The sequence below is a fragment of the Vicia villosa genome, linkage group LG5 (assembly GCF_029867415.1).
Source record: "Vicia villosa cultivar HV-30 ecotype Madison, WI linkage group LG5, Vvil1.0, whole genome shotgun sequence".
Classification (NCBI taxonomy): Eukaryota; Viridiplantae; Streptophyta; class Magnoliopsida; order Fabales; family Fabaceae; genus Vicia; species Vicia villosa.
The window spans coordinates 115,802,818-115,874,906 of record NC_081184.1 but is presented as its reverse complement, the minus strand read 5'-3'; the positions used below and the strand labels follow the sequence as shown (position 1 = coordinate 115,874,906).

Below are 72,089 nucleotides of genomic sequence, written 5' to 3'. Positions count from 1 at the left end.
GCATGGAGATGTATCAGTAGTTAGTGTGTTTCGTCACAAAGGTGATTTTCTCTATGTATGCTTCAGTAATGGCAAATTTATAATATTGTGCAATTTTAAAACAATTTTTAAAAGTAAGATTACCAAACATGTTTTCTTTTATTTTTTCCTTTAAAACTCTTTTTCAAAATTTATTTATAAAATTGTTTTTAAAATGTAAAAAGTAAAATTGTCTAACTCCAAGGATTTAGTCCACCTAACCTAAATTTATCCTATTTTAACACCGTTACAATCCTTGAGTTCTCTAAAATGTGAGTGTAACAATGATTTGATAGATTGTTTATAAAATTTTCAAGCCTATGGTAAAATGATCTATGCATGTTGATTGAGTGAACATTTTCATTTGAGTGAATTGGTTAGAAGAGAAAAAAAATTAAATAGACTCTTGAGTTATGTAGCCCAAGGTAAGAGAATGGAAGTAGAGATTAAACATGATTATGGAAGTACTTTGATAAGTAGCGCCAACTTGGAAATTATCATTAAAGCAGGTTAAATTCAAACTTTTCTTAAATCTCATTTTCAATCATTTTTCTTGAGGACAAGTAAAAGTTCAATTTTCAGGTTTTGATGACAGTCCGTCATATGATGTTTTTAGCATCAAATTCCTTTAATTGTAAGTACTTTTTATTGTTAATGTGTTTTTGTTTTCATAGGTTTTAATAAAGATGATGAAAATTTGTGGAAAAGACCAAACTGTGTTGAAATTATCCTAACTAGACAAATTTTTTAGTATTTTATTATGAAAGTTACGATGAATAAGCAATAAGAGAAATGGAGTATGAAGAATGGATGAAAACTAGAGAAAAATACATAATCCACTCAACAGCGGCGCACTCCAACATTATTGCGGTGCTATCAAACCTTATAAGGCAAAAGTGGCATCTTCATTAACATGACGGCGCTATCTAAACAATGTGTTGAATCATGAACCAGATATATCAAACAATTGTGGTGTGTTAAGTTAGTATCGTGACACGGTCACACATTTTTTATAATTTTTTCTATAAATAGAAAAACATGTTCAGTTATTAGGATTTCAAATTTTAGAGAGTTTAAGGTATTTCTATATACCTTAAAAAAGGTATTTCTCTATACCAAGGAGAAGGATAAGTAAAATTTATCACTAGGGGCTCATTCATAATCGTCATAAGTCTTTTTTTTTTTTTCATATTGTTAAAAATATGAATCCTTTAACGATAAGTGGCTAGTTTTACATGCTATAAAACCTCTGTCGTTTGTGGGATAGGGTGTTGCGAGGTTTCGATTCCAAGTTTAATAAAACAATCTTTTTATTTTACGTGTCATAAAACCTTCATCGTTGCGATTGGAAACTCCCGATAAAAATTCATAATTTAAATAGAGTCATTATAAGTTTAATCATGAGAACTCTCACATATAGGAAATTAGGGTTACACTTTCACTGTACTGAATTCACAATTGCAATTACGTTGTCCTTGTATGAAGTTAATAAAATTTGTGTAGATACAATAATTTAACTAGTCACAGTATAATTTATGTTGGTATAATTACTACGACAACTATTTTAAGTCAACATCATTTTAAGATTCAACTCATTTTATCTTCTACTAGATGAATACCACATATTCTTTTTTTTTTGAAAAGGCAAAAATATATTAAAAAAAGAAACACAACATAAGAGATGCTGTGAAGAACCGATACCAGTTTACACACAGACACATTTAAGGTAACCACCAAAAACCAATCACCCAAATTCTAGACCACCATAATAAACAAATTGGACCCCTCCTAAAACTAAAATACAAAGCAGAACACATACCACAAAAGCACCAATATTACTTCTAAACTTCTCTGTATCTCAACACCAATACCCACTAACTATTAAACTTCTCTGCTAAAACAAAAACAGTTGCACAACAGACTATAAAATGTCGAAAAATAATCCCAATCGAATTGACAAACAACAAGGCAGCCAGCCACCCTACAAGCACCATTCTCTGCTGCAAATTGGAATATCGCCGCTACTGCCTTCAAAGAAAAGAGCCACCACAACCAAAGATATCACTACCAAACTCACTGCCAGCATGACATATCGACCGCAAATATACCACTGCTCTTGCTAACCGACTCCGGACCGGAAAAATGTAATCAACAACAGAAAAATCCAACAATAATAATCTGATCAACATACACCAGACTGATACTTGAGATACAAAGAACTCCGGCATTGACTGCTGAGAAACTGCGATATCACCTTTGACCATCATACTATCCCATGTCCCAAGTAGGCCTTAGGATTCAAACACCACAGAGAAAACTCATCGTTGATCAGCTTTGATTTTATCTTGAGCCATCTCCAAGAGTAAACCTTAGTTTCCTCGATCACGCGAGCAATCTGAATTTCTTCATTTCAGAATATTTTATTATTCCTAGCCTTCCAAATGCTCCAAATACAAGCACACCACAACACGCGAAGCTTCAAAGATGACAATTTTCCTTCACCTAACAAATTTTCAAACTGTAACAAATGCTGCCACGCCTCGATATGTAGAGCTGAATCTACACCTATCCATCTGCAAATATGACTCCAAACACCTGCAAAACAATGACACTAAAAAAAAGGTGAGAAACATTCTCCTCTCTTCCACACTCGCCTGTACATCTCTCCTGCCCCTGCAACGAGACGTCCCTCTTAACTAGAATATCTTTTGTTGCGATTTTATGCTGAACTAGTCTCCAAACCAAACAAGATACTTTTGTGGGGATCGCTTTATTCCATAACTTCGACCACGCATTCCTTACATCAGAAACCAGTTCAGGCATAAGACCGTTGTAAGCCTCCTTCACAGAATATTCACTTGACTCCTCTATTCTATCTAAATTCAAGGCACAAATATCTTTCCACCAGCTTGAGCTACCGCTGTTCCCCGACCTCAAAGCCTCTACATTTGACCCGTATCTATTCTCCAGAGTCGAAAACCATATTCCTTTTTTTCTGGTCTTATTTTCCATTTCCATTTTCCCAATAAAGCCGTATTAAACAACCCTAGTCTTCTAATTCCCAAACCCCCTGATTCGATTGGCCTACAAACCTTCTCCCATTTGACCCAATTTATCTTTCTCTCAATCTCGCTCCCCCCCCCCCCATAAAAATTGTTTAAATATAGACTCTAATTTAAAAATTATACCTGACGGGATCTTAAAAAAGGAGAGGAAGTATACCAGAATCGCGAATAGGACTGATTTTATAATTACAATTCGACCTCCAATGGAAAGATGCTTATTCTTCCAACTAGACAATCTTGTTTTCACCGTATTGATCACGTGAGACCAAGTATCCAGTCGCTTTGAATTTGCACCAATCGGTAATCTGAGGTACAAAAGAGGAAGAGAACTTATACCACAGTTTAGGATATTTGCAGCCTCCATAATCCAATGTTGTGGAACATTGATTCCAACGAGTGAACTCTTGAGAAAGTTAACTTTCAGTCCAGACATAGACTCGAACAAAAGGATTAACCTCTTGATGGTTCGAATATTTGACCACAATTTCTCACAAATAATCAATGTATCATCCGCGTATTGTAAGTGAGAGAACCTTTCATCTCCTTCATCAAATTTATAACCTTTGAATTTCCCCATTCCTATCGCTTTTTTCAACATCATAGAGAAAGCTTCTGCAACAATTAAAAAGAGAAACCGCGATAGCGGATCACATTGTCTAAGCCCCCGTCCCATCTTAAACTCTTTGTTTGGGCTTCCGTTTACCAACACTGAAATTATCGAGGAGCTTAAGCACTCGAAAAACCAATCACTCCATTTTTTAAGGAAAGCCCATTTTCTCCATCACATGAACTAGAAATTTCCAGTCCACACAATCATACGCTTTTCTTTTGTCTACCTAGACTAAAGTTAAGTACTATTCGTTTTCTCCTAGGCATCTAGATAAAGTCCTGTCTTACAATTATTTATTCGTTTTCTCCTAGGCATCTAGATAAAATCCTGTCTTACAATTATTTATTCGTTTTCTCCTAGGCATCTAGATAAAGTCCTGTCTTACAATTATTTATATATCTCATCAAGTATGATGTAGAATAACGCTATATATTTCAATTTCTTGTCATAGTTTGAAGTTTAAACTAGATTTCTTAAATGTTATACAAACACTTTCTTCAATCCCCTTACTTGATTTCATTGATACTTAATACTTCAAATTCTCATATCGTGATGAATCTTCTAAGTTCTATCACCTTATGAAATTATCTTCTTAGTATTTTATATTCAGAAACATTTTGAGCCAATTTATTGGCTTGGAAGTTCTCGATTCGAGGTATTTATTCTAAAATTACTTTCTTAACATTTGACAATATTTTCTTAACCTCATAATTTGTTAAGGTATTATGAGGTTGTAAAATGGCCTTCTTTTACACTCATCTTCTCTCTCACTAGGAAACTAACCTTTGATGCTTCCATTCGCACATCCTTTGATCTCGTTCGAGAATAGTTTTCGAATCTTCAAATTTCGAGTATAACATTTTCAAGAGAACACAATGGACAAATATCTTTGGATAATAAAAAGTATGTTATGACTTATGACATTCCTTTCATGGATCTTCTATTGAGGATTGAGGACCCGAAATTCAATTAAACTTGATGAGTTATTTACTTGTTTACTTTATTTTCATCCAATGTCAAAACTTGAACATATTGGAATCTGTTGAGACACATTCAAGTACACAACAACTACTCATACCAAGAGATATTATTAAGTTGTAAAGTTGCATGTAACCACAAACAAAAATAGTCTCCAAGACTATAAAACATTACACATTTTGGACAAACTAGTCTTCCATTTCCATTCCTTCTCCCTCATTAATTGTTGGTGCTGCTTACTAACATGTACGAATACTAACATCTTAATAAGAGTAGCCTTTGACAAACAATTCCTTCTTGGCTTCCTCAGATTCACCATCACCAATGTATTTTCCAAGTTGAGCAAGTGAGTTGGACTTGGCACGGAAAAGGAGTGCTTCTTGTGCCGCCTTCACGTTCTCTGCGCGGCCTCCCCATGTCTTCAATGCGGTATTTTGGAGAGCTCTTGCGTATGAGAACGACACGTGCCATGGGTTTGGAGATTGGTTCATGGCATTCAGGTTCAGGGTTGCTTCAACCTCAGATTGTCCACCAGACAAAAACTACATAACAGAGAACAATATACAACTTTGGTAAGCATAAAACTATGTAGCACCAACACTTTTGATTGAAGGCATCAAAAACACGACAGTGATGCATGTTATTACCAGTGTCGACTTATTGTATCAGTGTCGTGTTCAGTGTATGTGTCAGTGCTTCATTGCATATGAACAAAGATAAGAGTTTGGAATGCAAAGAATAATGTATTTTGGTTAGTGTGACATACCATGATACCAGGGACAGCAGGGGGAATTCTCCTGTGGAGGAGATTGAGGGTGTACTCGGCGACTTTTGTAGGAGAGGCTTTGTCCTTGGACTCATTTCCTGGAGTAACCATGCTAGGCTTGAGGAGAATACCCTCAAATTGGACATTGTTCTCAGCAAGGTAGTAGAAAACTTCAGCCCAAACCTTTTGGGCTACTTCAAAAGTTCTGTCAATTCCATGTTCTCCATCAAGCAAGATCTCTGGCTCCACAATTGGGACCAATCCATTGTCCTAATAAACCATTAAATGAACATATTTTAGCCCTTTATTGATGTGATACTAATAACTATGAATTAACAGAAAGAATTTATGTAATTGGAGTGATTTTCTCACCTGACTAATTGCAGCATAGCGAGCAAGACCCCAGGCTGCTTCCTTGACAGCAAGAGCAGAAGGACCGTTGGGGATGCTCACGACAGTACGCCTAATATGTGATTGGAATTCATGTGGTTAAAATAATGAACATGAGAAATAAGTGCATGAAATTCTGAATTCGCTTCTTCAGGAGATCAAATGGACACTAACCATTTGGCGAAACGGGCACCTTGTTGGTAGTATGCAGCTGAACGGGAGGCAAGACCATCTAGACCTTGGCACCATGACTCGTCATTGGAACCAGCAAGGGGCACCAGACCCTATTGTTCAATGTCACATCACATAAACAATGGTTTATTGTTTTCATAAGTAGAGATAAACATAAGCACACATCATAATGGTATCAGCTAACACTCAAGCTTATTATTTTCATTATTACTTGTTCATCAACATAACAAAAATTGAAAGTTAATCATCAAACTAGCAAAATACGTAGTTACATAGAGTAATTCCAAATGGCTTACCTTGTCGACTTTAATACCAGGAACAATGTTTTGCTCGATAAGCACATCGACGATCTTCCTTCCATCAGTTGTGGATTGGTAAAGAGTCTCCTCAAAGAGAATGGCACCAGAGATGTACTCTCCAAGTGTTGGAACTGTTACCAGAAGTGTACGCCATGCTTGACGGTTAACTTCGGTGTTCTCTAGTCCAATTGAAGCCAAACGCTTCCCGCATGTAGCATTAGACTCATCCATCGCCAAAATACCACGCCCTGGTGAAGCAATTGTTTTCTACAACCATACACAGGCAACAAAAAACAAGACACAAGAAATTAATACAATGAAACGTAAAACAATGTAAAATAGGAATATCATTTCTTAGATGCAAATTCTCAACAAAAATTCCATATTTTCTAGAAAAATTTATAATGAAGCATACAACACTGCATCAACAATGCAAAAATAGAGTATCATTACTTAGAAGTTAAAAGCATGTCCGATTATGAATACAGTAAGAGCAGCTTCATCCGTTTTTAATGGCCCTTTCTATGTCACACCTGTTTAAGTGTTTCAACAATTTTTTACTCAAATGTTGTAACATGTATCTCATTTTCAACTTCTTAAGTCTACTCTTTTAACTTAATGCCCGTAACGGTTCTTACATGTGACGCCCACATAAAATTCAACCAACTCTAGTGGTGAAGCCTAATAAGAATAAACAAGGACAATAATAATTGAAGTTCATCAATAGTATAACCTACAAGCTAGTGTAAACACTAGAATTCAACTGTGCAAGGGATTACTAAAACAAGTTATAATTGTGAATATCAATTTCAAGCATGATAGTTTAAATAACTAAGATCAGTTAGACATGCTTCTAGTTTTAGCAACTTGCAAAGTTTTTAAACTCTCATACCGCGGTCTTGACGAGCTCATCAGTATATGCACTAGCTCTGACGGTGAGACCTGATGGAGCGGCGGGGTTGCATCTCACGACAGACACAGAAGAAGGTTGACGGAGGAGGGGTGTTCCCTTCACCCATTCAGACTTGTCAAGAACAAGCGATGACTTGAAAAGAGATGCTGATGCTGCAGAGGCCATAGTTTAACAAAAAAAACTGCAATCTTATCTCTCACTACAACAAATGAGCCTCTTTACCACACACAACTTATGCACTTCATTCTCTATATTTAACTATTTATTATTGTGAAGTGATGTCTCATTTGAGGCTGTTGTGAGCTAACCTATCATCACTTGACATGTGGATGATAACTCCTGCTTGCTTGCCATTCTGCATAACTGGTTTAAATGGATAGTGTTTTTCTAACCATCTAAAAATCAAACAATAATACATTTAATATTTTTCTCCATGTGTTACTAGTAGTACAAATGTATAACATGCACCAAAAAGGGTACCAATTATAGTTGTTTGTTTGTAAGAAAAATAAGTATGAGGCCATAACTTTCTTTGCTGTTTAACTAATTTGTCTGCTTCTGAATAATATATGGTCCTGATTTAATACCAGGATATGGTGAGATTGGGTTAACTAGGTCATCAAAGCATGCTATGTCTAAAAATATACTTTCAATGCATCAATTCCCTCTGCTAAGTGCTGGAGCAGAATATGCTGATTTGTACTTGTTGAGAGACCAAATAAATTCTACATCTTGTAGAAGTAGTGCAAAACAGAACCTAGAATATTCTCCATTTACTTAAATAGTCTACAACAGTGTAAAGTCCATGATCAATGTCGACTAAGTTATTACCAGAAAAGCATAAAGATAAACAAACTAGTATATGTACCAGGCAATGCATGTGGCAAATTACGGTAAATGCGAGAAGTATTTTTATTCTATATGATAGTAGTTAAAAACAATATCTGGAATTAACCCAATTGGTGAGGGATTTCAGCTCCTTAAGCAAATCGTCACGAGTTCAATCTCTGACTCTTGCATATAGAAAAAAATTGATTGGAAATAGAGAACCGACCTTGTTTGTCCGACATATTCTCGGGGAGAACTTTTAAAAAAGTTGTTAGATTTATAAATATCAACAAGTTATGACGCTCATTTTCGGGAGAACTTCTTATCTTGCAATTAACATAAAATGAAAACGAGTATTAAAACTTTGTTGATATCATGGTATAGGACACATTCCTTTTACTTAACATAGGCACAACATGTGCTTGAGATTTGGGGGAAATTTATGAATAAATTTATTTTGATTATAAAGAAGCATACTTATTACAAATTTATCATAATTCAATAATATAAGAATAAGATATAATTCAATATCGACCATAGTTGAAGCCTCTCTCTCCATGTGCTTCAAAATAAAACTTCTGTGTCTGAACCTGCAAGGCAAAGAATTAGGGTTTTGGTGATTTATAAATTCTTTTCAATAAAAGTAGCAATTTTTTCAAAATACTAATGTTGAATTAGCCATAGTAATAAACAATCATTTATCAACATCTAAACATGATTCATATTATAGATAAGTTTTGAAGTGTGTGCACCACCACCATTATTGATTTCTTGTTTTGTTTGTTTGTAATTTTGGTCCCACAAATCATAAAGGATAAAGCCTCTTCAACCAAGCAATCTACGAAAATGGAAAAAGAAAAAACTTGGGGTTTACCTCAAACGATTGAATTGGGTGAAAACCTGCAACGAAGCATTCAGAGGAAATGGACTCATGATGAGAATAGCTGCATGTGATTTATCATTTGAAACTAAATCTACGAGAAAAATAAAATATAAATTCAACAAATAATGTTATTCTCTATTTGTGTATCGACAACTGATACGATTTTAAAATTTCTACGTTATTTTCTTGTATTATGATTATGTTTTTTTTTTCTTTTTTATGTTTTGTTTTTCCAAACAACTAGCATCAAAGTTTTTGGTTTGATTTGGGGATAAGAGTTTTTAGAATGTTTTGTAGTTGTAGTTTTGTCTGATCTTCAACATTAAAAAAAGAAACGTGGTGTTGTAAAAGAGTTGTTGAGTTGTAGTTATAGGTTATGCTCTACAGTTTGACTTGAAGAAAATTGATGAAAGAATTTTTTTGACTTGTAAAAAGTTAAAGTCAAAGATGTATTGATACAATTAAGATTACACAAGATGCAGGGTTATGTCGGGAGTTCAAGAGCTTCCTACCAATAACGAAGTTAAACCATAAGTTCTCACTCTAGTTTTTAACATGTTTTTTGGAGTGATGTAGCTTCAAATGACTATACTCTTTATGGTGGAATATGATTATAAATGAAGACAATGAAAGTTAATGCATTATTTTCAATCAAAATGGAGATTGTTGGGGTTGTTTGAAAATATACATGTTCAAGAAGTCCCACATTATTTAGTTTTGTGAAGGACGAGAGAGTTTGAGGATATATATATATATATATATATATATATATATATATATATATATATATATATATATAATTCAAGTTCTTCGTTTTGAGATGCACTAGTTAAAAGCAATTTAAGCTTATATTTGATTTTTTTTGTTTTCTTATACTCTTGTATTAGAGTGTTGTGAGATGTAGTTAAATATTTATTTTTGAGGATGTGAGTGTACTGGGGTCCTGGATTAGTTGATGGTATATTATGTAACCATTTTTACACAGTGTTATTCTCTAGGGTTCTATTGACAACGACTGTGATTTTTTTCTCCGATTTTAGAGTTTCCACGTTATGTTCTTGTGTTATGATTTTGTTCATCTTTTTTTCTCTATGCTTTGTTTTTCCCAATAATTTGATGGCAAGAAGTTTCGCGATTAGTGTTACAAGTGCAGTCAATTTCTTCCGCTTGATAACACTCCTGCAATGGCATTTGAATTATATGTGCAACAAGTTTGATGTGTACCCTCCTTGGTCCCAATATGTTGCTGATATTACTCAATGATCCAGGGATGCTTTTGAAGATCCAGTTTCGACCCTAATTCAAATCAAACAAACTGGTAAGGTTTAAGACTATGTTAATGAATTTGAATTAGCTCTTACCCAAGTTTCCTTACTACCCGAGCATTCTTTAATACTCAGATGCACATACGTATGTTTAATCCGTTCACCATAGCTCATGCTGCCAACCTTGCCAAATTGCATGAATCCTCCAAACAATTTTCCCCAAAACCGTTAATCATTTAAACCCTCACTCGTCCATTTTTTTTTTCAAAACCTCTCCACCAAACCCTATCCAGCCATCTTCCCTCACAAATTCCACCTCAAACACCACACCGTATCAAAAACTCGTGTTCACTCGTACATCGTATTCTTATTCGACAGTTTAAATGGCTGATAGAAGAGCTAAAGGTTGGTCCGTAGTCAGGTCAGTATCTTCCACCAAAATGCCATCCACTACCACCTTGAAATAATCAATCTCACCGAGCTTGAGCTCAGGGAAAAAGCAATTTACTTGTTCCTTGTTCTTTTCAAAATTTTGGTCCTCCTATAGGAGGCCATCCATACGTGCATCTTCAAGGTTCACCTTGAGACCATTCATCTTGGCTTCCAACCAGGCAGGTTTGTCACTTTGGCTTTGTAGGTTTTCCTTAAGGGTTTTCCACTCCTCCCAAAATCTATCCTTATCTTGCCATACTTTCACAAAGGTGGTCTTGGCGTCATCTAACTCCTTTTTTAGAGCATTTATTATCTCATTGGCAAAGATTAATAATGTATGGTTGAGCTCATCACCCTCTTTATTAACTTGATCTTTTAGGTCCCCCATCTTTCTTCGACGAAGTATTGGTGTCTTCAAATAGAGTCCAACCCAAGACCACACTCCTTATCATATAAGTGCTTAGAAGTTGGAACGCCTTTTGAGAATCCAACAATTTCTCCTTTTACACATTTTTAGTGGCATGAAGATGATCATATGTGAAGGCCATCCCATCGAAACTCTTACACCAGAAGAAAAAAATATCCTCACTAGGAGCGGAAGAAGACACTCCCTTGGAAGAACCAGCACCACCACCTTCCATAAAATTTCCCATCTCCAAGCCTATGGAGGCTACGAGGTCCACATCACTGACCTTTTTACCAGGATCTTCCTTGTTCCTCTTAGCAAGGGGCGACCTAGTGTTCTTAAAAGGATGGGCAATACTATTGAAATAGGAAAATCCTTAATAACCTTCCTCTCAATGGTGGAATTTCTTTTCTTGGCCACCCTGGTTTAGAATTCAAAATGACCACTCTGGTGAACCGGATTAGCCTTACCCCAGGGAGCTTTGATGTTTGCCATCACCATTTTACTCTTTTGTAATGATACGAGTGTCTTCCTCTTTGTATAACGAATACAAGAAAGAAAAGGCAAGTTAGGATTAAGAATGAACAACATACATACAGGGAACATCAAGAAAACATCTTACACAAAAAAAACTCGTTAGCATTGGGAGGTCCGCATCAATCCTAAGCAAGTCTCACACCCTCATAATTGTGAATTTTTCTAGCAGTTCGATTGATTCTTTCTTTGTTGCGCTCAACTTGGTTGAATAAAAACCCATTATAAAAAGAGGCTTATTCGTCCAATATAGAGAGAAACAATTAGTCCCATCATGTTCATACATGATCTCAGGATATCAGTCGATGCTTGTGACTCTAATAAACTTTTATTTTTAGTGTTTATAATTAGACGTGTAATGGGAGAAAAGAGCTTTCCTAGGAATGGTACTTTAGGGTATGTTTGGATATCACGAAATGAACGGAGCGGAATGGAATGGAGCGGAGTGGGATGGAGCGGAGTGGAACGGAGCGGAACGAATGTACCATTCCATTGTTTGGAAATTTTAGAACGGAATAAGACAAATTATTCATTCCGCCCAAATCGGAGGGGAAGGAATATGGTGGTAAGTGATGGAATGGAATGGAATCCATACCACTCATTTCCGCTCCGCTCCATCCGTTTTTAAATTATCCAAATAAGGAAATATCATTTTATTCCATTTCATTCCGCTCCGCTCCATCCGGTTCCATCAATCCAAACAAAGCCTTAGAGACCCATCCACCCGTGTTAACTTCTTTGGTATTATAGAAGGAAAATAATATGTCTACCGTAGGAGTAATATTAAGACCCCAACATATGATCTTGAAGGTATGTATAAGAGCCCAATTGTTTGGATATATCTAGGAAGGGGTAGCGTTAATAACCTTCAGGGTCTATGCTTTCATGATGGTAAAAATGATACCCACTCTGAAGTCCTCGATCACCCCAATGTAGAAATATAAATACTCTCCCTCCACCTTTGAGGTTTCCGTATGCAGATATTCTCACAGGGAAAGCACGACTCTGGAATTACGTCGGCTTTGTTCACAGTGTTGAAAAATTCTATATTAAGCCATAAGACTTGAATCCAATCATCTTCCAGGAAAATCAAATCAATAATCATGGCTTCTTCACAGAAGAATCTCAGGTTCGAGATTGTGAACGCCATGGCAAAGTTAGTTGGACCTAAGAAAGAAGACACTATGTCAGTGTGATTATCAATGGGCGACTCAGCCTTAGAACTATCACTGGATGAGCTCTCATAACTACCAAAGAGCTCAATTTATACGAATCTCTAATCTACTCTCCCTGTAGCCCATCTTGAGCTTTTCAAACACCTATCCCACAACTTGCATACATCGACATCATTATGAGGCTTTATGATCTTCCTAGATAAGTCACACTCCCAAATAAACACCATGAAAAAAAAGAAAGGAAAGACATAAAAGAAACATGGTGTGACCTGACTTTATGAGCCTCTATGAGAGATTGAAAACTTGGAAGAAAGGGTGGAGTAGAGAAGCATGGTGAGAATTTATGAGTTGAAGAGAGAATATGAAATAATTAAGAGTGTATAAACCCCTTTTATAAGATTTAAGTGGCAGACAGAGCGACTATTATATTTAAGTTTATCTAATTAGGGCAGCAGGAAATAGGAGTAAGTCATGAGTGGCTTCAAATTTTAAGGCATTTTAGCCATCATCATTATTGGAGAAGTGAAACAGTCAAATGTCCAATAAGCATCGGCCGATCACACTCCAAAACCATCACATCTTGAAAAATAAGAGCAAACTCGCCCAAAAAAATGGATTGTATCACGATACATCGGTTAATGGCTTGCGTTTCTTATAAATTACTTCACCCTTCATGGCCAATTCTTGATGGGTTGTGTGCATGTTCGCTTTTTTGGTAGGACTCAGTAAAACTTCCATCCTTATAGGGCTCATGATTGAGGAATTGTGTATATGTCCGATTTCTTAGTATGACTGAGTAAATCATTCCAGCCTTACACGACTCCTACTTGAGGGACTGTACATGTATGGTTTTTTTGGTAGGATTCAAGAAACCATTTCACCCTCACATGACTCATACTTGAGGGACTATGTTCATGTCTGATATCTTGAGTCGGGTCCTTAAGGGGCCAGGAGCGAATCCATACCTAACAGAGTCTGTCCAAATCAAAAGATACACCCAAGAGAGCATGGTCAAGCTAAAATAGTTAGTGAGTTAGATTGGCTATACCGGCCCAAATCTAGTATAGTATAGTATTTGATTGAGATATGATTAGGGGCACATTTATGGATGATGATAGAATATCATGATTAGGAATAGAAGACAATCAATTTTAATTCTCAATAGCCATTAAGAGGTTGTATCAATCGGGACCAATCACATTAAATGATCTATGGAGGCCTTTTGTCTAGACGAGTTAGAATTATTATATAAAGAGAGAAGAGTGCAAGAAAAACATTCATTCACAATTCACAAGTCCTCACTAGTAGAGTTATTACTTTAGAGGTATAATGGAACTAAAGTTTGGAAGTTTAATAGAGACAAGGGTCTTTGAGAAAACTTCAAACCCTGAATGGAACCAATTTTTTTTCTTTTTCTGAAGAGAGGATTCAAGAGCAAATTTTAGAGATTGTTTTAAAGGAAAAAGATGTTGTTGCTGATTGCTCTAATGTGTTCATTGGTCGTGTAACATTCACAATTGCTGATATTCCTATGAGGGTTACTCCGGATAGTCCTTTAGAACCAAAATGGTATAAGCCTGAGGATCGAAATAGGGTGAAGCTTGATCAAGGAGAGTTAAAGGTGTCTGTTAGGAATGGGAACTCAAGCCAATGAAAGTTTTCCTGATGCTTGGCATTCAGATGCAACAGCTGAAGGGAAGTACAAATTCATAGCAAAAGATTTTATTGAAACTGTAAAGATGCATGTAATATAAACCACAAACAAAAAATAAAGAAAAATAGTCTCCAAGACTATAAAATATTACACATTTTTGACAAATTAATCTTCTTACATAATAATATTCATCTTCCGTCAACACCATCATTAACTGCTAGTGCTGCTGTCTAACATATTCACTACCAACATTTTAGTAAGAGTAGCCTTTGACAAACAACTCCTTCTTGGCTTCCTCAGATTCACCATCACCAATGTACTTTCCAAGTTGAGCAAGTGAGTTGGACTTGGCGCGGAAAAGGAGCGCCTCTTGTGCCGCCTTCACGTTCTCTGGGCGGCCTCCCCATGTCTTCAATGCAGTATTTTGGAGAGCTCTTGCGTATGAGAATGACACGTGCCATGGGTTTGGAGATTTGTTCATGGCATTCAAGTTGAGGGTTGCTTCAACCTCAGATTGTCCACCAGACAAAAACTACATAAAAGTGTCATGTTCAGTGTATGTGTTAGTGCGTCATTGCATATGAACAAAGAAAAATGTATTTTGGTTAGTGTGACATACCATGATACCAGGGACAGCAGGGGGAATTCTCCTGTGGAGGAGATTGAGAGTGTACTCGGCGACTTTTATAGGAGAGGCTTTGTCCTTAGACTCATTTCCTGGAGTAACCATGCTAGGCTTGAGGAGAATACCCTCAAACTGGACATTGTTCTCAGCAAGGTAGTAGAAAACTTCAGCCCAAACCTTTTGGGCTACTTCAAAAGTTCTGTCAATTCCATGTTCTCCATCAAGCAAGATCTCTGGCTCCACAATTGGGACCAATCCATTGTCCTAATAAACCATTAAATGAACATGCTTTAGCCAAAGTTTTAAGTCACACTCATGTAGTAATTAATGTTACAGAAAATTCTAGTCGCATACAATTCGTACATAATAAGTAACTGCAGTTGCCAAGACATACATTATGGACCTTTTTAAATGTTATTGATCTAATGACTAATGAAATTACTTATATAATATGAGTAGTTTTCTTACCTGACTAATTGCAGCATAGCGAGCCAAACCCCAAGCCGCTTCCTTGACAGCAAGAGCAGAGGGACCGTTGGGGATGCTCACGACAGTACGCCTAATATATACGATTGAAATTCGTATGGTTAGTAAAATGAGCAAGACAAGTAGTATCAATGCAAGCATACACTTACCATTTGGCGAAACGGGCACCTTGCTGGTAGTATGCAGCCGAACGAGAGGCAAGACCGTCTAGACCTTGGCACCATGATTCATTGTTTGAGCCAGCTAGGGGCACTAGACCCTATTGTTCATGACCCATAAGCCATATGTTAAACATCATGTCTGACAAATAGAATACCACACTTACAAATGTATCCTAGTGATATATCATCTAAACCTTCTACTTATTCTTTTCATCAATTGTGCAGTACAGCAAAAACTAAAATTTCATTATAGTATATAACATAAGGTAATTCCAAATGGCTTACCTTGTCGACTTTAATACCGGGAATAATGTTTTGCTCGACAAGCACATCGACAATCTTCCTTCCATCAACTGTGGATTGGTAGAGAGTCTCCTCAAAGAGAATGGCCCCAGAGATGTACTCTCCAAGTGTTGGCACTGTCACCAGAAGTGTACGCCATGCTTGACGGTTAGCTTCGGTGTTCTCTAGTCCAATTGAGTCCAAACGCTTTCCACATGTAGCATTGGATTCATCCATGGCCAAAATACCACGCCCTGGTGAAGCAATTGTTTTCTACAACCACACACAAGCAGATAAAAAAAAAAGACACAAGAAAGTGTTATTACAAGAAAAAGCCACATGTATCAATGGTAACCATACCGCGGTTTTGACGAGTTCATCGGTATAGGCACTAGCTCTGATGGTAAGACCTGATGAACTAGCAGCGTTGCATCTGGCAACAGACATAGAAGAAGGTTGACGGATGAGAGTTTGTCCCTTCAGCCATTCAGACTTATCAAGAACAAGTGATGATGATTTGAAAATAGAAGCTGAAGCAGAAGCCATAGTTTCACTCACTCACTCACTCACTCACTCACTCACTATAATCTTATCTCCAACAACAACAACCTCTTTACCACACAAAACATTCGCAACTTTCTCGGTATTTATAACTGTCAAGTGATGTCTTGTTTGAGGCTAGTGTGAGATAACCTATCTTCATTTGACATGTGGATGATAATTCATGCTTGCTTGGCATTCTGCAATATGCATCACAGTTACGTGGTTGAAATCTTTGGTTTCCTTCTCACCTTGTAAAAACATTATTATTTTTTTTCAACTTGTGTTACTATATATTAGTGACAAATAACATAATAATAATAATATGCATTAGGGACTAATAATAGTGTGAGGTTATAATTTGCTTTGTTGGTTAACTGATTTGTCTTTTTCTCAATGATGTATGGTCCTGATTTAATACCAGGATATTGTTGCTTGATAGTGCAAGACAATAATCACATAAGAGCATAATGATATGAATATAATCATGAAATGCATTCTATTTGTAGTGAAATAAAGTTTGAGGAGGCTAAAGGGAATGATGAATCTATTTGTGCTGATTTGGTTCCAAAATTCTTAGTTGATTGGTGATGTGAATCAAATTAACCTTACTGTGATTCCCAAATGTGGGGGATCCCATCAAAAGTCTCTCAAAATAGACTTATTACTCTCCACAATGGAAAAATACTAGTGACAATATAAAATATAATTGATTAGACAAAAAAAAAAGTCTATGGAGGATTGTGAGAAAAATTGAGAGAAATTAGGGGTTTTTCATTTTAAACAATTGTGATTAATTTCTTTTGATCCTTTTGTATTTTTTTTAAGTAAAGACTCATTGAAAGTTAATCATAAAGGTTTTCTCGTATGCAGATTTAGATTATCTTTTTGGGAGCGAACGACATTAACAAACAACAATGTATTTCTCTATTTTATTTACCTTTTTGGAATTTCTTTTACACGTAAGTTCTAGAATCATTCTTTGGTTGAATTTTCATTTGATGGATTGTCTAGTTTGGTTCTCATTGTTATCCATCTACTTTTGTATTGAGCATTCAATTTAGGATTCACTCATTAAACAATGATGTCGGCGGGAACAAATCTTTCAAGTGTACACCATGAGTATTAAATGAGAAATCGAGAAATTTTCCAAAAACAACGATCTCAAAATATGAAAAGTGAAGGCAAAAGCAATCTTGATTCAAAAAAAGTGAGGATGCTTTAAGGGTTAGGTGAAGATGTCGGTCACTCTAACTCAACTGGAGAAGACGCAAATGATAGATAAGGTAAAACATGTCATCATCTTGTGTCTTGAAAATTAAGTTTTGACAGAAGTCGCAAGGGAGAAAACCACAATGGATATTGGGCAAAGTTATATCACTATACATGATCAAGTCGTTGGCACATCAGTTGTGTATGAAACAACAACCTTATTATTTTAGAACGATAGAGTCAAAATCTATTGGGGAGCAATTTACAACATTCAACAAGATCATTGATGATTTACTAAACATTGAGGTGAAACTAGATGATAAGGATAAAGTTTTACTCATTGAGTTTGATGCCTAGATATTTTGATATTTTTAAAGATACACTCATTTATTGAAAGAAATAAATTATTACCTTGGCAGAGGTTCAATAATTTCTTAAGACTAAAGAGTTAGTCAAACTTCAAGACTATAAGGTTGAAGATAGTGAAGAAGACTTGGGTGTATCAAGGAAAAGAAGTGAAAGTAGAAGAAACTACAATGAAAAGAAATCTATGCCAAAATTGAAATCAAAGAAAATCGACAAATTGAAGTAAAAACGCTTCATTTGTCACAAGACCAGTCACTTCATGAACGACTATCCCGATAAAAAAGGGAGACGATATTAGAAAATGGGCATTTTTTGCATGGTGGTTATTAGAGTGCGAAAACTCTAATGGTGATAGTTTGGAAAAAAGAATTGGGTCATGGACTCTGAATATTTTTATCACATCTATCCAAGAAAAAATTGATTAAATATTTAGAGCTTAAAGAAGGTGAAGTCGGTCATACCTCAATTTTTACCCCTTATATCCCACCTCCAATTGTATTATTGCATAACATCAAGATCGTCAATTATTTTGAATGTTCATTTTTACCTTCTAACCTCATGAGAATACAAATATTTGTCTTGTGTGTTATGTTCGTTTGCAAGATGGGGCTTTGGATCAAGAGATTTGACCAATTAGGGCTTTGTGAGTTCCCAAAAGGCCTCAAGCTCCTCCAATCATTCATGATGTCAAGAGACTCTCTTTCATCAATAATAAAGCTTAAGATTCACATCAATTCAAGATCATCAAGTTCTAATTGATTAGGTGCAACAAATTAGGTTTTTGGTCAAAGTTAAGTGAATGTTTACTTTTGACCAAAGCATGATCCCATAGATTGGAATATATTTCAAGGGTCCTAAACACTTATTTGTAGTCCACCAATTTGCCTCAATTAGTATAAGATGCTTGATCCATTGATAGTTGAAGAATATTGGTTCAATTGCCTAAAAGTAAAAAAAGCTCAAAGTCCAAGTTTGACTTTTGACATTTTTGGTCAAATGTGGACTTCTTAAGTCAAGAATCAAGGAAATATGGAAATTGGTTGAATTTGATCAAGTTAAACCAAATAAATCAAAAAAAAATTCAAAGGAAGCCAAAATTAGGGTTTTGAATATTTTTTCCAAGTACCGAGGTTTCATGTACAATTAGTCAACTTTCCAAGGCAATTGTGGTTGACTAAAAAATCTAAATTGGGAATTTGAGGCCTAACATCACATGTGAGTTTTTATCCTACAAGATGATTAAAATTGGAGGCTTAAAGATTTCTCTAAGTGCCTAAATTGGTTTGACAAAGTTGAGGTCTCAAGTTGTTACAAGTGCATGACTTTGTGGCCAATTTGTGAGCAATTCATGAAACCATTTTTGATGCTAAAAGACTACAATTGAATAGGGTATTCCATACTTAAACATAGTGGAAGATTTGATCCAAAAAACTTGTGTCAATTGAAAGAAATTGAAGGCCAAAGTAAGGAGTTTATCATGTTTGGAGTAGCAAGGTGATTCGAATTTTCTCCAAGTGCTTGAACTCAAAATTTTTGGCATGACTTTGGAGATGCTTTAAGTGAGTTACAAGCCATAACTTAAAGCAATATCAACATGAAACGTGTTGCCTACCATGTAAGCTCCAAAAGGATTCCATATTTGTGCAATTTGGACCCTTGCAAAGAAGACAAAAACCTGTTGCAACAATTGCTTGGGATCGGCAGTTTGGCACATAGTGAAAAAGTGAGAATTTTGAAAACTTAGTCTACAGGAATATAGCTTAACTTATGATGGTCAAGACTTCCTTTTGCATCCATACAACCCTAAACTTGAATGCTCAAAGTGTCCATAAAGCCAATACCCGAGCCAAGCACTCATGGATCTCCATTGCCATTTTTGTTTGAAATGATCCATTGAGAAGAGCTCAAGCCCCAGTTCCGATCCATACCTATATCCTATCATAAACCAAGTCACTATAAAAGCAAGCTTAAGCTCATTGCATCATACACATAAGAATCACCATTATCAAACCTCACATTGCTTCAAGAAACCAAACTTTCTAATCTCTTATTTCCCTCAAGTTCCAATATTTTTTTCCCATTGAAATACTATCTATACACCATATACGGACTTGTGAATGCATCATTGAAGTTCTGTAACCACCAAATCACCCCACCCAACTCCATATTTTTTCGCTTACAACTTGACTTGGATAGAGGTTTCAGAAGGTTTCAAAGAAAACTAAGCACATATTCAGACTCCTGGGAACTCAAGGAAGCGAAAGACATTGTTTTCTATCTTACTCTATAACATTGCAATATAATCCTTTTTTGTCAAATCTTACTTTATGTGTTTATGTATTTTTCCTTTTTCTCACTAATGCTAGCTACTGCATTGCTTCTGTTGAAAAAACAAACAGGGAAACTTCCGTAGATGCATCTACGGAAGGTGCTAATTTGAAAAATTATGGGTGTTTACCGTAGATGCATCTACGAAAAGGGGAATTTTAAAACCCTTCCGTGGATATATCTACGGAACTTTCTGTGACTGAGTTCGTGTGGTCCATAGTCTCCAAAGGCTTCTATAAATTTGAGGTTTCTAGGTTTGCATTACACACAAACACCAACACAAACCCTAAACACAAACACAAAAATGTCTCGCATAAGGACAGATTCATGGCACCGAACATCATCCAAGCGCCCGGATCCTGAACCGGAATATCGAATGCGAGAATATCATGTCATTTTCTCTCCCATCAAACCCCCCCATGCCGGTTAAGTTTTGGAATATCCATTCGTTCGAGCAACTCAAAAGGGCTATCATGTCTTTTTTAAAGGGGGAGTACAAACCTGGCGAAGTCATCAAATGGATCCAGAGGCTTAGAGCAAGGACCTCTTCTGTGACCGGAGAAAAGGAACGTTCGTGGGATGAAGTCAAATACGACGTGGATTGCATTCAAATCATGCATGGAACAGATGACATTATTTTAACCGTTGTAATTTCTTAGATCTCTTAGTTTTCTTAATTTTCTGTTGGAAATTTCGTTGTAATGCCGATTAATCAATGAGTCAGTGCATGGGTCTTTTATGGTTCAAAATGCTTTTATTTTTGTCTACTTCCGTAGATGGATCCACGGAATGCTTTCGTAGGTGTATCTACGGAACAAAGTAAACTTAAACAAAAAAAGGGTGCTTCTGGAAATCCATCTACGGAAGCACGGGGGCAAATTTGTCAATTCGGTGGTACGCCTAAATGCTATAGGATGGGGTGAGAAATTTTCTATTGTTTTGGGACCAATTTATGTATTAGCATGGGCAGCTCTGTCTCGGGCAAGTGCACATATAAAGAGCCAATAATGACATAAACCTTCTTTAATTGGGTTATTCTGATGACATCTAAACCTAAGTTTTGTTATCATACTAAATTATAATCCTACAACTTCTTCCCTCCAAAATTTTCCCGCCAAAATCTATCATAAATTAATTTAATAAATAAATCATACTATTTAAAAATTATAATCCTACAACTTCTTCCCTCCAAAATTTTCCCGCCAAAATCTATCATAAATTAATTTAATAAATAAATCATACTATTTAATAAATATAATACTATTTAATAAATAAATAACAAATCATAAATAATACTACTTAATAAATTATATAAATTAAGAAATATAATTTATTCAATGGGAAATTACCCTATTCAATTCTAAACTCCCCACTAATTTTTAGGACGGGTATTAAAAACCACCATCCATTGCTAAAAAATTGTTATTAAGTAGGACACTATTTTTTAATTTTTAATAAAATTTTGTTTCAAAAACAAAAACGGTTTCTCAATTTATTAATAATAAGTATCAACTCCAATGTATGCATAGAACAAAGGGTGAGTTCTTTACAGCCAACACTAAAGACTGGATCCATATTAATTTAAATTATCGAGATAGGAGGAACAAAGGGTGGACAGAACTATGGCTTATGGCATGTCATTCCTTATGGCATTGGAGAAATTTGGAAATGCATGATGCAAGTTTTGAAAGACCTCATCATCCTATTGGCCAAATAATTCAGAAGAAGCATATTTATGAAAGTGCAATGAAGACCACTAGACAGTGTCATGGAGAGGAAGGAAGCGGCATGTTCATGGGGTGGAAACCCCCTACTAGGGACATGTGGAAACTAAACACAGACGGGACAAGCAAAAGGAATCAGGAAGCTGGTTGTGGTGGAGTTTTGAGGGATAATAATGGAGTATGGAAGGGAAGTTTTGCTAAGTATTTAGGACGATGTAGTACTGTTGTTGCTGAGTTTTGGGGAGTTCTTGAAGGACTGAAATACACTCTCTCTTTGGGTATCTAGCGGGTGGAAATTAACGTTGATGCGATATCAGTTGTCAAATCCATAGAGGATGGTGTTACCGGGATAGTGGATTGCGTTAACATTCTTCGGCAGATTAAGGAGGTAATTCCTTTATATGAGTTGGTAGTGATATCCTATGCTCCTCACTCTACGAATATGTGCGCGGACGCGCTTGCAAATAAGGGTTGTTTGGATAAGTCCAATTATATTCACAATGATGCTCCTGAGTTTCTGTGGCCGCTTTTAGCAGCGGATTCGTTAGGGATTAGCAGTCTGTTTATTGATCCGTTGTAGTTGTTTCTTCTTTCGGGCTTCGGCCCTCCATAATATCAAAAAAAAAAAAACCACTTTCAACTGCTAAATTTCTATACTATTAATAAAACATAAATCATTCAGCCACTCACTACTTCATCATAAATAATTAATTAATTAATTTAATAAAAAAACATAAACCACTCACCATGTTTCAACCCTAAAAAAACTATTTTTATTATCACCACGTTTCATTACTAACTAGATTGTTGGCCCGTGCAATGCACGGGTACCTTAGAATTGAAAATTATAATATTTGATTATTATTATTATTATTATTATTATTATTATTATTATTATTATTATTTTAATATTAATGTTAATTTAAAATAATTATATAAATATATTATTATGTTATTCTTTAAATCAAATTTAGTGTTTTTTTATTTTAATAGTTTTTTTAATGACATATTATTTTCACTAAAATATTTATTATCTAATTAAAATTGTCACTTAAATATTAATATATTCTCATATATTTTTAGTATTTCTTAAAATAATGTGGTCATCATTTAAATAAATAAATAATCTACATAAAAGAAAATATATTATTAATGGTATGTATACATAATTATGCAAATTTTAAACTATTGAGATATTATTGTCATTGAAAATTTAGTATTAGATGACAAATATGAGAAGTTCAATAAAAATAATTAATTTATATATTTATATATATATGAAAATACATGGAAAAATGGGATAGACACAAATTTTTAAACAATTTTTTTATAAGTTGACCTATAAATATAAAATATGTATATTTTGTTCTCCTACACAAAAAGAAAGAAAAAAAAATGATTAGCCACATATTTTTTAGACAAACCTTCTATAAGTTTAACTATAACTCTAAAACATGTATATTTCATTCTCATGCACAAAAAATAAAAATAAAAATCAACAATTATGAAGACACATGTCAATTAAAAATATAAAATATAAAAATAATAAAGATTTATATTTTGGGTGTGGATAATGATATACATCTATTAGAGAAAATGAATTAAAAAAAGATGGTATGAATATATGTGAATTAAGAGGAAAAAAACATCATATCACAAAAATAACAATACATCATGTAATAGAAATAGAAAGATAAGTAATACAATGTTAAACTATTTAAAGTAAGAAATAGTTTTAAGAAAAACTTAAATTATAATGTAAATAAATTTCTTTCGCTTAGTTATGTTCTCAATGATTTGTGAGATCATTATATTTTTATGATTTGCTAATTTAATCTCAATCATTTGTGATATCATTGAGAAAAGATAGGACTCTAATCATTTGAGTTATTTTGGTGTTAAAAATGAAAGAATATAAATTAATTTGATCGATTAAGAAGAGATAAGGGGAAAAAATGTTACTCTATGATATTGTGCCAATTTTAAAAAAATGAATTTGTGAAATAGACGACCAAAGTATAAAAGTGGTGAGCAAATAATATATTTAGGATTAGTCGTAGTTATAATAATTAATAATTATTATTAGGTATTAATATCGATTTAATTTAATAATAATGGAATAAAAATTGCAGATATATATATATATATATGAATTACTTGTGTTGATTTGTAATTACACGACAATTTACAAACAAATTTTTCCAAGCTCATATCCATTTTCAAGCTAACCACCACCATATATCCCATGGTCTCTAAATTTCTTAGAACTGTGAAATTGTTTTAGCCTACAGATGTTTGGACATTCAACTGCCTATAAAATCCTAATTTAAAGCCAACTTCTTAAAATTAGAAGAAATAATAGTTAGATTAAAAGATAGAAAGAAATCATTTAGAAGCTGAAAGGTTGACAACAATATCATTAGATGACATATTTTAAGGAGCGGAGAAAGGATTATAGAACCTAGACTATTAAATTATCAAAACAAAATTATTCATGCATAAATGATGACTTTTTTTCTTGATGTAGCTCTCACTTTTAGTGGAAAGTATTAAACATATCAGTGACCTTATTTGTCTTGCGATTACATTGTTTTCGTTTTTTATATACCAGTACTACATTTCCACATTGAATAATGAAATAATGACAACATTATTGTGGTAGCTCCAAAAATCAATTAAACTTATATTTGATTATTAAAAGATAATTTGTAGTTATAAAAGTATGAATAACGATGAGTTAAAGAAGAGTCTCATAGTAATTATAAATTAAAGAAATTAGAGGTTAGAGATTTCTAATAGCAGAGATTAAAATATGAATTGGTTATTAAAATTTCATATTAATAAAGCTATTAGGTGAGTTGTTGAAAGATTGGTAAAATTGTTTGTATAAATATAAAACGAAAATTATAATTATAATTATTATTATTATTATTATTATTATTATTATTATTATTATTTGTAAATTAAATATTTTTATAAAAAGAATTAGAATTAGGATAATAAGATATAATAGTGTTAATTGTATATATTATTATTTATAATTGTGGTAGTTCGTTAGTTATTATTATTATTATTATTATTATTATTATTATTATTATTAGGTAGATATTATATTATTATTATTATGAATAGTGAATGTTTAATATTATATTATTATTATTATTTATAAATTAAAAATTTGTTGTCATAAAAAAAATGAGAATTAGGATATTAAGATATAATAGTATTAATTGAATATATTATGATTATTAATATTATTTATAATTGTGATAGTTAATTATATTATTATTATTATTATTATTTATTGTTTATTAGTTAGATCTTACATTATTATTAATAATAATGATTTATTATTGTTATTATTATTATTATTTATTATTGTTAGTTACATATTATATTATTATTAATAATGACTTATTATTATTATTATTAATTATTATTATTATTATTTAAATGTTATTATTAATTGCAGTATTAAATTGGAGTTGGTGTGAATAATTAAAAAAATAATAAAATTAAGAATAACGTATAAAACAATGACAGTAGAATAATAATATAACTGATATGAAATTTAGTCTAATTTTTTATGGACTCTTTATGATATAATAACTACATTGAAAAATTATTAATTAAGTGTAACATATATATGAAGTAATTGCAATAGAATAGCAAGAAAAGACCAAATAAATTAAGAAGTTGAATAAATAACAGTAGATGTTTTTGACACTTAAAAGATTTTTTCCATATAAGAATCTTAGAATTAAATCGCACATAAAGTGATGATGTAATATTACATTATTAAGTCATAATGTTTTAAAATTAAAAATTATGATAACTATTTATATATAAATATTATATACAATAGAATAAGAAATATTGTAATTTATTCTTATTAAAAAATATTAATATTATTATTTCTTCTCTAATATAAAATATTTATATAAATGACTAACGAAATATTGTTAGTGATAAAAAAAATTGGTATGTCAAAATATTTTTAATATTATTTTTTATTCGACAAAATTAGTTATATATTTTCAATTTATTTAATATTTATATTTAAAATAAATATTTATAATTTTTATTATTATTATTAAGAGTATTATTATTATTATTATTAAAATTTTGAGAATTTTTTTTAGATTAAGTAGATTTTTTATTTAAGTATGAAGCATTTTATGAGTTTTATTTTTTGATTTATAATTGTAATTGGAATATGAATATAAATATGAAGAGTATTATATTATAACTCATAAATTATATCAACTTTAATATATTATATAATAATTATATCAATTTTATTATTTTTTTAAAATTTGAAATAAGATTGGATTTTTGTGAGATTGACACACAAGCTTAGATTGTTGTGAGATTGACACATAAGCTAGAGTTTGCTAGGGTTATCATCATTACTTCTTTACATTTATATTAAGTAGATTATTAATCATACTAAATTATATCATTCTAAATAATAACAAACTAACAACTTTCTATTAAAAAAAAACCATTTAAGCTCCAACTTATTCAAGGAAAATATTTAATAAGTATTAAATTAATTAATTTAATAAAAAAGTAAGTATTACTTATTAATAAATTAATAAAAAACTCCACTTACTCATTTATTAAATTTTTTTCCTTCAATTATTAATTTCCACTACTAATTTAAAAACGATTTTTAGGACAGGTATTAAAAACCACCATCCATTGCTAAAAAATTGTTATTAAGTAGGACACTATTTTTTTATTTTTAATAAAAAACTAGTGTGATACCCGTGCGTTCGCACGGGTACCCGTCGTTTTCGCGCATTTGAATTGAGAAGAATAAAAGGTATTAGTAAAATATTAAATTTGAGTTAAAATGGGAAAAGTTATAAAAATACTAATATTATAAAATTTGAATATTGAAAATAAAAAGTCATTAAGAAAATAAAGTTTATATTATTTTAGATTGAATGTTACATCTAAGGATACATTTAAAATATGTAGAGGTTCCATTGAAAAATAATATGGGTAAAGAAAATGTATGGATTATAACCTATAAAATGAATGGGCTATTTATTGAAAGGCCCTTTTCCGAACGTCATGCTGTTGTTATTCAATATTTTGATCAGTAATTTCATGTTCCCGTTAATATTAATATTTTGATCAGTAATTTCATGTTCCTGTTAATTTTCAATATTTTTATCAGTAACTTCATGTCCCCGTTAATATTCAATATTTTGATTAATAACTTCATGTTTTCACTAATATTAATATTTTGATCAATAATTTCATGTTCTGTTAATATTCAATATTTTTATCAGTAACTTCATGTTCCCGTTATTAGTAAATTCATGTTCTCGTTATTATTCAATATTTTGATCGGTAACTTCACGTTCCTGTTAGTATTAATTATTTTTATCACTAACTTCATGTTTTCGTTAATATATATATATATATATATATATATATATATATATATATATTATAACATAAATAGAAATATGTTTAAATGATTTAATAATATATTTGAAATATATAAGGTATTAATAATATAAGATAATAAATCGGTGTCTATAATTCTTTGAATATATAAAATATTTGAATTAATAATACATTTCATAGATACGTTTATTAATTATCAATACCCGTGTTTTAAAAAAAATAAGAAATTAGAATTTGAATCAACAATATCTTTTTCCCATTTATAAATATAATAAATATTATATTTTGTTTTGACATTATTAATATTGCTCTAATATTAATATTTTCATTAGTAATTTCATGTTCTTGTTATTATTCAATATTTTTATTAGTAACTTCATGTCCCCGTTATTAGTAAATTCATTTTCCGCTATTATTCAATATTTTGATCAGTAATTTCATATTCCCGTTAATATTAATATTTTGATCAGTAACTTCATGTTCCTGTTAATATTAAATATTTTTTATCAGTAACTTCATGTTTCTGTTAATCAATATTTTGATCAGTAACTTCATGTTCCTGTTAATATTCAATATTTTTATCTGTAACTTCATGTTCCCGTTATTAGTAAATTCATGTTTTCGTTATTATTCAATATATTTTGATCAGTAATTTCATGTTCTCGTTAATATTCAATATTTTGATCAATAATTTAATATTCCCGTTAATATTCAATTTTTTGATCACTAACTTCATGTTCCAGATAATATTAATCGATTAAAATCAATTTACAAATGAAATATATTATTCTATATATAAAAATATTTGAATCAATCGTATAATTGTTCCTCTATATAAATAAGGCCTAGTTAAAATAATCGTATAAATGTTCGCGCATTTGTAGAAATAAAAACATATTCAAAGTAAAAATAGGATTTGTCATTAGTAAAACTTAAATTCTTTATGAACTAAAATTGCATTGTGTCTAGTTAAAAATTGGAAAACTAAAAATAAAATTGTAAAAGAAAGAATATAAGACCTTAAAATGAAATTATAAAATTTAATGTCACAATAAAAAAAAAATAGAATTTATAGTAATAACCCGTAAATTCGTACGAATTCTTGTATGGTTACCCGTGCGTTCGCACGAATACTTGTGGTACGCACACTTTTGTTTTCAAAATGTAAATAAGAAAAAGAAAATTGTTTTATCAAAAAAGTTTATTATTTTCAAAAGAAATTCATATATTTAAAAGATAAAAAATATTTTTATCAAAATTGTTTTACATTAATATTATATATTTCAAACTTGTATATATTATCTTAAAAAAAAATATTGTATCTTAAATTAAAAAAAAATCAAAATAATAATATTAGTACTATAAATAGTTAAGATACAATAAAAATAATTCGTGTTTGGAATTATTTGAAGAAAATATCATAATAGGAGAATGCAATTATTTGAAATAAAAAATAAAGAACTTAAAATTAAACATATGGATAAAGAATAACTAAAATCAATAAATAAATTTAAATAGTAAACAACTTAAAATAAAGAACTTAAATCAAACATATGAATAACAAAGTATCAAGTGGAATTATTTTTGCGTGTTAATAATAGCCAAAACATTTTGATAATAATGAAATCTATTACTGAGAATTGGATAACACGTGTTAATAACAGCCAAAACATTTTGATAATAATGAAATCTATTACTGAGAATTGGATAACACAACAGAAGTAAAATTAAAGATGAAGTTCTTAAATGTTGTTCACAAACTATTATTCTATAACTTTAAAATTAAAAGACTTCACTATCCATTCAGTCAAGTTGTGTAGATATCTCCAAGTTCTCTCATATGATTTTCTCCATTTATATCGCCCTGCAAAATAAAAAACACTTGGATTAAAATGATTTCATTGTCATTACTCATTAGACACAATATAAATAGAAGATAATATATAGTCAAATGTCATGAAAAAGTCATTGTTCTAACAGACTATATCTTTTCTGTAGGACGAACTTCTAACTGAACCGATGCAAAAAACTTCAATGCAATTCCATCCACTGTCACTTCTATATATATTCTTACGGCATTGGTTTGGCTGAAATGGATTATATCCATACGGCATTTTGAAATCCACTACCAACAACACCCATCGGCGGATTTGGTTATGCCCTTGATCAATTCTGTTTTGACATTAAATCAAACCTGATTAATAACATTTTACAGGTGACAAAAGAAACAAATCATGCAATCATTGAGGCAAATCTGTTTATATATTTACCAATTATAGTTGTGGTGCTTCCTTATCTTCTTACCTAGAATTGGCTGAGCATTAACATGCACTATGGCAGATTGGCAGGCAACAAATAAGCAAGTATCTTCCCTGATCCCGTCTCTGCAATTCCTATTAGATAACGTCCCTTCAAAGTCATTGGCCAACCTTAGGAGTGAATGGGTGTAGGTTTAACAAATCCAGCTTTTTAAACTTCTTCCGGTACATATTCTGGATTAAATTAAATCAAAGTTGTAAAATGAGTAGAATATTACCATAACAATCTATATGTACCACTGTTCTCATATTGCAGTTATTGTGTCGCATAATTTTTAAAACTCGCTATCATTCTGAAATACGACATTTAGAACAGTGTGTTGTCAAATATAAAGGTTAAATGGGCGCTATAGTATTGTAGATAGCGAAATTTGAACAAAACGCTAATGTCCGTTACTTGAAATTTGAAGTGCATCCTGATAGTTTATAAAACCGACACTTTCCTGCCAAAGAACCAGCAATCCATCACTATTATGCATAATATTATTCAAATGAAATCATTTCCTTTATATCAATAAAATATTGTTCAAATTGAATTGAAATTGTTTTTGAAAATAATACCTGTCCATCGGGCCGATAACATACCGGAGTCACTATATCTAGCACTTCAGTCCAATCAACAACGTGGCAATAAAATAATACGGGAACCGGTGTCGTACATTCATTTGTTTCTTATACTTCACATGTTTCAAGGTTCAGAAACGTTATGGCAAGGTTCTGCAGCTGCTACAAGCTGGAAATTCTTAACCGAAGCCACCGAAACCCGTCCCTTGAAATTCAAGCACCAACATTGAAGTAGTTCATGCCATCTAGGTGCTTTGTTTTTCAAAGTCAGTGGTTCTCTTGCAAAATCAGTGCAAGTTGAGCCAAACTCAACAACTTCTGGCTTCTTTCCTTTTGGAGATTCTCGCTCATTAAGACAATTGCTAAACTCCATGGGAGTAGGAGCAGTCCCTCCTTCTTGGACTGAAGATATCGGAATTAAGTGCATTGTACACCGCATTCGCATTGGACCTCTCGTACGAAGAAGATTAAGTTCATAAGATATTGTTGCTACTTTAAAGTTAGCAGAAGCAGCTCTCGGATGTACTTGTTTCCGATAGACCTTTTGATGCAACTTACAACTCAATGGAAGCGAAGAATCATGTGGAGGACCGTCCAAGATCGTGAACTTAGTGCCGAGAAAATTAGACCTGTTCATTGCTTAATGATCAAGCAGATCATGCTTGGAGTTGCTAATAGCAGCATTCAGCCAATGTGGAGCTTTAGCAGCAGCAGAAGACCTGAAGAACATAAATCCATCAAATCTGGATAAGTAAAATCGAGGGGGTGAAGGAAATTAGGCTACATAAAAAGGTCGGTCAAAATGAAGTTGAATAAAAGAAATTTACAGCAAATAAGAAGCATTAATATCAGCTAATGCCCTCTGCGTCGAGCCTGTCCATAATGTTAGACCTTTTGATAAAACAACCAAATATGTCATCATTCAAATAAGAAAAATCACTGCCAGTAACAACCAAACAACCAACAGGCAAATTGTTTCTTCGCATACCGTTTTCTCTTTGGTACTTCATTATACGCTGTTTTTGCTTACAATCAATGCCTCCATCCTGAAACACAAGTAAATAAAACACGAATAATACTAACTCTAACTTGCTAAAGAAGAATTTTATATGCAAACTATGAAAGTTGAAATAACTACCATCTGATACTCCACGTCTAGTTTTCCCCCAATCTGTGAAATTTGCGATTGTGTAGATGCATTTAATCTACAATACCATGGGAAAACACAATAGATACATAAAAAAAGGGATTTGAAAATGTTATAGGTTTGACAATGCAACTGATAAACTACCCACCCCACTCCAAGACACAACTCAGAGTCATGCAATTCTGCTTTAACATCATTTGCACTTCTCTTAACCATCATAGGCACACTCTGAAGATTAACTTTTGGAGCTGTATTCTGAGTTGCCATCGAGAAATCTTCACTCCCGGGTAAGTCAATCTGTTCAACACCAACAGTTTTGCTCAAAGAACTAATTTTCACTGCTCCCTTATCTGAACTTTCAGCAATAAGATTAACATCCTCAGTAGCTCCTAAAATCAAAATTCATTAAGAAAAAAAACTAATCAAAAAATTGATATTTGTTGTTCCTGAACTGTTCGCAGGACCTGAGGAAGATACAGTCTGCATTCTCTTTCTTCCAATCCGGTTTTTTGTAAGCTTGAAATGTATTAAAAGAATCATATTAGGAACCAAAATGCATTTAAATCATTGTTTTCACACGTTTAAATGCAAAAAACAAAAATATAAAATCATTTTCCAACAACACAATACAGAAAAACTTGAGGTTAAAGAGATTGTTTTGTAGGTATAAAATCATTTTCCATTAAATAATCAGGTCTCAGGCACATCCATAAAATAATCCTGCTGCAACGTCTAAATTTATAAAAACAAACTAACAGAAAATTGATGAGGAGACCAACCACAAAAGGAACACATGCATAATCATGCAACTGGATGTAAAAAAGCTCAAACATGTATGAGATATAGACAACTATAAAGAGGATTGACCTGGTCATTTCCTCCATGTGAGTTTGCCTCCAGTGAGCAATTGAAATCCTTCTGTTAGTTAATAATTGCTCACAAATGAAATAAATAAAGTTCACAATAATTAGAAGCTATAGCAAAATGAACTATATAGCATACTAAAAGGGTGAAAGAAAAAGGATATAAAACCTACAGAAAAAAGAAGCTGCCTCATCTTTGTATCCCAAAGTCGTAAATAGCCGTCAAGTCCTAGAAAAATAAAGATCCACCAGTAAGTCTAGCAATATCTTTTTCTTCTGCAGAAATTATCTTCTCCAACTCTTTCAACCTATAAAGCTCATCCTTTTGTGGCACTGATGGAACTTCGAAGGAGCCGAGTTGTTTTGTTGCACTTGTAAACTTTCAACTTTTAACAGAAGGTTTTGAATAGCAAACCATTCAAAACAAAAGTAAAGTAGGAGAAACCAACACTATCTTTTACTCATCAAATATATCAATGGCTCCAAATGACATCTCCACCGAAGATCGTTCTTCAGTGGAACACGACAGCATAATCCCATTGGCTTACCCGGATTAGCTTGACAAATTTTAACAGTATATCAGGTCCTGCAAATTTCCTATCATCAAAAAGTAAGATTCAAAAAGCACGATTATACATCGAAATCCATAAAATCAAAACACATAAACTGAACCATAGTTTTTAGAAGATACGAAGCGACATCTTTTAGGGTTTCGTTACCCATGTCACAGTTTTTTGCTTGTTTGTAATTTGTTAAAAAACGAAAAAACAATAACAATAACAAAATCAGTCAAAACCCTAACAATTAAATCAACTCAACAACTAACCAACTGTGGCAGAATCACATATGCAACTTCCGATCAGTCAACCCCATACGAAGCGGCATCCTTTTGATGTCCAACAACGATTTGGAAGAGTAATAAACAAAGAAAAATCATAACATTAATGTTTTTCTAATGAACATGAAGAACAAAGTGAGAGAAATCAAAACCAAATAAAATGGAAAAACCAGAGAATGAAGAACGAAGTGATTTTGAAACACAGATAAAATCTCGCTCTACACAGGTTTTATCAAAGAATGATGAAGAAAGGAAGGAGAAGACGAGGAGCAGTGGAGGAGAAACCTTACCCGTGAACAGTTAACACACCGTGAATCTGCGAGTCTCATCGCCAGAATCGCATCTACTCCGTCGGAAGATGGCTCAGTTTTCAACACAGAAAATGGGTTAGAGAAATAGCAAAGATGGTAGAGAGAGATAGCAAAAAGAGTGCTCAAAGGTAATGAAAAGACTTGATGAGTAGGGAAAAGACTATATTTGTGTTTCCAAGAAAGATAGAAATATAATATTTGGAAAAGCTTATCTTTGGCTTTGTTGAGCTCAGACGTGTCATAGCATGGAGCAAAGAAAAGAAAGTAAGATATCCACGTGGCACAACATAGAAGCAAAGGGGGTAAAAAGGTATTTTCCAGATCAGTTAATTTTCTTATATTGTAGATTTGCTTCAAAAACAAAAACGGTTTCTCAATTCATTAATAATACTATTTTTTTTTTTTACAATTTTATTAAATAAAATATGAGAGCTATTGCATACATTCCGTTAAATATAGTCCAATTTATGCATAGGACACCAGTTAAAAACCACTTCCACTACTAAATTGCTATTAAATAGGACACTAAATTGCTATTATTGTTGATGTTGGTAAGTTGTGAATGAAATGAATCAACAAGATTTAATTCTTTCAAGTTTATTCTTTAATTGTATTTATATGTCAGTGTAAACAAGATGTTTATAATTTGTAAATCAACTATTTTATTACAAAATAATTTTCATAAAAATTTAATTTTATTATATTTTTAAATTTAAAATAGGTGTAAATAATCTATAAAATATCAACTCTATACAATTTTATTATTACTACAAGTTGTCGCACGCTCGCGAAAAAACGAACAGAGTCGCCACCAATATATTTATCCCATAAGGGAAAGGAATATCAGAAAACCTAACAAATGAAGGAACAGGGTCTTGCGACCAGAGAATCTAGGTGCGGGAGTCGGTTACGCGAGGGGAAGGTGCTAGCACCCCTCACGCCCATCGTACTCGATGGTATCCACCTATGTTTGTTTCTATCTAAAGGGTGTGTAACTATGTCTATGTCTATGTCTAAATGCGAATGAATGCAGAATGTAGGGAAAATAAAGAATTGTACTCGCACGGGCCCTACCCCGCTGCCTACGTATCCTTTTTAGGAATCAGAGTTACCGTAGCTCGGCTCACGATTTTCTGTTTGTTTTTGTGTTTTTTAGTTGGGCGGAGTTAACGCTCGCGCTCTTGCATAAGGGGACAGCCTAGGATGCAGTGGAGCGGAGATAACAATGCCCTTAAGAGGAAAAAAAGAGAGATTGGTTTGTGTCTTTTAGGGTAATTCCATGATGACGAAAACCTACTACAAGGCTTCGCATCACTTCCTTACTTTGTTTTAAATCTGACCATTTATTAAGCGTTTTAAGTGTTTTTGGTTGGTGTTTTTTATGGGGATTTAATTTTGTGACTTAGATCATACCAAAAAGAGTTTTGTTTTGCATATTTAGAGAATGCACATCGAGGCCTACGCCACAATCGTTTCTCTAAATAGCGGTTAAGAAATACATCGAGGCCTCACACCTCAATCATTTCTTCTCCGCTAAGTAAAAGAAAAACAAAAAGAAGTTCTTTTGTGAATATTTAGAGAACGCACATCGAGGCCTACACCACAATCGTTTCTCTAAACAACGGTTAAGAAATACATCGAGGCTTCACACCTCAATCATTTCTTCTCCGCTAAGTAGGAAAGAACATACATCGAGGCCTACGCCCCAATCATTTCTTTCTTACTATGAAATATAGTAACGGTATGATCTTCATCGATATTTGTTAAGTATTTTAAAAGGGAGAGAAAAAAAAGAAAATGCAAGAAGGGAACTAATTCCATGTTCTAATCTAAGTTGTTCTAATTCCTATTTATGTACAAAAGGAATCTAAAATGGTACTAACGAAATAGGCCTAAAATAAGGCCAAAGTCAAGCAACAAAGTCACACAAAAATTATATAGAAATCAACATGTAAATGATACAAAAGCAATTCAAACATTAGTGCAAAATTAACCTAAAAATGCTACTATTTTTATGAGCTTTTTTGAAGTGTTAAGAGAATTCTAAATCGAACCTAAAATATACTAAAATCTATCAAGCCTAAGACTAATGTTTTTTATGCATCTTTTTATCAACAAAAGGCTACCAAGATGGTATTGATTCTATATATTTTTAATATCTAAAAAAACTTGAACAAAAATCTAAAAGGAAAAAGATTAAGGTCTAATGTTTGAAGTCAGGGGGGTGCACAACCCAAAACTATGGTGCAGTCAGAAGGTTGTGGCCCAAAGCTTGGTTTTTTGTATAGATTTTTAGCTGCATGGGCCAAGGGGGGGTGAATGGAAGCAATTCGTTTGGCCCAAGTCAATGATCCATCAGATTCTCAGATTATCAGATATTTTTTGTTCAATTAACACCAATTTATTCTAATCAGATGTCATTAATTCTCATTAATCTCAGTTAACACTTAATATCGGTTAATTGCAATTAATCTTAAAGATAGCAAAAGAGAATTAGGTTAAAGTTGTGTACCGATTGAACTTCCTCGTTCGTCACCTTCCTCTCACCCACGAGCAAAACGGCGCTGGAAAAACCCTTTCAAACTCCGCCGTGAATCTTCCCGCACCCAAAGAAACGGCGCTAAGGCCTCGCTTCAGAATCTCTCATCTCACCCAGCTGCGTCGGTGGCGGCGAACTCCACCTTCTCCGATCACATTCTCGTCTTCTCCGACGTCTCACTCTCTCGCTCTCAGTTTCTCCGCTTTTGTCTCCGATTCAATCTCTTTGCTCACGTCTCTGACCCCAACAATTTGTCTCCGACTCAACCCTTCATATCGTCGCCGGAGTGTTGTCCGGCACGTCTTCGAAGCTCGGGTATGATACTATTTAACTTCTGCAATCTTCTTCTTCCTCTTTCCGTAGGTACGCTAACGTTCACGATTGTTGCGAAACTGTCATTACAGATGAATTGCAGAGAAGTTGATTGAAGATATTTCTTGAAGAATTGATGCTGAGGTGATGAAGCCAATTGGAGCTACAGACGCGAGAACACGGAGGGCATATTCAGGTGAGTCTTCGATTCCTCTCTTCTCGAACCCTTCTTCTTCCTCAGTTTTCTGCGTGGGTGAGATGTTGTTGTGCGTATATGCAGATTCGTGTTGATGATGTATGTTGATGTAGAGCGAGGGTGATGATTTCTGCAGAGCCAGTTCAAGGAAGATGATGAAGGTTGTTTCGTTGTTGACAGTTGAAGAAGATGATGGATTTAGGGAGTTGGAAGATTGGGGGAAGAAGGCCGTAGAAGATGAGATGTGAAGACGAAGATGAATGTGGAGGGATTGTGAAAGTGGTGAATGTGCAGTGTGAAAGATGATGGGTGAATGATGCTTCTGCAGATGAAGATGTGGTTGATTGAAGGTGATTGAAAGTGATGAAAATGGAGGTTCGTGTTGGTTGATGAAGATGATGAGAGGCTCTAGGTATGAAGATTAAAGATGGAAGGAGAAGAAGTTTCAAAAGATGGTGAAGATTAGAGCCCAGGAAAAGATGGAGGTTGGTCTGTTATATAGAGGTTAGTTCCAAATCCTGTTTCGCTGAACCCTCTTCTTCTTTTCTGTTTTCCGTTATAAATTGGTTATATGAGTGAGAGAGTTGGTTAGAAATCTGTTATGGTGGTTATGATTCTGTTACAGGATGTTAGTATGGTTAGAGGTTGGTTACAAAATTGGTTATGCTGTTAGGATTAGTTACCTGTTAGTAAGTTAGTTGGAATTCTGTTTTATGACAGTTACTTAAAGGTTGGGAAAATGAATGCTGAAATCAGTTATAGAGGTTTGGATGGTCAGGGAAAGTTAAAAGGGTAGTTATGGGGTTTGTTAAACTATATTGGCTTTTAATATGTAATTGTGGGTTTGTGCAGATTATGGAATGAAGACAATAGGCTGCAGGGGTTGTTAACTTGGTGAAACTGTTGTTGCTTTCATCTCTGGTCTGAACTGCAAGACACGAACCGAAACAGGGGCCAATCCCTCTTGAATAAACTGCTTCTTGTTTGAAACTGATGCATTGTTTCAATTCTCTTTTCTTTTCCTTTTTGTTGAATTCTGAATAGCATGAACATGAGTGTGTTGATTTGGTTTATGTGGTTATAAAATTTTGGTTTGGAAACAGTAGGTAGCTTAAAGATTGACAACAATTTTGAATTGAATGGCTGTATGTATGCTGAACCGTATGTGTATTGTAATGAATGATTCTTTGCTGTTATGGCTCTGTTTTATGAGTTTGTTTGGAACTTATTTTGGCATGAATGTATGTAGTGCTGCAAATAGAAGTGGATATGAATATGTGTGTGGATTGCATTTGGTTTTAGATTGATATGGATTGTATTGTTGCAGGTCTGGTGCAGTTGGTTCAATAGCCATCAAAACGTAAGTTTGCTTGATTAAGTGGTAACACAATGGAGGTGAAGTGGAATTGGCTTGAAGGATGAAGAAGGAAGTTTAGGCTTACGGTCAAGCTAGGAAGTATATATTTTTTTGATGTAATTTTTGGTAATGAATTATGACTCATGTAGTAGAATAGGACCTTTGGATATGGTGTGGAAAACAAATATTGTAATGGGGTATGGATTGGATATTTTTGTAATGGATATTGAATTTTTTATGTAAGTTTGTAATGAATAATGATGTTGAATGAAACTTGAAAGGGTGTTGATGCTCTTGTAACTCTTGTGACCTCGATGATCCATTTTCAATACGCAAAGCATTTCCCCTCTTCTTGCTAGCCTTTGACCGATACCTTGCATCTTAAGAAAGTTTGGTTCACTCTTTTGTTGTTGTATTTGTAATTCGATCCCCCCGTAACAATAAAGCTTTGAAGGAATAATTGAGCATAGGAGAATGCCTTAACACGAAATCCAGTGAACTCAAAATGAAACAACAATCTCAGACACCAAGCATAAGTAACTCTAATCTCTTGATACCCACGGGAATATAGACCTTAATCCTTCGAACTTGGTACATCTTGAGAGATAGTATCTCTGTATCCTTTGAATGAATGCGAGAGCCTCAAAGCAATATAGGAACTCTAATTCTTCAAGATCCTTGATCCCAATACCAGATTTATTTATTAATGATGCATGATGTGTTAAATGACCTAGTGGAGGTATGCAGATGAAATGCGAAGCTAAAGCCAGTTAGGAATTAAAGGGTAGGACAAATTTGGGGTATGACACAAGTTTTATAGCACTAAAGTGTGCATGGCAACTAAGGGTGGGAATAGGCCAGGCCGACTAACAGGGGCCTACGGTCCAGCCTACATAGGCCTAGGTCAGGCCAGGCTTTTTAGATAAATAGAAAAGGCCTAGGCTTTTTTATAAGCCTATTTAGCTAAAAAGGCTAGGCCACAGGCCACATAAAAAGCCTTTTAAGCCTAAGAGGCCGGCCTATTTAAATACATATGAATAATTTTATTATTATTATATTATATTTTTTACTTTGAATTAAAAATATAAAAATAAATTTTAGTTATTTAGAAGAAATTATGAAAATAAGATGAAAAGAATCTTATGAACAATGTCATAAGTTGTTTCGATAAGTTCTCTCAAACAAATAATATCACAAAATTTATGCTACTAGGTAAAATCAAATAAACTAATGCAAACAAACATTTAATCTCATTGATCTTTTAATTTGTTAGTCTATATAAAGACGAGTTGAATGACTTATTTACAAATGTTCAAATGAAATAGGCTTTTAAGTAGGCTAATAGGCCAATCAGGCCTTCAAAAAGGCCAGGCCCAGGCCAAAAAAATAAGCCTATGATAGGCTACAGGCCAGGCTTAGGCTTTGAATATTATAGCAGGCCAGGCTCAGGCTTGGCAAAGCCTAGCTCGGCCCAGCCTATTCCCACCCCTAATTGGCAACATATAAATACTTTATTATACTTATACATTTTTATATAATTTTCATTAACAATAAAAGTTAAATAGCCCAAAACCGTGCATAGCACGGGTAAACGGCTAGTTTCATCCATATTGTTATAACTAAATACAAAACATACATTTTTTTACAAATCTTAGTAAATCTTAGTTCAACGGACACAAATCTATATTACTATATTCTTACTATATTCATCGTCATCACTAGAGTTCAAATGTTAATACTTATCCTTGTGTGAATTTATAATAATTATTACTATTTCTTTACATAAAAAATACAAAACATAAATTCAGTCTGAACAAAGGGGCTTATAATATTCCAACATATAATTTTAAAATATGAAATTTAATATTCCAATTACATTATTTTCTTCCTAAAAACCACAAAACATCCTTAAATAATCCACAAACCAAATCAAAGAGGACAATTGAGACGGTAACTAGGTACAGCAACAAGCTGAACAGCTCTAGGAGCAGTGAGACCAAACACATCATTCATATCAAGCTCACTTGGTTTCATTCCATTAGGCAACTCCCAATTGAAACAATGAAGCAAATTAGCCACGGCTATGTCCACACCATACAGTCCAAGTTGCATCCCTGGACATGACCTTCTTCCTGACCCAAATGGAATGAACTCAAAGTTACTTCCTTTGAAATCTGGCATACCCTCATTCAAAAATCTTGAAGGGTTGAATTTCTCCGGCTCTTCCCACGCGTTTTTGTCACGTCCAATCGCCCACGCGTTTATCATAACGCGTGTTGACTTTGGGATAAAGTAACCTATGACAAAAAATTCGAGTGATAAAAATGTTACGTGTTAATGTTAAATTTTATAAACAAAAATAACAATAAATATTTGTTATTGATGAATAAAAACCTGAGACGGTAGTGTCTTCTACTGTCTCGTGGAGAAGTAGAGGAATTGGAGGGTGCAGTCGAAGTGTTTCTTTGATAATGCATTTGAGAAATGGTAAGTTTTCTAGATCGGTTTCGTTGAATCTTCGATCCAATCCTATAACATCGGCAAGGTCTTGTTGAATCCTTTGAAGATCTTTTGGGCTTTTCATGAGTTCGGCCATTGTCCATTCTATCACTGATGCTACTGTCTCAGTTCCACCAAACATCACGTCCTACATTAAAACATGTCTGAATATGAGAATAACCTAGTTGAATTTAACAGCTAGCTAACACATATCTAGTCATATTTTTGCCGGCTTAGAAGAAATATAAGAGCATACAAATATCAAGAAGTTGAGTGTCATTAGAGATGAATCTTTAGACAATATATCTCGTAGACATAAAACACAAATGATACCCCCTCCTCCTATGGTACCGTTATAAAATCAAATAACCTTTCAATAAGGTTGTGTCAGTCAAATTATCATCACAACATAATTGACTTGCAAATAGTGGATTCTACTATATATAAAAAATTAAGCAAATAGTGATTTTATTTATGTAAAGGAAAATAATGAATTTAAATTTTAATAAAAAATGATAAATAAGTCTGAAAAAAGCTTAAGCGGTAAAACCAGAAGAAGAAAATATTATACCAAATCTTAGTATCTTTTATATAAAAGTATATAATTATTTTTATACTATTCTAAAAAATATATATTTTAAAAAGTAATTTATTTAATTAAATATAAAATAATTGAATTGGAAATAAAATAATGTATATAAAGGAAAAAATCAACAAATTTTTGTATTCCTTTTATATTTTAGAAATGTTCATATTAATGTTAATTTAGTTGGTCCAGTGGTGATTGACGCTGGACTTGGTAGGGAGAACCACGGTTCGATCCCCCGCAACTGCGATCGGGAGGGGGATGGAACCACTTGATGCTAGAACTCGCCCCCGAACCGGACTAAACCGGTGGTATAAAGCCGGAAAAAAAAATATATCAATCAAACTTTTTTTTATTTGTATTAATATGGACATAATATATTTACAAATTCTATTATTGTGTTATAAATATAAGAAAATTAATTTTAAAATTTTGATTTTATCGAATAACTAATGTATTTAATTTATTTGAAATTATATTATATTTGCGATTGAAGAAAGTACCGAGGGATAGAGATGATTTGTATAAATGTGTAAATCAGGTACTTTGTATAAATTTCTTTGACTCAATTATAAAATTATAATTAAATGTTTTCTTGACTCAATTATAAAATTATAATTAAATGTTTTTCTTGACTCAACTATAACAAAAAATAATAATTAAATATTGGTAAAAAATTAATAATTAAATGTTGCTGCAAAATTTATAAGTTATTTTTAAATAGTGTTTTGAGAATAATTTCTTTAAAATTATAATACTTGTTATAAATATTTAAAAAATAAATTAGGGAGTTTAATATAAATTTAAGGTGTTTATTTTGTATATGAAGATTTCTAAAACACTCTAAATTAACATGTTTAATTTTAACTTGTCATCTCCCAATAATAATAAGAGGCGTTTTAGAATAAAGAAATAAATAAACAAGATATTTTACCATGATAAGCGCTTTGATATTATCTCTAGTAAGCTTGAGCGTGGATTGTGAAGTTTCCGCAGCATTAACACCGCTCTCATCAAGAAACGCCATTAATTCATCAACCATATCTTCATCACCTTCATTCTCACTATCTTTATTCTCCATGCTATTCTTCCTCTTTGTCACATGATCATCAATTATCTCATCAATAAACACATCAAGAGCTTTTCTTGCACTAGCCAATCTTTTATTGAAATCCTGTCCATTGAACCAACCCAACCAAGGAAGAAATTCAGCGATGTCGAATGCTCCGAAAAGCTTAGAAAATTCTTGCAAAATTCCCATAAATTCATCTTGTCCTTTATTGAGATTCGACCCGAACGCAGCCTTAAAGGTGATACTTCTCGTAAGAGAGAATATCAGTTCACCTAAATTAACAGGCAAACCTATTTTCGAGGCAACGGTTTGAACCGTTGTCTCGACTTCCTCTCTTACGGAAGCCCAAGATTCAGCCCGTTTACGGCTGAAAAGTTTCATGACACATATCTTTCGCATTTGCCTCCAAAACGGACCGTAATTCGCGAACGCCATATCGGCCTGGTCATATGTTAGGTACGTAATTGCAATATTGGCCGGCCGATTCGCGAAAACACCATCTTGGACTTGAAGGACTTCTCGGGCCATTTCAGGAGTCGAAACGGCCACAATGTGGATGACACCCATTTGTAGGTGGCAGAATCCGCCGTATTTTTCAGCCAGCTTGGCCATACCATGGTGAGTTAGCTGGTCCATCATCAACATGTTCCCTATGATGGGTAAACCTTTTGGGCCTGGTGGGTATGGGAGTTTTTTCTTACGAAAAGTGAGTGAAAAGATAACAAGAGTTGTGAGAGTGATGAGAAGAAAAATAAGAGTTGAAGGTTCAACATGTTGAAGAACGAACTCCATTGGCATTGTGGTGTGTGGCTGGATTTGGATGGAGAGAAGCGTTTATAAGCATAGAATTAATACTTTTTATGACTCAATTTTAATACTTTGTATCCAAAAAGAAAAAGATTTTATGATTTACTTTCCATTTGAAGGCCTGATATTTAGAGCAATTTGATACTGTTTTCCTTTTCTTTTTCTTTAATAAATCAATAATTTTAAATCGCGTAATTATTTTAAAAAATTTCCTTCTTTTGTTATTGAAAAGGTAAAATAAAAATGGAAATTCCTCCAAATTAATTCAACATTTAATTTTTCTTAAAATTAGTATATTAAAAATATCAACATGATATTAAAGATGACATGTTTCCGACCAAATTGTAAGATATTTAAGAGTTTAAAAAATAATCTAAAACTGATTTAAGGGTAGCTACTTTAAATTTTGGTTGAAATGATTTTTTTGGTTAAATTCTACTTTTTTTTTTTTAATCGAATTTTGAATTATCAAAATTCATTCTTCTATAAATCATAAGTTTAAAAGAAAAAAAAAACATTTTTAATGTTTTTTAAATAATGTTCATTATAATAATTTGAGCAATGATATGATGACACGGAATTTTTACACATGTATTCTACACCATATCATTCATGTGAGTGGTATTATTAAATTGTGTATAAACCCAAATTTTGAGTTAATAATTAAAATATTAAAATATTAAAAAATAGTAATATTATTTGGTGTACAAATAGTAATTCTCTAATAATTTACATAGATATGAATGTTGTGACAGATTTATGATAAGACTAAATAGGATAAGATTAAAAATGAAAATATTAAAAGAATTTGACGCATTCTTTTGTTGAAAATGGTTGGAAAACCTTTATAAAAGATTTTAAGACAAAATTGATTTTGCGTGGCGGATGGAAGTTTTGGCGTAAAATAAATTATGTTGATAGGTTTTAGGGATGTAAATGGATATACATGGGGACGGATACTATGATATCAGTGTCCGCCCCATTGGATAAATACGGATATTTACAGATATCCATGGATAATACTATTTTTTTAAAATTATATTTTAAAAAAATTATTTTCAACTTTTAAAAACACAAAACATTATTATCATATAACATTCATAAAATTACAAATCTATCTTATTTTAACAACAAAAGACTTTTTACATCGGGCGAAAAGCACATTTTACATCGGGTCTGAGTCCGATGTAAAGTCAAGTGATGTAGTAAGTCAAAGACATTTTACATCGGTTAGCAACCTGATGTAAAAAATACACCTACTACATCGGTTGAATACTATACCTGATGTGAAATAGAGGGTTAATTCTATTTTTTAAAAATAACTACAATATTTAAAGTCGGTTGTCTTAATGGCCAGATGTAAAATATAGGTTATAACATCGGTTTCCTTAACGGTCCGATGTAAAATATAGGTTATAACATCGGTTTCCTTAACGGCCCGATTTAAAATATAGGTTTTTACATCAGTTGCAAGGCGCATCCGATGTAATATGTTTGCTATCTTTCTTAAAAAATTAGACTATTTAATAGGTAGCTATTTTTCATATTTTTTCAACATATCACATGACCACATTTAGGTCGCTATTTTCATATTTTTCTAACCATTGAAGAGTAATTTCATTGCACCAAATAACTAGGATGCACATATATATTCTTCAAATTAAATAATTTCAGGAATTGAAGAAATAAATAGATGATAGTTTTTAACTTAGACTTACTATCATTGATGTTCAGTAACTTAGTCAACAAACAAGATTCAGACGATTTTTAAGCATATAACAGATTAATTGATCCAGAAAATATCTACATCACCCTATAATTCAAAACAAAACAACACCAATATCATTATTAGTTCTTGCTCTATACCAGCATGATCCTCAGCTAAATTCTTTCTTTCAGTGACAGAAAATTCCAAGCTAGTTTGTAATGGAAGTCATATATGGTGGAGTCTACCAGACCATAATCTTCAAGAGCTTTTACAGATAACCTGTCATTATGAACATATTTTAGTTAAAATCATAAGCAAATGCTAAGCGTGCCCATAACAAAATAATATAAAAATAAAAGAACTGACTTGATGTCCAATGGAAGCTTGAGCTCTCTTACTAGTTATTCAATATGTATTCTCCTCTCATCTAACCTGCAATTTAAAACCAAATTCAACATTTCTTAGCATAACGTAAAAACTCATTAAAACCAACCTATCACTTAGCTAAGTTAGCTTTAGTGAACTAGCATTATAATTGTTCTAAGCCTCGCCAATTGAGTCTAACTTGTTTGATAACAACCAATCATGTCACAATATCAGCAAATCTCATTGAGTTAACGTTGATTCCAACATGTTCAAGTGGCAGATCCAAACAATTCTGATAAAAATGAAATTCTACAGCATCAAATTCAAATGGATTTTAATTTAACCCATATGTGTCCTTTAATAAGATAAGTAAGAGTTACTTTCTCTAATGTACAAAAGTGAATATTTCATTTTAGCATAACATCTATCCCTCCCACCATTATCTTTAATAATCACATGTTTAAATTATTTAATTACGCTAACTCTTTTATGCTTTATGAAAATTCTAAAACCAATAACAGGAAATCAATATCATAATCATGATTTCTTGTCAATGGAAATACATCAAAATCAAGTTGAACAAAGTACTAGAAAATAAAAGTTTCTATTAGTATAAAAGAAGAATAAAACCAATCTTGGGACACAAGTTCTCATATAAGCTTTAAAAGCATCCAGTATCCAATGAAAATCTCAATTTTGCATAGATTCACTATGACTATTAATCAAATCTACACACTACTAGTGTATCAATTGGAGTCATAGTGATCAATTTTGAAATCTACACACTAATAATCAAATAACAAGCACACATAAAAGAGTTTAAAAATCAATCAGTTTGAAATCAGATTCAAAATCATTTTGCATACAATTAAAACCAACTTTTAATCACCTATTATTTGAGTTACAAACTTTCTAATGCCACAATCTATTTCCTATGCCATATGAAGATGGTTCTGTGAATTACCCATCTGAGGAAAATTAAAAATAAGTATTTGGCAATCACAGAAGCTATGGTTTACAGTGTTGGGAACATTCTTTTCAAACATGATTTCTACAATTTCAAATAGTTGGACATGGCATGGTGCTTGACATGTGAACATGACCTTGCATTAGTTTAATTTCAATGAAAAAACATGAACATCTCTCTGCTAGGAAGAACTGTTATTAGATTCCAACCATAACACTTAAATTAAAAGCAAGGTTGGATCCTACTGGGGCAAACAATACTTCTAAACAGAACATACATTTTCTAAATTAGGAATCAATAAATTGCTGAAATTTCAAATCACAAAGGAAACCTTTTGAACATACTTAGTAAAGAAGATACCTGAAATTTAAATTCAACCAGGATGGCGATATAAGATTGGTTACCCCTAATGAAGGACCTGAAATATTTGGCAGCATTAGACTTAGAGAAAGGGATTGTCTAAGACAACATCATAAAAAAACACAATGTAAAGATACTGCAAGGCCTAATAAACCCGTCAAAACCATTGTCCTGTGCTTTTAGCAAGCTTGAATATGGATGATAAAGAAATTCGTTGTACCGTAAACATAATTGAAGAAGCAAATACCCTCCCCAAAATTAAACACATGTTGACTATTTAGAACCCTAAACCCTAAACTTGTAAGAGATTCACGAAATGTAGGAGAACAATATGTGAAGTGAGTCAAGCTTCCGCCATCGTGCTATGCAGTGGCAAAAGTGACTGTACGCAACCCAATCGTCTCAAATTCCTGTGCTAAAAACCAAAACACACAACAAATTCAGAATAAGCAAAAGCAATACATTCACATTTACAATCAAATTCATAAGCAATTTCATTTTTGTTGAATTTAAAGATAGCAGAATGATGAGTTAGGGTTTTAACCTGGAAGTGGTGGCAGGCATGGAAAACAAGCGGGACTGGATGCAGTTAGCAGCGAGTGGCAGTGGACGGATGCAGGGAAGAGGAGAAGGAGCGACCGGTCGGAGGGAGTTTCTGGTTGTGGAGAGATGAATAAGCGAGATAGAGATACAGATTGTAACGCTACGGAAGGACTGTCGACATAGGGACTATCAATGGAGGGAGTTACGGATACGGAGGGAGTACTGACTGTCGACAGAGGGACTGTCGATGGTGGGAGTAGCAGTGAAACGAAAATGAAGATGGAGGGCACAATAAAAATGAGCGGCTGAAAATGAAAACCAAATAATAGGGTTTCAGTGAAAACATTTCACATCGGGTACAAATCTAGGCCCAATGTGAAATCCTTTATAACAAAACTTCTTCCTATTTACAAAACTACCACCGTGTAATTTTTTCTCTTTAGTGGACTTATCACATCGGTGCAAATTTAAGCCCGATGTGAAATCCTTTATAACAAAATTTAATTTTATTACCAAACTGCCACTGTGTTATTTTTTACATCAGTGGAAATAAATGTTTGATGTAAAATTCCAAAATCAAATATTTTTCACATCAGTGCAATTAAATGTCTGATGTAAAATGCTTTGACAAATATTTTTCACATCATATATCTTAAAACCTGATGTAAAATCTTTTAACCAAATATCTTATTTTTAGTAGTGTACAAATAGTAATTCTCTAATAATTTACATAGATATGAATGTTGTGACAGATTTATGATAAGACTAAATAGGATAAGATTAAAAATAAAAATATTAAAGAGAATTTGACGCATTCTTTTGTTGAAAATGGTTGGAAAACCTTTATAAAAGATTTTAAGACAAAATTGATTTTGCGTGGAGGATGGAAGTTTTGGCGTAAAATAAATTATGTTGATAGGTTTTAGGGATGTAAATGGATATAAATGGGGACGGATACTATGATATCAGTGTCCGCCCTATTGGATAAATATGATATCCTTATCCGCTAAACGGGTAATTCACGAGTTTTAAGGTATCCACGGATATTTACAGATATCCATGGATAATACTATTTTTTTAAAATTATATTTTGAAAAAATTATTTTCAACTTTTAAAAACACAAAACATTATTATCATATAACATTCATAAAATTACAAATCTATCTTATTTTAACAACAAAATTTCATCACATTAATTTCCTTCATTTTCCCCAAAACATAATATCCATACATTTTATTTTTAACAAAAAAAATGATATTGTGAGTTATGGTGGAAGAGCATACGACGGAGGAGTAGAAAGGATGACACTGGTTGGACGGGTAAAGAGAAGTACTGATTCGTTGGACGGTAGAATTGTTAAAGTGAAGTAAGGAGTATAGAAGAAGCTTAAATATAAAATGGCCAATAAGATTTGTATGTAATATGAAGGTTTTCTTTAAATAATTTTTATATTTTATTAAGGGATACGGATATCCGCGGGTACGTGTAATATTTAACTCATATCCATATCAATTAATAAATAGATATTTAAATATCCATTTATTTTATCTGTGGATATCTATTAAACTACCCGCCCCGTACCCGTGATGGATTTTATCCGTAGATATCCACGGGTATGGATATTTTTGCCATCCCTAATAGGTTTGAATTGATATGTAATGACTTAAGCAATTTAAAACACAATTAAGATTAAAATCTCAAATTCAATCAAATATACAAACAGATGAGTGTAATGAAATCATTGTCAAAATTAAACGAGAAATGTGATTTTTACAATAACGGTACTATTAAGATTCTATAACCATAATTTTCAGTTTACTCTGCAACAAGATAAAATCGAATTTCCAATTCTAACAACACCTACAATTTTATAATAAATCTCTATAAAAAAAAACCTAAGGACATTCAATTTCTAGAAAGCAATAAATAACAACTATTTCTTCTTCTTTTTCTTTTGATTAATTGGATGATTAGAAGTTCATCTTATTCATGAAGTTTGGAATGGAGCTTGATGAACTTTCATCATAAATCTACCTTCCAATTGATCATTGATCATTCAAGGTACTTTGGATTGATGATAAGTTTGTTCTAAGTTAGCATGAAGAATGATTGAAGTAACAGACCAATCTCCTTGTCTTTGTGCTTGATCGCTCCTTGGTTTTTACTTTTGCTACTTGTTTTAGGAGAATGATCTCTATCATTTCCCTAACAAGTATGGTACATAAATTGTTATTGACTGGCCTTATAGATGCTACTTCTATATAATTACATCTACGGTTGCTTAACATAGCGCTAAATTGTCCCGAAATAGTTGATTAATCATCAATACTAACACTAATATTATTATTGTGCTAACTTTACTTTAAGGCATTTTAAATTATTACCATTATAATTCATGCTCTTTACTTTATGCAATTTACTTTTGAGCATTACATTTGATATTATTTGCTTATGTTTATGTTTATGCTCCTTTTTTCCTTTGTCCACTTGGGCATATTCTTTTGCTTTAAGATATTAATAAAGGAAAAACCCTAAAAAAACTTGGTTATCTAATCTTGGACTAACGGTTATTATCCCTTGATTTGGATGTGGAGTTTTGACCTTTAGACTTTGGTTACCTTTTCCCTGAGCAATGAAATTCATCTGCAACCTTGGAAGTCATTTGACACATTTGTGTTCTTAAGCTTCATCTGATACCATAATTCATTTAATACTTTGAGATTCATCTTATGTTTGGATTTCATCTGAGACTTTGATTGTTGATCTGATGCTTTGAGTTTATCTGATGAAATTAGACTTTCATCTGCTTATGGTTTGGTTTCATCTGATGCTTCACTTGTGGCTTAATCCAAAGGAAAGAGAATGTTCATTTTAACTTATTGTCAAATGCTTGCTTCTTGGGTGGTTAGATATTTCTTTTTCTTAATTTTTACTTTATGCTTCAGGACAGTCTCTTCATCTTCCCCCTTCTTTAATTTTTAAAATCTTCTTCCTTTTTCAAAACCTTCTTGTTTTCTTAAACTTGAACCATTTTCATAATAAAACTTGACTTTGTCAAGTGATCCTCAACTTTCTATTCTTTAATAAATGCTAAAACGTCTTAAGCATATCAAAACCATTTCAAAAGACTTAAAAAAAGATCAAACTCATTCTAACCTTTTGTGTCCTTTGTGTCCTTTTCCTTTTAAAACCTTTTCTCAAATATTAGATATTATTCTTATTTTAGAAATGATTGTAAACCTTCTTACTTCTACAAACATGGTAAAGTGGTTGACATTTTCCACTTATATGTTGAGAAATGCTTGTTGATGTTATCCAAGCTGTAAATTCTCCATATTTAAGATTATGCAAATGCTCACTTTCCCATAATTGTAAAGAGTACGTTGTGTTTTTCACTCAAATAAGACAACATATCTCTTCATTAAAATCAATCAAACAAACATTCGTGTTTTCTTTTTTAGCAGAACTATAAATGCTCTGACTTCCTTATTACACACAAGGGGTATGTAGGCACAAGATGCAACGTCTTGCCGAGCACGCAAAAATCATTAAAAAAATCATTTCTTTTCTCATCTCCACGGACTTTTTGCAAACAACCATTTTTAGCCTTAATACAGATTTTCAAAGGGTTCCTTTGAAGTACCAAAGATGCGAGTGGTGCTACCCTTTTCAATTGCATAACCAACCCTCGTAGCCTTATCTCTTTACTTCATTAGTTTTGTTTTAAAACTTCTGTGGGTTTTATTCATTCCTTAACCATTTTTTTTGAAACAATTAAGATCGATGGTGAATCTTGCTTATTTGCGAGTTAAGTTAATCAATATCTTAATCTCAAATTTCTTGTTGCGACACCAACACACACCATTATTTTTACTCCCTATTTACATTCCAGGAAGTATAGCCATTAAGACATCTAAGTTGATTTTTAGCTTAAGAATGAGTGTCATATATTGCATTTCATAAACTCCCATTTCTTGAGCTTCCCCAAGTTTTGAACCAATCTTCATACCCATTTGGGGAGTTTTGTTGTTAATCGGGAGTCCCCATAATTCAAGCCTGGTTGGAGCTTGTGTAAAATCTAGGGCTCTTAAGGATGTAATCTCATCCCATTCTTTAAGGACAATCTAAGAGTATGTTTGGATTGGCGGTGGACATGATTGATTCTGAGCGAATTGAGTTTAGTAGAATTAATTTCGACAAAATTGAGTTTAGAATAATTGATTTATGTTTGGATACAATGATATAGAAGTGATTGTTATCAATTAATGTTGTTTGGATAGTTTTAACAAAATTGATTTTAAATTGGATAATTACCAAAATGGTAATAAATTCTAATACAACTAAAAAAGAAAAGAATTAATTGATGAAAATTAAAGAGGGTAAAGAAGGAAAATTTAAAAGAGTTGTAATAAATAATATATAATATATGTAGAATTGATTCTACTAAACTCAAAAGCTAGGAATTGTAGCTTCTACTAGAATTGCTTTTGGAGTAGGACAATTGATTTTGAAAAAGTATCCAAACAAAAAAAATTCAAATTGAAGTGCACTAGAAGTGCTTTTGGGGCTTGTAGAAGCCAATCCAAACATGCACTAAGAATTCCTGAATATCTAGGGATTGCCATGCAAAATCCTGTTGTGGTCTTCGATCCATTCCATAGTGAATTAGAAGATGTCATTGTCAATTTATTTCACAACCATTCCTTTGGGGTTGCACCATATATTGGCAAATGTAGCTTGCAATGAACCTCTATGTATAGCCTTTATTGTGATGATTTTACCCAGAAGGCTCAGGGTCGAAATTTGATCTTGATCTTATATTTCTTCTTCTGCATAGACTAGGAAGTCGGGAGTATTAGTGTATGGTGTGTTAGGATTATTTATGTTTTCACTGTTCTCTTTTGTAGGTATAGATATGTTTTCGGTGTAATTATGTAGCAGTAATTATTTGGTGTGTTTTGCAGGGATATTGATGGAGTTTTTGTGAAGTTGAGTTTCATGTTGGTTGTTGTTGCCTTCCAACTCATAATGAATGATAATGGCATTAGGGTTTTTCGCTAGGGATTGTTCGTTGGGTTCCATTGGTGACTGGCAAGAAGACAAAAAACAACGGGGAAGAGGGGGGAAAGCAACACGGATAAACCAAGAAAGGAGGAGAGCGACACCAATCTGAGCAAAACCAGACTCAAAACCAGACGACACGAGGGAAAAGGAAACACAAAAAGAAAAGCACAGACAAACAAACATCTACAGATGGAATCACATATAGAGTGGAGAATAAGAGGCAAATCAAAGAACACAAACATCTGAGAAGACAAAGGCAAATTCTTGAAACTAGTCAAGATCGATTATTGGAAGAGAACGATTGAGTTTTTGTTTTTATTTAATGTGATTGTTACATTACCACTCAATAACACATAACAATTAAGATATCTCACACAATTTTTTAAGAGTTATTTTAAATAGAAACTATTGTATTAAACATTACTTTAAAAAGAATTAGAAAAAATAAATGTTTTTGTTTTAACCTTATGATTTCTAGAAGAATGAATTTTCATAATTCAAAAATAGAAAAACGAAAAAAGTAAAATTTGACTCGAAAATATCATTTCGGCCAAAATTTACAATAGAAAATAATTTCTTAAAGTAGCTACCCTTAAATCAGTCTTACATTTTTTTTAACACTAATCTATCTTAAAATTTTGTAAGAAAGATGTCATCTTTTAATTATATATATATATATATATATATATATATATATATATATATATATATATATATATATATATATATATATATATATATATATATATATATATATATATATAAAATTATTTTAAGTAAAATAAATTTAGCAAGAATTCCATTTTTATTTTGACCTTTTAATAATAAAAGAAGGAAAAACTTTAAAAAATAACGTAATTTAAAATTATTGATCTATTAAAGAAAAGAAAACAATATCAAATTACTCTAAATATCAAACCTTTCAAATGGAACGTAAATCATAACATTTTAATATAATACTCATTATAAATATTAATACTCATTTTTATTTTGACCTTTTAATAAAAGAAGGAAAAACTTTTAAAAAATAATGCAATTTAAAATTATTAATCTGTTTTTTTTTTAGTATAAATTATTGATCTATTAAAAAAAGAAAAGAAAACAATATCAAATTACTCTAAATATTAAACCTTTCAAATGAAAAGTAAATCATAAAATTTTAATATAATACTCATAATAAATATTAATACTTAAAGGTTGGCAATGAGTGTGGTGTTGTGCTTGATTTTAACAATTTCAATGAAAAAGAAGGAGGTTCTTCTGTTCAGGTTGACCTTGGTAGTGTTGTTTGGAAGCCTATATATAGGGTAGGAGTTCTTCTCAATCTTGGATAGACCAAAGATATCAGTGAGGTCAAGTAAAGATTGCCGCTGAAAGTTGTGGTTGTAGAATATGTATAGTATCATTGTTGTTTCTCATGTAATTTTACAATAATTCATACACTCATTTGATTGTATATTTGGTTGAATTTTAGATTTCAATCTTTATTGTGTTGTAAACTATTTAAGTCATTACATACCAATTCAAATCTATAAGTATTGTCTAGTTTACGTTAAAGTTTGTTTCCGCCATGCAAAATCACTTTTGTCTTAAATTCTCTGATAAAAGTTTATCAAAACAATTTTTAACGAAAGAATTTTTTCTGGGATATCTTTTCACACCCCTCCCTCTCTACGCCGTTTCTTATCCATATTCTCTTGCAGCCTTTTTGTTTCTTTGGAACCTTATCCATTGGGTCCGGGGTCATGGGATTTTTCCCCTTATACATTGGAGGCACATGATACTTAGTGGGTGTATTTCCAATCTCCCCTGCTTGAGTCGAACTCAAATCTCGTTCCAGCACTTGCCATTTTTTGCTTGAGCCAGAGCCTTTCTCCACCCTTTTCCAGCTTTGTGTTGCCCCCTACGTATGCAGGGCAAGACCATCTGTCTTAGGGCAAGTTAGTTAGTGGCACGAAGGCCCTCTGATAGGGGAACTTGACACCACTTTGTCACTTATGAACCTTGTAAGATGCTTTTGAGTGGTCGAACACCACTTTAGGCCCCTTCCCATGGAGGCGCTCCTTTTTAGACTCTTCTTTCCTTAGAGTTTCAATTTTCTTCACAATTTTCTCATCATAAACTACATTACAGTTAGGACATAACATACTCCTTGAACTGCTTAACTTGCACCTATTCAGGAAGTCGACTAGTTCTTCCTTAGGTTTTGGACAAACCACCTTCATCAGTTCTGCCAGAATTTCTTCAAATAATTCTTCACTCTTTACTTCACGTTTCATCTCTCCTTTTCCATCTTTGTGGTTTTTGAGATCTTTAGTGGTCTCTAGCATCATGACTTCTAGCGGCTCTACGAAGCTCACATATTCACCCTCGAGACCTTCACCAGCCTTAATTGTCAACATCTCTTCTTGATCCACTGCATCACCCTAGTCGCCTTGTAAACCCTCGGTGGTCTCAGTCATTGGTTCTACCAGTTAATCTGTTGATCCAACTTATTCTCCACTAAGACCTTCAGTAGCCTCAAGTGTTAGTGCAGTCATCTATTCGACCACTGCTTTCAGTTCCTTATTAGATCATCAGCAATCGACAACATGAGAACCTCAACTGGTTCGACCATGTTAGCATCAGCCACATGTAAAGGGTCAGTGTCAACCTTCATGGAAGCCTTTGGTTTTTCACCGAATTATAACCTCCCATATTTCAGTGCCTTCTGTACCAAATCCCTGAAAAGAATACATTGAGAAGTGTTATGACCAAAAAAATTATGATATTTGCAAAAACCCCTTTTCTGTTTTTTGCTCCAATGGTGGATTCTTGAGGCCTAGAGGCACCAAAATTATCCCATCTGACACCAAAACATCAAATATTTCATCATATTTAGTAATATCAAACGTGTATGTTTTAGTAGCAAATCTATCATTTTTTGGTTCATCAATATTTTTGCCTTTCGACGGTTTTAGCATTTTGCACACATACGGGGAGCCAGGTTTTAACTCAACTGCATTAACTTCCCCTACCGCTGTGCATTCATCTTCCCATTCGACATGGTATTCATCAGTATCAACATAGGCAAATTTGGTCGACTTATTTGTCTCACGTGCAAATTTGGTAAGCTTAGGAACTTTACACCTCCTAGGCATTTGTGCTCGCCAAATTTGGCCGACTTATTTGTCTCACGTGCAAGGTGACAAATAATTGGGCCTGTGTAAGCCAACATTAAGCCTACTACGGGCTAAGACTTCTTCGAATACATTCGTTATTGAAGGTGTGAGAAACTCTAGAAAGGGGGATTTGAATAGGGTTTTTAAAACACAAAGCTTTTTATAAAAAATTCCTCTTTCTTGAAACTACAAGTTCTTTACTATGGATAATAACAAAAAGATGCAAGAAGGAAAGAACTCGGTATTTTTATACTGGTTCACTTCAGAACTCTCAAGCTAATCCAATCCACCCTTTCGAGGTGATTTTGCCTCTCTCACGCGAGGACTTAATCCACTATAATCGAACCGATTACAATCGCACGAGCCAACACCCGGTAACTAACGTTTACACAGACAACCCTTGTGACTAACAACCTGCACAGATAACCTCTGTGACTAACACCTGCACAGATACCCCTTGTGACTAACAACATCTAAGACTCTCTAGTCCTAGACTTCTTGAGACAATTGACCTTCACTCGGTCTCTCAAGGAGCCATCAAATAACTTTTGATCACAGGTTTGTTTACAATATAAGTGTGTATACACAAGCAGGATGTAAACTCTCTTTTTCAAATCTAAGACAAATAAAAATGAAGCTATTAACAATCTACACAGAGTGAGTGTTTTCGTTGAAGTTCCTTAGCTTATTCTTTGAGTCTTCAAGCCCTTTTATAGCCAATAGAGAAATATAATTGTTGGAGGGAAAATTCTGAAACTTGCAGAATGTTGGCGGCTTGCTTATAGAGGAAGACAAGATAGTACGCAACGTCTTTCCTTTTCTTGGAGTGGAGCGAAACATTCGTCTGTACCTTGTACTTATGTACTATAGTGTAACATTAACTTTTACTTCTTGAACTTCAGAGGCTCTCAACATGAGTTGGAAGAAAAGGAATGAACATTGAATTCTTCAGAGCTTCAAGTCTTTAGAACCGCGTCTTCAGAGTCTTTAGCACTTGGTCTTCAGAATCCTTTTGTCTTCAAAAACTTGAGTCTTCAGAGCTTCAAGTCTTTAGAGTCTTTAGAACCACATCTTCAGAGTCTTTCAGCGCTTGGTCTTCATAACTGGTTTCTTCAGAACTTTTATCAGAGTGATGAATTCAGATGCTTTTGCTTCTGAAGTTGTTGCTACTGTTCAACATAACTTTGTAGTGCGGAAACATATCCTGATGGCTTCTGATGTTTTGGCCACACCTTCTCATCAGAATCAAACATGTTTGTTAAGTACTCAACAATAAAAAATGTTAGCATAACAATAACAAAAAATTTCATCCATATTGTTATCATCAAAACTCAGAGACGTATTGCAGAACCAAATCTTGTTCTGACAATCTCCCCCTTTTTTATGATGACAAAACTATGTATTTTGATGACACAATTTTGCACATAATCATACAATTATTAGAATTGAAAAGATAAGGAATACTTATCCTTTACAGAGATACTCCCCCCTGAGTCAAAGACTTGGTAAAGATCAGATATCCTGATTATGAACCTTTCTGGGTAACTACCCCTAGTTCCAATAGATCAGATACTATCTTTAGATCTTGATTCATGAGAACTCTTATTATTAGAGCCTGACTGATAGATTCGTTTCAAATCATGATTTCCATTCTGGAAAATTCAGTGCCTAAATGAAATCTTTCAGAGCCTTATTATGTTGATTCTGATTAAGGTTTTCCAGAATCTCAACTTCAATCTCCAAGGCTTGGTTGCTTAGATATAGTCTTGATAAGCTCAGAGCCTGGTTTGTAGGTTCTTAGAGTCTTGTTGCATATCCTGATTCCAGAATCACATTCTTGGAGTCAGATTGCCAACGAACTCTTCAGAATCTGATTGCCAATATCTGATTTTTAATTTTTGATATTCAAAGCTTTTAGAGTCTGTCGCCAATCTGTCAATCAAAGTTGCATGATTTACCTAAAAAATAAAAACATTTCTAACACAAAACAACAGTTTTATACGGGGTTAGTAAATGTAAGTAGTTTTATTTCAGTAATTTGATTATCAATCATCAAAATATGAACTCCCAATTTCTCCCCTTTTTTGTCATAGTCGAAAAGATAATAATGTGAAAAACAAGAATATAGACATAAGTGGAGATGACGACAGAAAATATAACTAGAGTGTCATAAAAAGATATTGAATTTTTCAAAAGCAAAAATAAGACAAAAAGTTAGAGAGAACTTGTGAATTACTACAAAGTGATCCACCAAAGAAAAATATGGGGAGTAGTGAATGAGCATTATACTTCGATTTCAAACAATTCCCACAACTTACTGCTTTAGTGACACTTAATAGAATGAATGAATGGTATAACCAGAGTTACACACATTAATTAAATATAAGTGACACGGTTTGATATTCTCAGAATCTGGAAGATCAGACAACTTCCAACTGATCAGTGATGTTTTTGACCGAAACACCTTCTAATTATTGAGATTAGAAATAAACAGCAATTCATTGTTTAACCTAGAATCTTCTTGCATTAGATTCTAACTAAACGTATTCGATTCTGATGACATCTTACTCTGAACAAAGATCCATTTTTAGATTCTTCAGAGTGAATAGAAATCTATCTTCAGTCAAGGGTTGTGTGAAGATATCAGCCCATTGATGATTTGTATCTATGAATTTTAAAGAAAGAATCCCTTTCTGAACATAGTCTCTGATAAAATGATGATTTATCTCAATGTGTTTAGCCCTAGAATGCAAGACAGAGTTCTTGCTTAAGCAAATAACAACAGTGTTATCACAGAAGATATGTTACTTTCATAGATTTGATATTCTTCCAGTTGTCTCTTCATCCATAGCATCTGAGTGCTGCATATAGATGCTGATATGTATTCTGCTTTTGATGTTGAGAGGGCAATTGTTGATTGTCTCTTGCTTGACCATGAGATCATATTGCTTCCTAGAAATTGACAGTTTCAAGAAGTGATTTTCCTTTCAATTCTGTCTCCAGCATAATCTGCATCATAGAAACCATAAAGAGTATACTCTGATGTTTTCTCATACTCCAGGCCAAGGTTAGTTGTTCTTTTCAGATACCTCAGAATCCTCTTAACAGCAGTTAAATGAGATTCTCTCTGATCAAATTGGAATCTAGCACATAAATGAACACTGAATAAAATATCAGGTCTAGAAGGAGTTAGATATAGAAGAGAGCCAATCATACCACGATATAGCTTCTAACATAACTTTCCATTTACCTCTTCTTTCTCTAGAATGCATGTCGGATGCATTGGATTTTTAGCTACCTTACAATCAAGCATGTTAAACTTTTTCAGAAGTTCCTTCGTATATTTGCTCTGATGAATGTAAGTCGCTTCTGGTCTTTGATCAATTTGAATTCCCAGAAAGAATTTAAATTCTCCCGTCATGCTCATCTCAAATTCAGCTTGCATCAACTTAGAAAATTCCTTGCAAACATAGGGATTAGCATAACCAAAAATGGTATCATCAACATATATTTGAACTATAAGAATGTTAGTGTTAATTTTTTTACAGAAAAGTGTGGTATTAACCATTCCTCTGGTAAATTTTTTTTCTAAAAAGAAACTACTCAACCCGTCGTACCAAGCTCTGGGAGCTTGCTTCAGACCATAGAGCGATTTCTTGAGTTTATAAATAGCACTTGGTTTATTAGAGCTTTCAAACCCAGGAGGTTGTTTGACATACACTTCCTCAGATATGTAACCATCCAGAAAATCACTCTTAACGTCCATTTGATAGAGTAATGTTATGATTAACAAATAAGGAGACTAATAAGAGGATAGCTTCTAACCTGGAGAATGGGGCAAAGGTTTTAGTATAGTCTATTCCTTCCTGCTGACTATAACCTTGTGCAACCAGTCGTGCCTTGTTTCTGATAACTTCACCTTTCTCGTTGAGCTTGTTTCTGAAAACCCATTTTGTTTCAATTACATGAGCATCTATGGGTTTCTGAACAAGATCCCAAACATCATTCTTAGTGAATTGCTTGAGCTGTTCTTCCATTGCCAGAATTCAGGCGTTGTCCAAAAGGGCTTTTTCAATAGATACTGGCTCGATCAGAGACACTAGTATGAGAAGAGTTTCTTCAGATGGTTTGAATACTGATATGGTTCTAACTGGACCATCCTTGTTTCCCAAAATAAGTTTTTCAGGATGTGAGGATGTCAGTCGATTCTTCTTTTGTTGTGGAGAATCAGAAGAAGCTGCATCTTTTTCTTCTACAGGTGCTTCTAATTCTTCTGTTTCTGATTCCTTTGCTTCTGATTCATTTTCTTTAGGTTCTATAACGATGATCTCCAGATCTGCAAACTTTTCAACTAGCTTTGACCTTTCAGGGTCAAGCTTATCATTGAATCTGACATGAATTGATTCTTCCACAATCCGTGTTTTAGTGTTATAGACTCTGTAGCCTTTTGAGCGTTCAGAGTATCCTAACAACAAACACTTCTGTGTTTTGGAATCAAATTTACTCAGATTCTCCTTAGTGTCTCACATTATGCATTAGACCCTCTAATAAAAGTACATTATTAATACAAGGAAGCTTACCATTACCTATGGTTCTAAAGCCAATAATCCTTCCTTTTTGATTACCTCCGAAACTCACGAAGCCTCCAGGCTTAAGTTCCAAATTTTGGAACATACGCATTTCTCGCGTCATGTGTCACGAGCATCCACTGTCCAGGTACCATAATTGGTGTTTCAGTGGAGCCATTAAGGATATCTGCAACATAAATGATCTCAATTTTGGGTACCCATCTTTTGGGTCATTTCTTGTTAGATATTCAAGGGGTTTTAACACCTTTGGTCTTTTGTTCAATAGAATAAACATGTGGAATTCGTGCATTATTATTTTTAGATTTAGAAGTTTTCATTCTGCCAGTGATGATGATGTGACAATTGTAACGTTCCGATAATTTAATTAATTATTTAGTTAAATTATTTTGGATTAATGGTCAAAGTTGTAAAATGTTGGAATATGTGGATATAACTTACTATGTTGATGTTGGTTGATTAGTTGATTAATATTGGTAATAATATTAATATTATTAGATTATTCTATATGGGCTTATTAAGTGGTTGGTGGTAGTAGAAGGGGGGGTATGAATATTAAGTCCAATAAGAGAATAGAATTATATGTTTAAGTGGAATAAAAGAAAATTGGGGAAAAGAATTAGAAGTGGCACTTTGTGAAAGAAGGAAGGAACAAGAGAAGAGTTTTGGAGAGAAGAGGAGAAAGCTAGGGCATAAAGGGGGAGAAATCCATTGAAGAAGAAGAAGCTTTTGCTAGGAATCACCAGGTAACGGTGGGGTTCTTACTCTCTAAGGGTTGGCATGATGATGGGTATGGTAGAGATTAGATTTCATAATTGTAAGTCCATGAATGGGTGAAGAAGTTGAATTTTGATGTGTTGATGAATGTTGAAATTGATGTATGATTTGTTGTGCAATCGATGAAATTGGTGTGTTTGTTGGAATAGATACATAATACTGATGTTAGACCTGAAAAATCATGACTTAAAACGATGTTTTGATATGGGAAAATAGAGATTTTGGGGTTTTGAAGGGTTAAACTCGCAGAAGCAGAAAACAGAGTTTTTTTAAAACTGCTACAGCGGGAACCGGTTCCCAGTTTGGAGGAACCGGGTTCCACTAAGTAAAAATGACTTATTTTGTTTGAAACTTCAAAAAGCCATAACGTTTGACTCGGGTGTCCGTTTGACGCGCCGTTTGGATCGTGGAAAAGCTAAAATAAATTTCTATCTTATAAAAATGAATTAGGAACCATTATACAATTATTTAATATAACTTATACTTGTTGTATGTGTTCGATCTGTATGAGTTGACAATGATGTTGTATGCTGGATGCAATTGGTTGTACGTATTCGACCTGTGTGAGCTGATAATGATGCCTTGTGATGAACTAACAATAAATATGCTCTTATTAAGGAATAGAATTAATTATATCATGATGTTACTTGATTTGTGTACTATGATATTTGTTGTTATTATGATTAATTGATGTTTGTGTGTTGTGTTAACTAAGATGCTTATGAGGTTGGTATAGTTGGAAATGATCATACTTCGATATAACATGATGTATGCTCTCTATGATGAATAGAAGTTGTTATGAAGGAAGTGGTTATATGATGATACTTGTATGATGATGATTATGTGCTGGAAAATGTGTGATGTGCGAAACAAGTGATATTAAGCATGCCTTAATGCACATACATGCTATGTGGAATATGTGTTGTAATGATGATTTGTGTAATTAAGATGATGATATGACATTGATGAATACATGAATGATGATGCCATTTTGACTAGCCGTGGTCATTGATTTTGTGACGTTGAGCATATTGCGTTCATAGCATATTGTAGAATGAAAGTCCAATGATGTTGTAGGACGAAAGTCTAGTGATGTTGTAGGACGAAAGTCCAATGATGTTGTAGGACCTTTGGTCTAGTGTTGGCCTTAATCCCATTGTGCGGGTTAAGTGCGTTCTGTTGATGCCTCTATTAATTGGTAATTTAGCGACGTGGGCGTATGCCCTGATGGTACCACATGCATCTGCATAGTGTCGGTTGCATTGCATTATCATGTTTATGGTATGACTGATGAATTATTTGTTGTTAATGATTAACGATGTGTTGTTGATTGATGAATGATGCTAATCTTGTATGAAGTGGTGAAATTATGTATGATTTATATCTCCTATATTATTTATCATGCATTCCTTTATATTGTAAGATATCTCACCCCTTCTGTTTGAATGTTACCTCTATGTCGGTAACGTGCAGGTAATCAGGAATGAAGGCTAGTTACCTTCAAGTAGATCGAGTCGGGATTATCGCTCTGATGTAACACTCGGGGATGAACGTTATTATTTTGATATTTGTTTCTTGTTGAAATTTTAATTGCTTATTGAAGTATGTTTACAACTTGAAGTTGAATTTGTTTGATTAAAATGCCATGAAATTCCTAAGATTGAATATGTTGAATTCCGCTGCATAATTGAAAGTTGTTTTTTCTGAAAAATTGTATTGTTTCCGGTGGTTCATCCGCTTATACGTGTTATGTATCTATTATGATAATGAACAATTATTTTTGTATTATGAAGAAAATGTGACATCCTGGTTTCAAAGAATTATTTTAAATGATGATTTTTATACTTTGATTTATTATTACTACTCGGGGTAAATCGGGGTGTTACAATTTCGTATCACAGATGTGCTGAATAAATTTTTGCATGCTTTAAGCATCAATTTTAAATGGTTTAAGCATCAATTTTTGCATGGCTTTAGTCTCACAAATTTTACCGCTACAAAATGGAATTAAAAATGACACAACTCGACTCTAGGGATGGCAATGGGTCGGGTGCGGGCTTCATACTACCCAAACCCGCACCCACGCCCACACCCGTTGGGTTCGGATATTTTCACCCAAATCCGAACCCGTAACAAAATACACAAAATACATTTTTCCTAAAACTTTCCACAATATATATATATATATATATATATATATATATATATATATATATATATATATATATATATATATATATATAGTGAGAATGGGTAATTTATATGAGAATGTGAGAATGAATCTGAACCATTAGATTTTAAAATAAATGGTGGAGATTAAGTGTGAATCTTTTTTTTTCTCTCCTCCATTATTAAAATAAATATTGAGGAAAGAGAAAAAAAATATTGACACTTAATATTCACCATTTATTTTAAAATCTTATGGTTCAGATTCATTCTCATATTCTCACATAAAAATATCATTCTCATATGATATGTCCTATAATGAGGACGTATCAAACGAGAACTTTGACTATAATGAGAACTGAGAGCTTTTAATAATAACCATTAGATTTGAATTAATGGCTCAGATTTACCTCATATGTTAAATATATGTTACATAAATATCTTGTTCACTTAAACATTAATTAAATATTTTAAAATATGAGGTAAATATGAGTTATTAATTTAAATCCAATGATTATTATTTCGGGTGCGGGTTTCACACTACCCAAACCCACACCCGAAACATCGGGTGGCACCCGAACCCAAACCCAAACCCAGTCAACTCGGATTTTCACCCGTTGACTCGGGTTCGGGTGCGGGTGAGTGTTAGGAGTAAATTAATGGTAAATTCATGTGTTAATATAAGTGATTTCTTCTCTAAACCAATGCAAAAATGTGATGAATCCATAGGTTTTTATTAAGAATTGAACTGAATAAGTTTAGTTCGTGCGTAAAGCAAATCGAATCACTTGTGGGTGTTATTGTTGCAGGTTTTGAGCTGAATAAGAACTTAAGAAGAACATGAGGAGGAAAGAAAGCTGGAAGTCTCAAAGGCTGAAGAAAAAGATGGAAAGTACAAAGGGCGCGCCGCGAGAGTTCCTAGGCGCGCCGCGAAAATACTTCTGTTTGAGGGGCGCGCCGCGCCAGCTCGTTGCCGCGCCGCGGCCTCGGCGTTAAAAGCCCAAAAGTTCTGTTTTAAAGCCCTAGTTTTCCAAGTGGTTAGATATACTTTGTGGGAGCGAAATTAGGAGAGCAATCTGATTCTGAAGCTGAGAACAACAATTGAAGGTGGATTCTTTACCAATCGAAGACATTCCATTGATGAAGATGAATGCCTCCATTGATTCTTGTATGTTCTTCATGTCTATGGAGAGCTAAATCCCTCTTGTTGAGTCTAAGGTAGTAGTTAACCTATGAATGTACATTACCATTGATTAATTCCTGTGAACAATTGTTTGAATTCATTATCAATAAGAAATCTTGTTTTTATTCTTAAATTATCGTTGAATCTTTGATCGAAAGAAAGGATTTAACTTTTGCCCTAGGTTACTATATTGATTCAATTGCAATTTGCAGAGATGGAATTGTAATTGGGTTTTCATAATTATCGTTCTTAATTACTATTATCGTTATTGTGATTTGGAGAGATCGAATCTCATACCGGTAAAAGTTATCTAATTTGATTTGCAGACATGGAATCTTATTTGAGGATAAGTGAAGATAATGATTCAAAGGATTGTTCTCTTGTGAATTAATTGATAATTGTATAGGATTAGGTTGATGAACCCTAAAGACTCAACATCTTTCTTTATTTGTTAACACAAAGTCCTTACTTGCTTTTATTTTATTATTTGCTTTTGAGATTATTATTAGTATAAAACAAACCAAACCAAATTTCTTAACTCAAAATAAACAACTATAGAACGGCAGTGATATTAACCAATCCCTGTGGATACGATATATTACAGAAAATATTTACCCACAAATACTTTCAACAAATTGGCGCCGTTGCCGGGGATTGGTGTCAATATTGCATGCATTGCAATAGTTCTTATTTTGAGTTTTAATTTTTATTTTCTCTATTTGGTTGTTTCACGTGTTTGCTAGTTTTGCAGAAGATTGTGTATGCGCAGCAAAGTTTCTAGCGATCAACTTCTTTTTGATCCCGAGATCGAAAGGACCGCTAGGAGGTTAAATAGCAAAGCACGAAAAAGAGCGAACATAGCAAAAGCAAGAGACAACGCAACCGCGACATCGTCACAACAACTTGAAACCATTGACGAGTCGCAAGAAGGATTCTTCTTTCACGAACTATTCACGGAGGAAGAACCGGAAGTCTTTATACAACCTACTGTTGGCAACATGGCTGCTAATGGTCCATGTGCTAATAGTCCAAGACTCAATCCTCAGTTCGCGAGAACTGCCGCCAACGGGCGACCGACAGAACTGAAGACCGGTATCATACAATTGATTTGTGCAAGTCCTTTCGCCGGATTGGACCATGAAGACCCGTACACGCATCTTACTCGATTCTATGAGTTAGCAGGTACCACAGGTGTCGCTCAAACTGATGAGGAAGCATTATTTAAGAGGTTGTTCCCACACTCTTTGTTATCTAAGGCAAAAGATTGGTATCTGGATCAACCCGAAGCAGTGATGACTAATTGGAACACATTGGAAGAAAAATTTCTGGAAAGGTTTTACTCTCAAAACCGATTCTTCGAAGCAAAAACAGCAATAGCAGTATTTTCTCAAGGTAGTAATGAATCCTTGAATGAAGCATGGGAAAGGTATAAAGCTATGTTGAGAAAGTGCAAAGGACACGGTTTTACAGACGTTGATCAAATCCATATGTTCCGTAACGGTCTCACAGCTACAAACAAGACACTCTTGGACGCCACAGCTGGTGGTTCACTCATGTCCAAAACACCTGCGGAAGCTACTCAGATAATAGAGCGAATGGCTCTAAATGATCGTCAAGGCAACCATGATCGAACGGTAAGAGATAAGAAACCCGGAGTGTTGGAGCTGAACAACAGTGATGCTCTACTTGCTCAGAATAAATTGCTAACTTCACAAGTGGAAATTTTGACACAACAAATGTCCAAACTACCACAACAACTTAAGGAGCTGAACGGGATATCCAATTCTTATCAGGTTGCGAAGTGTGAATTATGCAAGGGCAATCATCAAACAGGATTCTGTCCACCAGTCCTAGAAGAAGAAGTAAACTACATGAACAACACTCAAGGACCAAGGCAGAATCAATACCAAAATCAGCCATATCAACAGAATTATCCTCCGAGGAGAATGAAATCATAGTGAGCACCATGAGCAAAGATGCTGAAAGAGAAATAGATGAGACCAAGAAAGAAAGAGGGATGACAGAGAAAAGAAAAAGTTCTAAGAAAAAGAAGGTAGATCCTGTGATACCAAGCCAACATCTACCATACCCCCACGCTCCGTCAAAGTCAGACAATGTCAGGCAATATAACAGGTTTATGAGCATCTTCAAGCAACTCCATATAAACATACCATTTGCCGAAGCATTAGAGCAAATGCCCAAATATGCTAAATTTATGAAGAAAATGCTCACAACGAAAAAGGGATGCATAGATGAAGAAACTGTGGTACTTGATGCTCAATGTAGTGCTATAATCCAAAGAACTACTCCAAGAAAGGAATCCGATCCGGGGCGAGTAACCTTACCATTAAATATTGGAGGTAATTTCACTGGCGATGGGTTAATTGATCTGGGGTCGAGCATCAACCTAATCCCTTTATCCATTGTCAAGAAGCTAGGGAATATTGTGATGAAGCCCACTAGTATGACTTTACAATTGGCCGACAAGTCTATCACTTCACCCTATGGAGTGATTCAGGATCTGCTAATTAAAGTAGACAAATTCTTTTTCCCGGTAGACTTTGTGGTTGTTGACATGGAAGAAGATCATGAGGTACCTGTGATTCTAGGAAGGCCATTCATGAAAACCGCTCGAATGATGATTGATCTGGATGAAGGGATCATGAAAATAAGGGTGCAAGATGAAGAGGTAAAATTTAATCTGTTCAAGGCCAAGAAGCATCTTAAGAACAAGAGTGATATCTTCCAAATCGATACAACTGAGGGAACAACCAAGGAAGACAAAAATCAACCTCCGAGCTACTTCCAAGTTGGACAAGAGGTACTCCTGTGCAACTCAAAACTAAGATGTCTCTCGGGTAAAGCAACAACAAAATGGTCTGGACCACTGATAGTTAAAGATATATGTGACCACGGTGCCATTATGGTAGAGAATCCACTGACAAAAGAGAGGAGAACCGTTAATGGAAAACGGTTAAAAGATTTCTTCGGGGGAGTGGAGCAACATGCACAATTTTTAGTTCCTTGAAAGCATGAACCGTCGAGCCATGCGACGTTAAACGAAGCACTTTGTGGGAGGTAACCCACACTTCTAATGTTTTGTTTTGTTTAGCTTTTATTTCAGGAAATAATCAGGGAACCCGTCTGGTGAAAGCTAGGAGGCAGCAATTGATATTGCGTTACTCTCTGTAAGTCACCCTCTCGGACTTGTTACGAAACATTGAGGTCAATGTTTAGTTCAAGTTTGGGGGGTGGAGCTATTTATTTTTGAATTGTTCAAATTTTCTGTTTTTTTATTTAATTATGTACTCCCAGTTAGAGTAAGTAGTCCCATAACAAAACGAGAATCTCAAGCGAAGTATCAACAATGAAGCAACATGTATGAAAGTGGTAGGAAGTGAATGTTCAAAATTTTTCAGTTTCACTCTCTTTTTCAATAAGTAACAAAGCAGGTATGAATTTTCAAACTCAAACTCTTAATGTGTGCAATGAAACTTAAGGTGTTAGTAAATACTGTCAGAAGTTCTTTATGGTACATTGTTTATTGGATCAGCTTAGCCTTAACCATTGTGAGGAAAGCTTTCCATTATTTACTATATGCAGGAGACCATCAATTATTTTGGACTTGTTTGTATCATGCTAAACCATTTGCTGCATCGTTTGTGGAAATCTGTGAAAGTGATTTAGGCACTTGTTTGAATCTGAGAGTTCTTTTAGCCTATTCCAATATAAAACTTATTTGCTTCTGTGAGAGTGTGATCCTTTGCTAACCATTCTTTGAGCCTGAGGTCAAGATAAGCATCATAATATGCACCAAGGAAATACCTGGTGAGTTTGATCTCAATAAAAAAATTTTGTTTTGGACCATCAACCATAAAATTTGGTGATGTGTTTTCTCTTTGACCTTTTTAGAAAGTAGGGGAGCATTCATATAATCTGAATACAGGTTGATCTCCAAGTTGGGGAGAGTCACATTCAAAAGAAGAGTAAGTACTTATGGTAAGTGGTGAAAGATTAAAGAATTCGTAGCTTGAAAAAAAAAAAAAAAAAGAGAGAAAATTGAAGGAAAAAGAACAACGTTTGAATATAACGGTTGTTGAAAAAAAAAAGTGAAAAAGAAGAATCAAGTTACGAATGAATGAGAAAAAAAAGATGTGGAGTTTTAGAGAAAAAGAAATAAGTTATGAATTGGATGCTTCCCTATATTAGGAACAACCCTCGATTATCTTCTTTTCTTTGAATCTAAACCACATTACAACCATAGAAAGACCTTCTGATTCTCAGATTCCACAAGACTTGATGCGAGCAATTTGGTAAACGTATGATATGGATCTTTGTTGATTTAATTGTTTGGATGAGTGTTTAACCCCTCTTTTATTCATCATACTTTTTGATGAGAGTGATTAGTGCTGATTCAATTACAATTGTGTAGTGTTTTGAACTTCTGGAGGTGATTTGCTTTCAAAGTTTGTTTCATGTGTATGTTCTGAGTTTGCAGGTAGAAGAGGAGTATTTGACTTGGTTACTGGATTGAACCACTTGAGAAAAACTTTTTGAAAAAAAACTTGTTGCTTGATTGTCGGTAAACTTTGCTGGAGGTAAGTAATTTTGTTTAGGGACAAACAAAACTCTAAGTTGGGGAGAGTTTGTTAGGAGTAAATTAATGGTAAATTCATGTGTTAATATAAGTGATTTCTTCTCTAAACCAATGCAAAAATGTGATGAATCCATAGGTTTTTATTAAGAATTGAACTGAATAAGTTTAGTTCGTGCGTAAAGCAAATCGAATCACTTGTGGGTGTTATTGTTGCAGGTTTTGAGCTGAATAAGAACTTAAGAAGAACATGAGGAGGAAAGAAAGCTGGAAGTCTCAAAGGCTGAAGAAAAAGATGGAAAGTACAAAGGGCGCGCCGCGAGAGTTCCTAGGCGCGCCGCGAAAATACTTCTGTTTGAGGGGCGCGCCGCGCCAGCCCGTTGCCGCGCCGCGGCCTCGGCGTTAAAAGCCCAAAAGTTCTGTTTTAAAGCCCTAGTTTTCCAAGTGGTTAGATATACTTTGTGGGAGCGAAATTAGGAGAGCAATCTGATTCTGAAGCTGAGAACAACAATTGAAGGTGGATTCTTTACCAATCGAAGACATTCCATTGATGAAGATGAATGCCTCCATTGATTCTTGTATGTTCTTCATGTCTATGGAGAGCTAAATCCCTCTTGTTGAGTCTAAGGTAGTAGTTAACCTATGAATGTACATTACCATTGATTAATTCCTGTGAACAATTGTTTGAATTCATTATCAATAAGAAATCTTGTTTTTATTCTTAAATTATCGTTGAATCTTTGATCGAAAGAAAGGATTTAACTTTTGCCCTAGGTTACTATATTGATTCAATTGCAATTTGCAGAGATGGAATTGTAATTGGGTTTTCATAATTATCGTTCTTAATTACTATTATCGTTATTGTGATTTGGAGAGATCGAATCTCATACCGGTAAAAGTTATCTAATTTGATTTGCAGACATGGAATCTTATTTGAGGATAAGTGAAGATAATGATTCAAAGGATTGTTCTCTTGTGAATTAATTGATAATTGTATAGGATTAGGTTGATGAACCCTAAAGACTCAACATCTTTCTTTATTTGTTAACACAAAGTCCTTACTTGCTTTTATTTTATTATTTGCTTTTGAGATTATTATTAGTATAAAACAAACCAAACCAAATTTCTTAACTCAAAATAAACAACTATAGAACGGCAGTGATATTAACCAATCCCTGTGGATACGATATATTACAGAAAATATTTACCCACAAATACTTTCAACAGTGAGCCCCGCGGGTTTGGATATGCTTGTCATCTCAAACAATAGCTTATTCTACTTTGAATATCTGGGATTTTACAACTAAAAATTATTTTTAATATTTGGGATCTTATTAACCAACTTCATGATTACATTAATCATCATTTTATACTTCATTAACTAACTTTCTTTTACTACTAAATTATTTTTAATATCTGGACGTTTATTAACCAACTTCATCACCTTATTAACCAATATTTTATACATTATTAACCAACTTTGTTTTACTACTAAATAAATATTTTTAATATCCGGGCCCTTATTAACCAAACAATAAACTATATTAACCAACTTTTTACACTCAATTAACCAATATTCTGTTATCACTATTCATACACTTTTCATATTATTATTCACGACCATTGTTCAAGTTATTATTCATGTCACCGTTCACGGTATTTGTAAACGGTGAATTGAGTGTAGGTGTACACAACATACCTGTATTTTAATGGATAATATCAACTACATTTTTTCGAAAATAACTTATTTGTTTAATATTAAATTACATGTTTACCTTTTCAATACTCTTTGACAATCATATCTACTATTGCAGGGATTATATAGTGCCTTTCTATCCTTTCCTCATGATAGATTAGCTTTCGTATTTGAAATATTGGCAATTGATTTAGACAAAACGAAAGGAAAAGTTTTCCTACGTTTTTTATTTTAAATTTCTTCTATAGTTGAATAATAACCACGTGTTTAGGAGGAAAATATTAATAAGTAACTAAATAAGTTTCACATGAGTTATAAATATCAAAAAATATTTTTAAATATTTTACTCTATATTCTCTAAAAAATAATATTTTTTATTTGGTGTTCTTTTTTTAAAATATAACATATGACATATAAATACAAATATCATAGCAAATATATTATTGACCCAAATATTCGTATATACGTAAAATCATATCCTTCTATTTTGTCTACTAACTCATTTGTGATTGGATCGTCTTTTAGGGATCTTAGCTAGAAAAAGTTCATTGGACCTATACCATCAACGATTTGTAAATAATATGTAAGTATAAATAATATTTGTATATAGAAAAAAAAATTATTATTGTTCTAAATATTTTTATATATAAAAGATGGTATTTATGATTTAAAATTGGTATACGGGAAAAATTTATTATTAATTTAAATATTTTTATATACAAAAAATCTATTATTGATCTAAATATTTTTTCTTTTTTAACCTTTTATTTAAAATAAATATATTATGTAAACAAATTGTGTACGAGATCAGAACCTGTATGTATGTACATGTTTGTTACTAGTTTTGTATGTCCTTTATTGTGATAAAGTCTTTAATATAGTGTCTTAAAATCTTGAGGTCTAATAATTATACAAATAATTTTTAAAATATAAAATTATAAACATAATTATTTCTTCATTAATGTAAATTGACACATGTTAAGATTAATCCAATGAAAAAACTCTAATAATAACAAATTTAATTTTACGAAAAAAATAATTAAAATAATATTTATATATGTTAAATTTCAACCATAATAGTTTTTTAAATTTTTATTATTATTTACCATTTAAATTAAACATAAATCTTTTTTTTTTCATTCTGTGTATTTATTTTTATTGAGGCCCTATTTTGAACAACCAAAATCTTATAATTAAGATGGAAGGAAGAAAAGTATATATGCTTTTTTAATAAATATTTATTTGAATTGATTTAATACATTTTATTTTTAATAAAGGAAACCGATAAATCACAATAAATATATTTTATTTTATATTTAATAAAAGGTTGTTGATTAACAGTGAGTTTCTCACTTTTCACTTATCGAAAAATTAATTTTTTCTTTTTCTTCTGTTTATTCAAAATCAGGACAAACGCCTCTGGTATTTTTGACCTGATACTGTTTATTCAAAACCAGGACAAACACCTATAGAATTTCTAACCTAAAAATTTAGTCATAACATATGCATGTGGTTGATTTTTAGACTGAAATACAAAGAATAATGTATTATAAAATAAAAAATTTATAAGAAAAATGAAACATTTAAGAAAAATTATTACATATACTAATATAAATATACAGGTTTTTTCTCTATTCTCCTTTTCAGTTTTTTAGATAACTTACTATCCATTAAAAAAATGCATATTTTAATTTAGTATATTAAATTTCATATTTATGTTGACTTATTAATTTATAAAAATATAAAATGAAACTTTCTAAAAGACTAACCTTTTTTATGTGACAACCAATATATAAATTTTAACTCAAAGAAATTCCTACTTTGAGTGTAGAGTGCCTCCTATAGGATTACGTAGGAAACATATGAGAAAAAAATAGTTGACTCATTAATTGATTTTTATTTCAAATATAAAATTGAGTTGTTGAAATTTATTTTTATAAACTATTATTTG

General features: G+C 33.0%; 5 protein-coding genes and 1 long non-coding RNA gene across 7 annotated transcripts; all 6 read right to left on the bottom strand.

Moving 5' to 3' along the window:
• Positions 1–4,751: 4,751 nt before the first annotated feature.
• On the bottom strand, positions 4,752–7,478 carry LOC131602114 (fructose-bisphosphate aldolase 1, chloroplastic). The gene is made up of 6 exons (XM_058874121.1): positions 7,211–7,478; positions 6,316–6,585; positions 6,002–6,111; positions 5,810–5,900; positions 5,438–5,707; positions 4,752–5,213 (listed from the first exon to the last, which is right to left on the bottom strand). Exons 1-6 carry the CDS (start codon positions 7,394–7,396, stop codon positions 4,935–4,937), a joined length of 1,206 nt encoding a protein of 401 aa, XP_058730104.1. The 5' UTR covers positions 7,397–7,478; the 3' UTR covers positions 4,752–4,934.
• Positions 7,479–14,523: 7,045 nt separating this feature from the next.
• On the bottom strand, positions 14,524–16,592 carry LOC131602113 (fructose-bisphosphate aldolase 1, chloroplastic-like). The gene is made up of 6 exons (XM_058874120.1): positions 16,323–16,592; positions 15,966–16,235; positions 15,669–15,778; positions 15,502–15,592; positions 15,028–15,297; positions 14,524–14,940 (listed from the first exon to the last, which is right to left on the bottom strand). Exons 1-6 carry the CDS (start codon positions 16,506–16,508, stop codon positions 14,662–14,664), a joined length of 1,206 nt encoding a protein of 401 aa, XP_058730103.1. The 5' UTR covers positions 16,509–16,592; the 3' UTR covers positions 14,524–14,661.
• A 13,854-nt stretch (positions 16,593–30,446) lies between these two features.
• On the bottom strand, positions 30,447–32,827 carry LOC131607099 (uncharacterized). 2 transcript variants are annotated; one of them, XM_058879138.1, is made up of 6 exons: positions 32,453–32,827; positions 31,734–31,974; positions 31,577–31,643; positions 31,427–31,484; positions 31,266–31,329; positions 30,447–31,157 (listed from the first exon to the last, which is right to left on the bottom strand). In XM_058879138.1, the coding sequence occupies exons 2-6, from the start codon at positions 31,850–31,852 to the stop codon at positions 31,079–31,081; spliced, it is 387 nt and encodes a 128-aa protein (XP_058735121.1). In that variant the 5' UTR covers positions 31,853–31,974; positions 32,453–32,827; the 3' UTR covers positions 30,447–31,078. The 2 variants fall into 2 exon arrangements, with proteins under 2 accessions (XP_058735121.1, XP_058735122.1); XM_058879139.1 differs by lacking the exon at positions 32,453–32,827 and having other exon boundaries at positions 31,734–32,270.
• Positions 30,563–31,075, bottom strand: LOC131605217 (tubby-like F-box protein 5). Its single transcript, XM_058877601.1, has one exon. The coding sequence runs from the start codon at positions 31,073–31,075 to the stop codon at positions 30,563–30,565; it is 513 nt and encodes a 170-aa protein (XP_058733584.1).
• A 6,998-nt stretch (positions 32,828–39,825) lies between the features above and the next one.
• LOC131607098 (cytochrome P450 84A1-like) lies at positions 39,826–42,967 on the bottom strand. The gene is made up of 3 exons (XM_058879136.1): positions 42,021–42,967; positions 40,396–40,648; positions 39,826–40,298 (listed from the first exon to the last, which is right to left on the bottom strand). Exons 1-3 carry the CDS (start codon positions 42,954–42,956, stop codon positions 39,931–39,933), a joined length of 1,557 nt encoding a protein of 518 aa, XP_058735119.1. The 5' UTR covers positions 42,957–42,967; the 3' UTR covers positions 39,826–39,930.
• A 1,732-nt stretch (positions 42,968–44,699) lies between these two features.
• On the bottom strand, positions 44,700–47,231 carry LOC131607097 (uncharacterized). The gene is made up of 4 exons (XR_009285197.1): positions 46,911–47,231; positions 46,367–46,781; positions 45,040–45,105; positions 44,700–44,952 (listed from the first exon to the last, which is right to left on the bottom strand). It is a non-coding gene; the product is annotated as an uncharacterized LOC131607097 (long non-coding RNA).
• Between the last annotated feature and the right edge of the window lie 24,858 nt (positions 47,232–72,089).

What these genes read in the sequence shown, in the direction of transcription:
- LOC131607099 (XM_058879138.1), bottom strand. Translation starts at nt 31,852, where the DNA reads ATGGCAACTCAGAATACAGCTCCAAAAGTTAATCTTCAGAGTGTGCCT. An exon ending in GAAGTACCAAAGAGAAAACG is followed by an intron (nt 31,330 to 31,426) that starts GTATGCGAAGAA and finishes TTTTATCAAAAG; the next exon opens with GTCTAACATTATGGACAGGC. An exon ending in ATTAATGCTTCTTATTTGCT is followed by an intron (nt 31,158 to 31,265) that starts GTAAATTTCTTT and finishes TATGTTCTTCAG; the next exon opens with GTCTTCTGCTGCTGCTAAAG.
- LOC131602114 (XM_058874121.1), bottom strand. Translation starts at nt 7,396, where the DNA reads ATGGCCTCTGCAGCATCAGCATCTCTTTTCAAGTCATCGCTTGTTCTT. An exon ending in ATGAGCTCGTCAAGACCGCG is followed by an intron (nt 6,586 to 7,210) that starts GTATGAGAGTTT and finishes GTATGGTTGTAG; the next exon opens with AAAACAATTGCTTCACCAGG. An exon ending in CTGGTATTAAAGTCGACAAG is followed by an intron (nt 6,112 to 6,315) that starts GTAAGCCATTTG and finishes ATTGAACAATAG; the next exon opens with GGTCTGGTGCCCCTTGCTGG.
- LOC131605217 (XM_058877601.1), bottom strand. Translation starts at nt 31,075, where the DNA reads ATGAACAGGTCTAATTTTCTCGGCACTAAGTTCACGATCTTGGACGGT.
- LOC131602113 (XM_058874120.1), bottom strand. Translation starts at nt 16,508, where the DNA reads ATGGCTTCTGCTTCAGCTTCTATTTTCAAATCATCATCACTTGTTCTT. An exon ending in ATGAACTCGTCAAAACCGCG is followed by an intron (nt 16,236 to 16,322) that starts GTATGGTTACCA and finishes GTGTGGTTGTAG; the next exon opens with AAAACAATTGCTTCACCAGG. An exon ending in GCTATGCTGCAATTAGTCAG is followed by an intron (nt 15,298 to 15,501) that starts GTAAGAAAACTA and finishes ATGGTTTATTAG; the next exon opens with GACAATGGATTGGTCCCAAT.
- LOC131607098 (XM_058879136.1), bottom strand. Translation starts at nt 42,956, where the DNA reads ATGCCAATGGAGTTCGTTCTTCAACATGTTGAACCTTCAACTCTTATT. An exon ending in ATATCAAAGCGCTTATCATG is followed by an intron (nt 40,649 to 42,020) that starts GTAAAATATCTT and finishes GTTTTAATGTAG; the next exon opens with GACGTGATGTTTGGTGGAAC. An exon ending in AGAAGACACTACCGTCTCAG is followed by an intron (nt 40,299 to 40,395) that starts GTTTTTATTCAT and finishes TTTTTGTCATAG; the next exon opens with GTTACTTTATCCCAAAGTCA.